Raw genomic sequence first — 60,948 nt, forward strand, 5'->3', positions numbered from 1 at the left:
AGAAGAGAATACAGGCTGCGCGATCAAGTGGATGAGGTGATTTTTTAAATTATTATTTTAATCCCTCAATGGCCATTTTATTTAGCATTCTGTCTTAGGAATGCTATTATTTTCCGTTATAACCATGTTATAATGGAAAATAATAAAATCACCCGAACACCAAACCCGAACTTCAGTGAAAAAGTCCGGGCTCGGGTCCAGGTACCCAAACTCTCAAAGTTTGTGTATGAACTCGAACTTTGCAGTTAGTGTTCGCTCTACCCTACTGGTCAACCCTCTGAAACTGTCCACTTCTGGAAAATAACAAGCTTTCAATTATGTTTACATCCTCCCCCACACACCCTCTAGTCATCTATACTCCTCAACACTGAAATTGTAACACCCAGAAGGATAAGCCGTCAGGTTATGTAAATCGAGGAAGTTGTAGGTGTTGCTAAGATCTGTAGATGGTCAAATTGTCAATCACCTAGCTCCAATCTGTGGCATGTGGAAGGAGCATAAAAGCCAGATTGAAAGCAAAGTTTTTTAGCCACATGAAACCGTTTGAGATGCTTGTGTGATGTCTCCTGTTCATCGCCATGCCAGTTATCGCCACTTGTCACAAACTGAGAGGGGCCGAATCCATGAACTGAGAGACCTTGGTTTATGACTCTAGCAAATGCCAGCACTGGTCTACGTTGAGTGTCCCGGTGATTGAGAGAACAACAACAAGCTGGAATGCCAGCAAGAGGTGCACAGAGGAGAACCTCTGCATGGATGGATTGTCTGATTAGAAGAATGGAGCGTAGTGATCCATTCAGTACTGCAAGTGAAATTGGACGTCACCTCCCAAGCCTAGGGCGGCAAACAGTGTCTACACAAACCATCAGAAGGCATCTGTATGATATGGAGCTATGAGCCATATGTCTAGCTATAGGTATTTCATTGACTTCATGCCACCGCTCTTAAGAGTTATCATGGTGCACAATAGGATGGCAATGAAAGTTGGAATGGAGGTCTGTGCAATTCAGCGATGAGTCCTGCTTTTGTCTGGAACGCAATAATAGCCATAGATTTGTCTGGAGACCACGTGGGCAATACCATGAAGAGACCTTCACAAGGGAACATATACAATAACACTGGCCTTACTCCCCTGATTATAGTGTGGGGTGGCATAATGTACAGTACCCGGACCCCTCTAGTGTTCGGTTCAGGTACACTAACATCTCGGCATTACATTGATTTGGTGAATATGAGTATAACATTTCTTGCTGTCTTTGTGTGACACTCCATCATGGTCCTCCTGTGCACCACGTCTGATCCATATCTTCCATGACACAAGCAGTTCTGATGCACCAGCTCTTTGGAGCTGTTAAATGAATGAACATAGCAATGGCTGGATATTCATGACCTCCTGTAATTAACCAGTGACATTATATGAGAGTACGGTATGGTGGCTCAGTGGTTAGCCCTGTTGCCCTGGGGGTTAATCTGACCAAGAAAAACATCTACATGGAGTTTGCATGTTCTCCCCGTTTTGGCCTGGGTTCCATCCTGGTACTTTGGTTTCTGCAAAAACATATAGAAATAGGTAAAATGGCTTCCTATAACATAGTCATTAGTGTGTGTTATGTCTGATAGGGAAATTAGATTGTGAGTCCCAATCTCTATACAGCACTGCAGAATATGTTGGTGATATATAACAGGAATGTATTGTAATAGATAACAATATCCACTTACTGTCTCTCTGCCGATAAAAAACGTTTTTAAGCAGATATTGATTTACACACAGAATAATAGTAAGAATTACAATAGTTGTGATAATACAATAATAAAAATATAGATCATAATAATACTTCATAGCAACAATAATCAGTGTTGCAAATGATAGAACAATTTTAACATGATGAAAATACATAGTAATAAAGAATAAGAATAATAAATAAGATTATACAAATAATAGATACAGTCACCAGTAGCAATTTGATTAAAAATGATCACAATCATGATGATATTAATTATGAACAATATTAATAATAATAATAGAAATGATACTAATAATAATAATAAATATACAAATTATAGAAAACAGTAATAATACAAATAAAAAATAGAATTATAGAAAAAATAGACAGTGTTACTTACCAATAGCAATAGGATAAATATTATAATAATAATAATAATAAAATACCCCAAACAATAGTAATGGAATGCTAATAATAATAATGATGATGAGGTTGATGATAATAACAATTCTAATACTGTTCACACTAAAAATGATGAAAATGGCAATAAATAGAGTATTAACAATAATGAAATAATTTAGCAGATAATAATATTAGTAATAATCAGTGATGAGCGGCAGGGGCAATATTCGAATTTGCGATATTTCACGAATATTTGGGCGAATATTCGTCATATATTTGCGAATTTGAGAATTCGTGATCTCGTCATTATTTTCTTGATTGTGAAAATCGTCAATGTAAAAATTGGTGGTACAAAAATTCACAATCAACACTTCTCCTAAAGTCAAAGACATTGCAGCCTTCTCATTGGCCCACAAGCAAGAAGGGATCATGGGTGCTGATGAAAAAAAATCTAGAATATCCACGATTACGAAGATATAGCACTATATTCTAGATATTCGCAAATTCTCGAAAGTGACAATATCTGCGATAAAAATTTGCGATTAGAATATTCGCGATCAACACTAGAAATAATCACCATTATTTATGCACAGTATATATCCCCAATATATTCTGAGGTGTTATGAATTTTCAACATTGAGGATGTGATAAGAAACATACAGACATGTAGAAACAGAGCGGAAGAGGAGAAGGTCCTGGTGGTCACATAGTCACACATATGCAGACCAGTCATTATATTCACATCATGGATCTGTCTGTAATAGAAGTCCTGGTACCATGGCAGATCCATATGGTCACTGATGGACCCCATTCACATTGAGGTTAGGGGGTCTAATAGGAGTTTCTGTCTTTTGATATAGCTAAATGCTCCACTAGTCTCGCCATCAATTGTGGTCAAAAGCTCAAACAGAATCTCTGAACGTGGACGAGACCATAGATGAAAAATGTTCTGCTTATAGGCCGAGATTTGTGAAACTGTCTCATAGCAACCAATCGCAGCGCAGATTATATTTCATATTCTGCTCTTGAAAACTGAAAGCTGCCCTGTGATTGGTTGCTGTAGGCTCATGTGTTGTGCTTGCTCCCTACAAGGCTGGTGCCATCTGTATATTACTGCTGACAGTAAGAGGGAAAGGAGATGACTCTCCTCCTCCTCATTTAACCCCTCATATACTGCTGTCAATAGTTACCACGACATCTGTGGGGTTAGATAGAAGGAAGGGGCTCCCTTAAGCCCTCCAATCGGAGCACTGCAGCGAAATTGTAGGACACTGATCAGTTGCTATGGCAGCCTGTCATGGCGAGCTGCTTGCAAAGCTACACCTGAGGTACAGCCTGACAGGCAGCAAGTAAAAATCCCATACACTGCAACAGTATTCTATTGCAGTCTATGGTACACGCAATCAGAAGATCAGATGTGCAAGTCTCCTAAAAAGTATAGTAAGAAGAAAAAAAATATATAAAAAAAAACTAAATATAAAAAATTCAAATCATCCTCATTTCCCAGTTTTACATACAAAAAAAAAGTTTAAAAAATATAAAAGGTATCACCACATAAAAAAAAAATGCCTGAACTATTAAAATGTAACAATATTTCTCATGTGTGATGTAATGGGAAAAAAAAACAGTTTTTTTGTTATGTTGCCCAAACAAAGATTATATCAATAAAAACTACAGCTCAGCCCACAACAAATGAGACCTGGCATAGCTCTGTAGTGGGAAAAAAGAAAAAAAAGAAAAAAGTTAATGGGTGCCAAAATATGGAGATGCAAAGAAAAACTATTTTTAAAAAAAAAGTAGAACTCCCAGCAAAAGGTTTATTCTCTGACCTGCTAGAAAGTGATGTCATGTGACCAACACTCTGATCTCCAACTGACACAGGATAGGAAGTCAGTTACTTCTCTATTCATTCCTGTGAGACTGACATTGAGGCTCCCAGAGGAATACATAGAGAAACTGACTTCCTGTCCACACATAAGATGCTGTGTCAGTTGGTGAGTCTGATTGCTGGTCACATGACACAGATAAGAAGCATAAGGGAGGTTATAACTCACAAATAAAGCCACTGGTAAAATATAATATATAAGATTGGTATCACCCTAATCGTACTGACTCACAGAATAAGCTGTCACGTAATTGTTAGCACACAGTGCAGTAAAAACACAAAATACTGTGGTGAAATTGTGTTTTTTTACAAGATACAGTAAGTTATGCTATGCCATTAAAAATAAAATTTGTCCCACAAAAAAATAAGCCCTTATGTGGCTATGTGAACAGAAAATTGAAAACATTACGGCTCTTGGAAATTGGAGAGGAAAAAAGAAAACACAAAAAGGTTGTATGTTTTTTTTAAATGTTCACTCAGTTTTAAATTTAATCTAGAGGTCATTACAGCCAACTTAAGCCAAATGTGTTTTCATGGTTTATTTCTAAAATACATTTATGGGTAAAAGGGGTTTATTCTTCCTTTTTTTATTCTTTTTTTTTTCACATGGAGACCTCTGTATTCCAATGTGTTAATGCCAGTCACTGAAGATGAGCGCATTTCTGGTACTTTATTTTAGGTCTGATTCTGACGAATCAGTTGGAAATTCAATTTGGGAATTAATAAATTTGACCCAACTCAAAATTGGCCCAATTGCCGTGAAAACTCTTTAATATGATGACAGCGTTAGTATTATAGGAGTGGCAGGGACATACATAGCAATGGGTAAATGACTGGTTGACAGTGATAACACGCTGTAACATCTTATTTATTATGCTTTTTAAAATTAAAAATGTTCCAAAAATTGCGCCTTATTGGGGGCAGATGACTGCTGGTGTTTATTGTAGTATTAGAAAAGCAGTGGCTTGTTCTGAACAAGATGTTTTTTTGGGGGAAAAAGGCACAATTGGACAATCTCTGCAGCCAAAATATAACCCTGCTGGTGATGCACTAAAATACCCTTATTTGTACACTTATTAACTGTAGAAAATTTGCAGCAGGTATTTTGGAAAAAGAGCAGAACTGGACAACCCCCCTTGACTAAAATAAACGCTACCACTGAAACACTAAAAGAAACTTATTTTTACAATTATTATTGTAACAGGTTTTAGGGAAAAAGAAGTTGCAATTGGACTTCCTCTGTGGCACAATATATGCTGCCAGTGATGCTGAAAAAGATGCTTATTACACACTTACATATCAACTGTAGAAGCTTTGCAACAGGTTTTTTTGGGGGGAAAAAGCTGTCTCCTGCACATAAAAAAAGAGTACTGTCTCTTTAAAAGCTCATGTCTTGTGCAGTGCAACATATTTTCTATAGGAGCAACTCCGGCCCTGGCTACAGACACTAACTGACCCTATCCTGTCCCTAATGATAAAACCTTACTTTCTATCAAATACTGTAACTCAGTCTTTGGCACGTAGAATGAAGAGACAAGGACTGTTAGCTTCAGGTGACCTTAGCGCTAGGAATTAGCGAATCGACTTCAGATAAAACATCTGAAGTCGATTCGCATAAAACTTTGTTCTAATACTACAAGGAGCAGGAGCCGATGAGCCGAAGTTATTGGAACCGAACCCGAGTTTGGGAAATGTATTTTTACAGTACAAATTAAGCAATAACTTCGGGTCATCGGAGCCAATACATTCTAATACTGTACAGAGCTCCTGCTCCGTGTAGTATTAGAACGAAGTTTTATGAGAATCGACTTCGGATGTTTCAACTGAAGTCGATTCGCTCATCCCTAATTAGCACATAGGGTATGTAAAGTCAGCAAGTTTAATAACCATGTTCCTGATGACAGAAGCCCTTTAAGTTTTGTATGACCCAGAGTTAACTTGTAGAAAGTACATCTCTGAAAGCGCTTCAAAGCAACCTGTGCAGGGGGCCGGGAGCATCAGGAACATATTTGCTGACTACAAATGAAATTTTAATGTGCATTTGTGGTGATGAAATTAAAGATTTTGACAAAAAAATGTTTGAAAAGGTAACTGCATTGAAATTCTTGAAAATTGAGATATGACGGTTGTGAACTCCAATATTTCATTGCTGTAATGTCATGTTCAAGGGACAACGAGAAGCTGGGACATGAAGAGCTGTTTAGAGGGGAGCCTTGTACTGGGGAACCGGTTTAGCTGTCACTTTGGTGCTCATGCACACAGACATGCAAAATAATAATATAAAAAAAAAGAATAAGCAAATAAATAAAAATCATGCCCACAAGCAAAACAGACATTTTTAAATATTGCTCTGTGTGTGTCTGTAATGGTTAAACTATGAACTATTGTAAAAAAAAAAAAGAAGAAGATAAAGACAACGTCTGGCTTTTCTTTTACTAATTTTTAACTACCGTATATTTCCAACAATATAAATAATATACATTTTAATGCATCAAAATAACAACAAATTTCCCAGGAAAAAAAAGGTGTCATAGAGCTATGTAAACCAAAACATACTTTTTTTTTTAATGTGTGCTAAGAAATGAAAGCTAAAAGAAGAAAAGATGGGTTGGTCTTATGATAAAAATTAGTCTTGCCATGTTGAAACTTAAAATTGGAGGCATATTTGTGTCATTTTAACACCGCATATGTAATAGTAATCAATACTTTACTATTTTTTCTAAAATGAAATTAATGATGTGCGGGGGTCCCAGCCAGGTAATAGGTAATCGCTTTTATTCATCATCATTATCTTTTTGGGAAAATTCCTTTTTAAGGTATTTTACAAAAATACAATACAAATAATCAAAACCTATTTTTAAAATATAATAAAATAATTAATACAATATTTAATATTTAGATTAAATGAAATGCATTTCACATATTTGGTTGTCCTATAATTGTAGCAACATGTCCTATGAGCTACATATATATATATATATATATATATATATATATATATTCACACAAACACACAAATAAAAAAACTTCTTAAAAAATAAAAAATAAACACCCAATAAAAAAAAAAGGCAGTGAATTATTTTTTTCCCCCTGGTTCCTTCAAAATAACATTTTAAATGCAAAGGTGTATCTATAGGGGTTATGGATATAGCAGTCACATCTGGTCCTGGTGTCTGAGGGGGCCCCAAAACCCCTTTACCACCTAAGAAGATTCTGGTATTTTTACTAGTACATGGTGGTTGGGAATAGGGAGTGGAAGATTTGCATTAGGCACCAGCAGCCTCAGTTTACACATCAACTTAAATGCTAATAGATATTTGGCCTCCAAAGCAGCATTTATAGAAAAAAAAAACAACAGTACATAATTTCGCTAATTTAAAGAAAATATTAAAACATTTAGGGATAAGGTGATGAAAAAAATAAGTATAGTCCTGAAATAAAAAAATAGCTCTATCCCATAGAGATTAATGTAACAGGTTGTAAAAATTACAAATGAGACATACAATATGTTGAAATTCTACACAAAAGCGCACAAAAATGCAATAATGTAAGAGTAATAGCTCTATACAGGTTGCAAAAACTTTTCATGTCACCATCTGCAGCCCCCCTAACTCCCAGACCACCAAGCAGCACATGATACCCGATATGCACAGCCTTTACCACATCACAGTACCCCGGGCTGCAGGTGTTCTGCGAATTCACAGAAGCTGGAACGAGGCTTTTATATTGTCTTTTTTGTAAATTTTTGTGTAGGATTAAAGAGTTCAAGAAACCAAGTAGCTCTAGAAGAAACTTCGGGTTTGAGGATGACACAGAATTTGGGCCATGTTAATTAAGAAAATCTTTTTATTTATATTAAAAAAAAACATCGAAAATAAAATGAGTTGTTGAAAAAGAAATTCAAATTTATAACAATTATACCATAAAGTAAATACTTACTGATACTGACCAGTTTTGTCCAGTATGTCCACTTACCTAAAAGCAGGTTTAGGACAGCCCAGGTTCTGCTATGTTTTTTTTTATTTGACTTGCAGAGTCTTGTCTTGTCTCTGCTTGACCAACCCTTGCAGAGTCTTGTCTGAGTTTTCCTGTTGATATACAGTTGATGGCCCACTCATCTGAGCCACAACTAGAGAAGACATGACAGGGTTTACCCTTAAGCACAAAATTCTCAAAATGAATCATGTTCAATAAAGAGAAGACACATTTTACCACAGAGAGGAAAATTTATAATAATAGAATGGCTGGGTAAGTCCTGACACCATCAGATATCTGACAACCTCAGGAATACCATAAAATAGTGCTGTAACCTGTGAAATTTGGAAATGGCCATGAATGACCTGCTTCCAATGGCAGGTTATCTGATGTCAGCTTGATGTCCATTAATCTAGTCCTTGTTCTCCAGTCTCTGTTCAATTGTGCCAGGTTCCAGTAGATTAGTTTAACAGTTCCTGATGATCAGCAGTTTTATTACTCATTCCCTTCTGTCTAGTGGCCCAGTTCCTGGTCTCCAGTGATGACCCAATCTAGAAGATTAATGACTCAGTCGTTATGCCTCATTTACACATCAGTGTTTTGGTCAGTGATTTTGAGCCAAAACCAGGTGCTGCTCTAAATACAGAACAGGTGCAGATCTTTTCTTTTATACCTTATGTCTGTGGAGGCTCCACTCCTGTTGGCTCACAATCACTGATGGAAATCACTGACCAAAACACTGACGTCTGAATAAGGCTTTAGTGTCTAATGTGATAGATTACTAGTTGGCTGAGGAAGGCTATATGTGCAGAAAAGCGTCCCGTTAGAGAACTACTTTTTGATAATAAAGATCTAAGATTCAAGCAAGCAAGGCAGCTGGGAATTTTTGATTTGGATAATGTGATAGATTAGGCAGCAGTTTTATGAAACAATCCCTTGGGTTTAGTGACCCATTATATGGTCTCCAGTGATGCCACTGTCCAGTTGATTAGTGTCCCAGTCAGGGGTGGACTTGGAACTTAAAGTATCCCTGAAAAAAACCTTAATGTGGTCCTATGATGAAGGTAGATCCAAATTGACAGAAGGCAGGACCAACAAAAATAGACAGTGACAAAAGAAGTAGATGGGGCTAGCAGTTCCGTAGTGTTGCACAAAATACCTGCCCAGCAGAACTAAATACCACAGTGCAGCTCAAAATACTAATGTCCCCGCCACAGTATTCAACTGTATTACCATCCTGAGGACAGCAATACAGTTGAATGCAGGAGGGCACCTGTGGCCATCAGCCAGGTGCACAAGTACCTAATGCTCCTAACAGGTGGCTATAAGGAGGGCTTGGGCAGCTCCCATGACATCTGCCCACATGCTAATTTCCCTGTAGAGTCTTTTGCCAGTTCACCACTGGGCCAAGTCCATGGTATTCAGTAGTTTCATGACATAATCCCTGTTTCTTAGTGGTATAGTATCCCATTTTTGATGTCCAGTAAAGTCACAGTCCAGTAGTTTAGTACACAAGTCCCTGGTGATCAGAGGTTTCAAGACACAATCCTTGGTGTCCATTGCTGTGGTGCACGAGCCCTTGTCCAGTGATGTTGCAGTCTAGTAGTCATCTAGCATTTCCGAGCTCATGGACTCAGGTTATTGGGATCTACAGCCCAGTAAATAACCACAGCTAATATACACATTAGATAGCGGTCGGCCAAACAGCTATACCTCCCAACTCTCATATGCATGCACATTGTGCTCAAGTGAGTATGCATGTGTTTTCAGTTGGAATAGGAATAAGGTGATGGCAGACACGTATCTCCTGATGCCAATCCCTCCCTCCCAACATCAGGGGCAGATTTTGGAGACCCTCATACACATTAATGGGTTCAGCTGACATTTATCTAATCTGTATGACCACACAGTGTCAAAGTCCTAAAATGATTTCCAGTAAATTAGAGTGTCAATCTCTTGTCTCCAGTTGTTCTTGTGCCTTGGTTCTTCAGTCTAGTGATTTACTGAATCCCTTCAGTGTTGTAGTAGTATCATTATCCACCCTCATCCTCGTCTTTTTCATTACATTGGATTTGGAATCTTCTTACGATTGGTCTGTATTTCATAAAGGTGTACATCTCCATTTTCTGGTCGGACCTATACTCTACACATAGTTATTAGGAAGTTCTCATGGTCGGGTTCAGGTATAATTCCATGCTAAAGAATCTCCAATCTCATATCCAAATCAAATAGTTCCATGTTTCATCCACAACGGTCCTTAAAATCATAAAGGCCAAATACGAAAACATAAAATAAATATAATCATATCAGGGGAGACACCTATTAGGATCTTTGCTGAAAGAGAAAGAGTCTAGAGACAGGGCTCACCCAGGGGCTTCTCTTAAGTAAGATGAATCATTGGATCTAATAACAGTGTGCGAAGGACCACAGAACGGAAAAGTCAGAGACACAAGAGGGTCTGAGTCAAACTAAGAACTGTAAGTGCATTACATTTAGAACAATGGATAAAATATGAAACCTGCTACTCCCACCTCAGGCTTCAGACTTACAGGCAATGCACAAGTTGTTTTCATTCAGTGAAATAAGGTGTTGAGATGGAAAGTGTTGTACGTTATGCAATAAGATGGAAAGATCTCATTGCTTTCTACACCGTGACTTTCATCCACTGTGTTTCCAGGTAAGTTACACCGGGTTTTATGGGAAGTAAGTGAAAATTCAAGTAAGTCGATGCTGGTCAGGTATGGCGAGTTCAATGTTGGCATCAGCTTAGAAAATACCAGGGTCAACTGGGCTTTGGTGGGGGGGGGGGGGGTAGTTGATGAAGAGGAGTCCATGAACTAGTTAAACAACCTCTTTACTTGTTGACGTAGGCAGAGGACTCTAGTTGACCTTGCTGCCCAAGCTCCTTCATATACTTGCTCCAGATCCCTGTTGAGATACTGGGTTTTTACTTAATGTACTATATGTATTATCAGTCATGAGAAGACACATTTAGGCTTTTATTTTTTTTACTTTTGGTCTAGAAATGCAAGGATCCTGTCACCTGCGACCCCCTTATCCAACTGTTTGCATAGACACATAGCTGTGGTTCACCTGAGGAAAATTCTGTTCTTCTTTTGTTGATTTGGGGCTCCCTTCCCAAGTTACGATACTTTATCTTAAATGCAAATTAGGCCCTTGGTGCAATGAGAGCATCACCATTGCTATTGTAGCACCCATGGTCCACTTTACAAGGCCAGGCAGTGGCAAACCACCCAGGGAGGGGCATGCCACAGAAAGGGGTGGTGCTTGGGTGCAACAAGAGTAATGGTGACACCCTAATTGCCTAATTTGAATATTAAGAAAGGGTATTCTAACTTTTGAACGGAGAACTAAAGAGGTATTCCCAAAGGATATGGAATAAATATGTGACAGGTATTAATCCCACCTTTGGGAGGTCACCTGTTGAAAGAATGGAGTACACTGATCCTCATTCTTGACAGTTTAACAGAGACTTCAATGGAGATAAAGCTGCAGACATGTAGGGGCCACCTCTTCATTAAGTCTCCATCTGGATGCAGTTGCCTTAGTTTGCAGAATTAGGGCCAAAGGAAAGCTCTTCTTCCTTCTGGTGGGTCCAACTATTAGTCATTCATGGCATGTCCTGTGCTTTAAATAAAGGGCTGGATCATAGATCACATGGGGAACCAATAGGGTCTGGGTCCCATAGGTGAGTACCACAAAGTTAAAGGTAATGACATATATGATTTTTGGTCTATAACTCTAAATATTTTGCCAATTTCAGTCAAAGATGAAATTTCCCCCTAATCGTTCAGATCCATATTTATGGCAACAAATACAACTGTCGGTGGAATGGCGGTGTTGGTTTAGTGAATGATATTCTGCCTCTGCATATGTTATAGTCTCTAAGCCTGCTGATAACCTGCATTTTACTTCCTTTGAAGCTCATAAATATACATAGATCACTAGGCCAGCATTAGGGATGTGAGTTTATTAGTTTTATTTAGATATTGTTTAGTGCAGCACACCCCAGGAGGAGCTGGAGTGGAGGATGGGAGTGGTAGTGGCTCTGGCTGTAACAGTCCCACTGGCATTCCTCACATTGTTGCTCCCTAGGGCAGTGCAGTGAAAAGGAGGGCGCACCCTTTCTTCCCTAGGGGCACATCCTGGTTCTGAGGCTCCTGCCTGATGGCAGCTGGGGTGCCCATGATGTTAAGTGTTTGCATGGGTGCAAGGCAGATTATGTAGAATGTAATGGCTAGTGTATGTTGCAGGAGTCAGAAAACCAGGCCAAAGGTAGAAGAATAAAGTCTCTCTTTGCTGTAGTGCAAAATAGGAGTTGTAGTACATCCAACTATAGCAGTCACAGTTCCAACTGTACACAGTGCAATTCTCTCCCAGATAGTGATGTATGGATTTAGGGCAAGGATGGGAGGTCTGGCCCTTTTTGTACACCATCTTGTGAAAGTCCTTCTCAGTAGAATGTATGGTGGGCAGTAATACTTTTGCAATAATGGCCGTAATGTTCACTGTGGGATACAGGGTTTAGAAGGATGTCTGGTCAGGACGTGTCCAAGAGGGATGGGTGTCTTAACAGTGTCCCTCACAGCAGCAAAGTCTGAATGGCTGTAGTTGCAGGTTACCCTGTTGATTCAATTGCTTGGCCATGAGGACTCCAGATACCCCTTACTCTGGGGCTTTGCTATAGCACTGTTATTGCATAACTTTAAGTACAGAGCTGTTATTTGGTCACTTTGTATTGGTGTAATTTCATTGCTGTACAGCATTATTTATATTGTATGACACTGATATTTAGCCACTGTACGGTGTGTTGTTTTACCAATTTATGACGATGGCGGCACTCTGTCACATATTTATTAGGGCAACTAACCGAAAGTTTATTTGGCACAAATTTGGCACCAAGGAGTATGGCAGATTGAACACTGTATTATGTGGCAATTTGTACAGTATATGACAGTTCACCATATAGGGGTGCCCAAATAAGAAACTGCACAGAGCAGCATTCAATGTTAGGCCATGAATATTCAACTGCTGTGACAAGGAGAATTTCAGAATAAAAATTATAACTATTTTGCCGACTGCTAATGATGTGTGTTATATAAAGAACTGAAATCACACAGGAACTAATGGTATTTCTGAAAAAAACAACAGGAAATGTTTGATCATTACAAGATGTCGATTCAAATTCCAAAGGAAACACATGAAAAATTGGTTTAATAGAATAACTGTGATAAAGTGTGTTTTGCTCCCATCATACTTCAGAACAAGGTGCATAGATATAAAAGATTTCTCCTGTGCAATTTTACTACCTGTTAAAAGGTGCCAAGAATAGCCGGAGAGCTCTAAACTCATTTCTGGTTCAGATAAATAAATATAACTTCTATAATACTGCCTCCTATGTACAAAAATATAACTACACTAATACTGCCTCCTATGTACAAAAATATAACTACTATAATACTGCTCCTATGTACAAGAATATAACTGCTATAATACTGCTCCTATGCACAAGAATATAACTACTATAATACTGCTCCTATGTACAAGAATATAACTACTATGATACTGCTCCTATGTACAAAAATATAACTACACTAATACTGCCTCCTATGTACAAGAATATAACTACTATAATACTGCTTCTATGTACAATAATATAAGTAATATAATACTGCTCCTATGTACAATAATATAACTGCTATAATACTGCCCCTATGTACAAGAATATAACTACTATAATACTGCTCCTATGTACAGGACTATAACTACTATAACACTGCTCCTATGTACAAGAATATAACTACTATAATACTGCTCCTATGTACAAGAATATAACTACTATAATACTGCCTCCTATGTACAAGAATATAACTACTATAATACTGCTCCTATGTACAAGAATATAACTACTATAATACTGCTCCTATGTACAGGACTATAACTACTATAACACTGCTCCTATGTACAAGAATATAACTACTATAATACTGCTCCTATGTACAAGAATATAACTACTATAATACCGCTCCTATGTACAAGAATATAACTACTATAATACTGCTCCTATGTACAGGACTATAACTACTATAACACTGCTCCTATGTACAAGAATATAACTACTATAATACTGATCCTATGTACAATAATATAACTACTATAATACTGCCTTCTATGTACAAGAATATAACTACTATAATACTGCTCCTATGTACAAGAATATAACTACTATAATACTGATCCTATGTACAATAATATAACTACTATAATACTGCCTTCTATGTACAAGAATATAACTACTATAATACTGCTCCTATGTACAAGAATATAACTACTATAATACTGCCCCCTATGTACAAGAATATAACTACTATAATACTGCCTCCTATGTACAAGAATATAACTACTATAAGGTTTGCAACCTTCCGTTCTTTGCTGGATAAAATCTCAACCCTAGAGTCACTGCATAAAAAGTCAAAGTCCATTGAGGCCCAAGAGGAACTTAGATTAATTAGAATAAAGCTGAAAGACCATCTCAATTATCACCACGCTAAGTCCTATCAGCGTGCCCAATATCGCTTTTATGCGCACGGAGACAAGGGCACTAGGCTCATGGCATCGCTTATTAAGCAACGGAAAGATGCATCATATATTCATGGGATTAGGGATAATCTGGGACAGCTGAAGCATAAAACCTCAGACATTGCGTCTGAATTTCAACAGTTTTATAGCAAACTATATGGGCTAAAATGTGCAGAAAACGACTCAGAGGTTGATATAGCTCAGGCGGCAGATGCGTTCCTAGCGGATCTGACCCTACCGGCACTCAGGACGGAGGAGAAAGAGCAGCTCCTTTCACCAGTGACTGGAGAGGAACTAGCTAGCATTTTAGGGTCTATGCCCTTGGGGAAGAGCCCGGGTCCGGACGGGTTCTCAGCAGGATACTACAAAAAGTTTGCACCTATTTTAATCCCACACATGACCACCTGGTGCAATGCCTTGTTAGATGGAGCCACCCTACACAAACAGTCTCTGGAAGCGACAGTCACAATATTGCCAAAAGCAGGGAAGGATCCTAGTCAATGCGGTAGCTACAGACCGATTTCGCTCCTCAATGTGGATGTAAAAGTTTGGGCCAAGGTACTGGCGTCTCGCCTGGCCACATTCTTACCCAGGTTGATCCATCCAGACCAGTCTGGGTTTGTGCCTGGGCGTGAGGGCTGTCAAAATTCATGCAGAGTAATCTCAGCAATGCAACTGGCCAAGAGCAGAGGTACCCCATTGGTGCTGCTGGGTGTGGATGCGGAAAAGGCCTTCGACAGGGTGAGTTGGAGCTATATGAGAAAAACATTGCACAAATTCGGAGTCCCCGAGAAGTTCCAGGATGCTATTATGTCCCTTTACAGCGACCCCAGTGCTTGTATCCGGGTGAATGGGACTCTGTCTCAGCCATTCCCAATCACGAACGGGACTCGCCAGGGCTGCCCTCTGTCCCCCACTTTGTATATTATGGTGATGGAGACTTTATTACAAGCTATTAGAGAACACCCCGGCATTAAGGGCATTAAGGTCACCGGTAGCTCGGAAGACTTTGTCACCGCTGCATATGCGGATGACCTCTTGGTAATGCTTTCTAACCCTGTCGAGGCCTTTCCGCATCTTCTATCCCTTTTTAAACAATATGGGAGAATCTCAAATTTCAAGGCCAACTACACAAAGTCGGAAGCTATGAACGTCTCGGCGCCAAAAAACACGGTGTCTACCTTAAAGGATACGACGCCGTTTATATGGCAGACCTCCCACCTTTCTTACCTAGGTGTCAAACTTCCGGCTGGTCTGGATCAGATTTTCCCTTTGAACTATAGCCCCCTACTGAAGGATATACAGACGCAACTCCACTCACTCAAGGTTCCTTACGTGTCCTGGATGGGTAGGAAGAACCTTTTAAAAGCATTCATCATGCCTAGGCTCCTGTATGTTCTCCAAATGCTGCCCATTTTTCTCCCCATGTCCTTTTTTGGCAAAATTAGAAGACTGTTTAGAACGTTTTTATGGGGGGGGGGGGAAGACTGCCAGGATAGCCCATAACAGACTGATTCAGAGGAGGAATACGGGGGGATTTGGACTACCGGACGCTCATCTTTATTACCAAGCAATACATTTGAAGAGGTGGATTCAGCTACATGCCACTAAGTACCGAATTTGGGGTAGTGACATGGAGCTTGCCCAACTTTCTCCGGTGCAGAGGGCGGGACTATGGGGACTTAGCACTTCTAACCTCAGGTCGCAGGTCTTACTAGGAGGTACGGCTTCGGTGATTCAGCAACTGAATAAGACGCTTAACCTGCTGAATAATCCCTCGCCTTCTATGCCAGCAGATTTGCTCCCCTTTGCCACACGCCCAAAAGCGAGACAGGTTGCGCCAATTTGGTCTAAGCTACGTAAATTTAATGCAGAAGAGTTCTTGAACCTGTCCTCAGGGGTTCTGGCTGGGGATCATCCCCTACACTCACTACTGCAATCATGCAATTTTCTGGAACAGATTGAGCTCAACTCTGTTTCCAAACCAATCATAGGGAATAATAGACATCGCCTGACGCAGTCGTGGTTTGAGAAACTGCTAGTGTCCGAGACCGCCCCTCGCAAGCTGATATCCTTGTGTTATTTGGCCTTGGTTAGTCCCCGCTCTCCTGGAATGCCGCAATATGTGAGGCACTGGGCCACTGAATTGAATCTGGATTTGAGCGAGACAGATGTGATGCGTATGCACGCACACTCACACGGATTCTCTAGATGCACTAGGATTCAGGAACATTCATACAAGGTCCTTACCCAGTGGTACCGGACACCTAAACAATTGTTCATTAGAGGGATGAGACAGGATGATTTATGTTGGAGATGCTTGGAGGGCACTGGAACGTTGTCCCACATTTTATGGTCGTGTCCGAAAATTAGCCCTTATTGGGAAGGGGTCTTGTCCACTATACAGAATATTACAAAGGTTTCAATTGAGGTAACTCCCTCGCTTGTGCTCCTGTGGCTTCCAACTCCTGCTTTTTCGCCATCTAGAAAATGCTTGATTACACAACTGCTCCAAGCAGCCAGATTACTAATTCCACAGCTGTGGCTATGCACAGATCCTCCCACAGTAGAGGCGTGGCTAAACAAAGTGGATCATATATGTCGTATGGAGGAGTTAGCGAGCTGGGAGGACAGGAGCCACAACAAATTTGTGAAAATGTGGACCCCTTGGTTCCTGTTCAGGGGAGTCGAGTAGGGTGCATTAGATAGATTTGGGAGATTTAGGAGCGCACCGATAGGTCATTAATGGAGTCGGCAACAAGCTCTCTCTCTCCTTCTGGATCATTTTTTACACAGGTAGCGGTCAGGATTTCTCCAACGCTTCTAGTGATAAGACAACAAGTTGAGAAACACTTAATATGCTCTAGATATACAGGGCACATGGATGGGTTTTTGTTCACGTTCCCCTCCCTGCAGTTCCTTCCCTTCCCTGCTCTTCCTTCCTCCTCTCCCTATACCCTGTTCCGGCCTTCCTATTTCTCCCACCCTCCCTCCTTCCTTAATCTCTAATGTTGTTAAAGAAGTGGATTACTCTGCGATACTAATGATGCCTTGAACCACATACGCGTGCTCCTGCAGGTCGGATCTCGAAATTATGTCATTACTGTGATCAATTACTACCTGCTTGGTCAACATTTGAATGTGTACCATGGAGCTGTAATCTCGCTCTCTTAAAGCGGCTTATAATGTTTATGCTGTATGTGGCTAACTGTGAGAACTGTTCACTTATGATCTGCTTTGATGTTCACATTTTCAATAAAAAGAAAATTGTCAAAGAATATAACTACTATAATACTGCTCCTATGTGCAAGAATATAACTACTATAATGCTGCTCCTATATACAAGAATATAACTACTATAATACTGCCCCCTATGTACAAGAATATAACTACTATAATACTGCTCCTATGTGCAAGAATATAACTACTATAATACTGCTCCTATGTACAAGAATATAACTACTATAATACTGCCTCCTATGTGCAAGAATATAACTACTATAATATTGCTCCTATGTACAAGAATATAACTACTATGGGGGGCGGAGCCTGGCTGTGTAGCTGGATGGCTGCAAGTTGCTGAGCTCCTCATCCATACCGGTGTATTTACCCTTATAATAAGCTAACAGCACTGCTCTGATGGGCAAAACGGGCAAGGATCGTTCCAAGGACCAAGCGGATCCTACTCCTGTGAAATCTAGACAGCCCGACATGGATCAATTCCTTAAAAAACATGCAAAGCTGCGGTCGGCTGAGACTCCCAAGATGGCGCCCGCTCCGGCCCAGGCGTCTGACATGGAGGAAGACACTGACGGCGGGAGTGTTTCCGATGCATCTACCTGTAAATCGAGGAGGCAGAGGGGCTCATTTACAAAAGCGGCACTACTGGAGGTGCTTAACTCAGCTTTAGCCCCGATCAAGCAAGATCTTACAGAGATCAAAGAAGACCTCCGGAGCATGGGTCACCGGGTGTCAGACCTGGAGGGCGCGCAGGAGGCGGCTCTTCAGAGAGAAGAAAAAGCCTACAAGGCGATCAGCTCCCACACTGACCTGCTCAATGAAGCGCTCCTGAGGGTCGAGGACCAGGAGAATCGGAGCCGCAGGAGGAATCTCAGGATTCGCGGGCTCCCAGAATCCTTCGCCAGTGAAGCGCTGGAGAAAGTGGCGCAGGAGATTTTCGCCGACCTGCTGGGGCCTGAGAGAGCGGGCCGAGTAATAATCGAGAGGATTCACCGGGCGCTGAGGCCTAAGCCGAAGAATACAGACCCCCCACGGGATGTCATCTGCGGCCTCCTTAGTTTTATCGACACCGCAGCGATCATGAGAGCAGGGAAGAGAAGCGGAGCAGCTGCAGTATGGAGGTACGCCGATCATGTTTTTCCAGGATCTGGCCCCATCCACGCTGGCTAAACGGCGTATCCTCAAGCCGCTCCTGGATGCCCTTAGAGCCGCAGCTACCCCGTTTCGATGGCTTTATCCGTTTGGGATTGCGGTCCTCAAAAACGGACGCCAGATTTCTATCAGATCGCCGAAAGATCTACATACCAGCTGGGCTCAGCTTGGGATTAAGCCCGATGGAAATCCCGTCGTGGATGCCGGCCGACATGGAGGATCCACCTCTCCCGCCACCCCAGGCGGCTGAATGGCGCCCTGTCTACAATAAAAGGTCTCCCAGGGCTCGGGCTGAAAAGTCTGCTCACCCTCCTACCTGAGCACAGAAGATGTTTGAGGAGCCTTCTATTCTGTTCCTGTTCCAAGCGAAGTTCCTGGGACTGATTGCATGAGGGTGAAGTTGGCAGATGCTTTTATGTCCTCTGAGGGCTTTAGGCCTGATTATGAGCTGTCATGTCCGCTTGTTGCGGAAAATAATGTCTTAGACTGCAGTTATAGTTTGCTTGCTGTTAGGTTCTGTACCTTACCTGTTTCCCTGAGGGCTCTCGGCCTGATTCAGGCCAGTCATGGCCGCCTGTTGCGGAGTATACTGTCTCAGGAGTGCAGTTATGGTCTGATTCAAATGAGGTTCTGTACCTTGCCTGTTCCCTGCTCTTCTTTCTAATATGCAGGGTTCACCCGGTTTTACCTTTGGGTTACCCCCTTTTCCTTGTGAGATGGCCAGTACTTGGCCTTCTGTAGCTCTGCGGGACCCCCCACCTGACAGACCCCGGCTGGTAGCCGAAATGAGAAAGGGTCGTGTTGTCAGGTGCTCAGTAGAGCTTTCTATGCAGAATTTATCTGTGCTATTGTTTAATGTCTTATTTGTTTATCTCCCCTCCTTACCTCTTGTGTCTCCCCTTCCCCCCCCCCCTCATCCACCATCAGATGTCATATATGTCATGTATTGCATATTCAAATGCTGACTGTCCGCTTTCTATTTTAGAATGTCGTCTATTGTGATATCTTCCTTTAACGCCCGGGGAATGAACGAGCCTTGCAAACGGTCCCAAATCCTGGCCCTTTTACAGAGGGATAAAGTGTCTATAGCGTTCTTCCAGGAAACCCACTTCCGAGAGGGTAAGACCCCCAAATTGCCCCCCAAACGGTTTTCTCAGTGGTTCCACAGCACGTATAGTTCGGCTAGCAGGGGTGTCAGCATAGCGATCCACAAACAGCTCCCCTTTAAGCACTCTGCCGTCTCTGCAGACCCTGAGGGTCGTTACCTGTTTGTTAAGGGCACTATCGCTGACACACCTGTTACCCTGGCAACTGTATATGCTCCCAACAGAGGACAGGTTGCTTGGCTCGTTCAGACCCTTGGCCTACTATCCTCCTTTAAGGAGGGAATGGTTATTCTAGGAGGCGATTTTAATGCTACCCTTGATCCAGCATTAGACTCTTCTAATGGGAAGTCTGCCATTACACATACCCGTTTGCGACGCCTTAAGGTAGCCCTGCAGAGGTTAGGAGTTCTAGATATCTGGCGCACCACTAATCCTACTGGTAGGGATTTTTCCTTTTATTCAGCTGCTAAACTATCTTACCATAGATTAGACTATTTATTCTTATCCAAATCCTGGGCTAACAGAGTTATCAATTCCCACATAGGGAACATCACCCTGTCTGACCACGCTCCGGTATTTCTGAACATGTCCCTGCGGGACCTCCCAAAGAGGGAATGGAATTGGCGTATTAATGAGACTATTATCTCAGATCCCCTCCCATGCTGCTAAATTATCTTCTATCATAAAGGATTTCTTCACATCTAATACTACAGGCCCTGACGCTCCCTCCCCTGCTATTATTTGGGAAACCCATAAGGCGGTCCTGAGAGGCGAACTAATAGCTTTAGGTGCTCATATTAAAAAACAACGGAATCAGGCTGTGGCGACACTTCTCTCCCAGATTCAGGCTCTAGAGCTAACGCACAAATCCTCCCAGGCCCTTAGCTGTGCCTCAGAGCTTCGCAGAAGCCCGTACTAAGCTCAAGAACCTGCTAAACGTCACTTCAGCTAAGCTTTTACTTAGAGCTAAATTCCGTTCGTATGCGCACGGAGATAAAGGGAATAGACTGATGTCCGCTTTAGTGAAGAAACAAAAAACGGACTCCTTTATTGCGGCAGTTAAAGATGACAAAGGCGTCCTTCATAAAGGGACCCCAGACATAGCTAAGACCTTTTGTGCCTTCTATAGGGACCTATACAACCTTAAAACACCGGATCATATGTCACCAGCTCAATTAGGTGAAGCGACAGAGAAATTCCTCTCCTCCCTCCGGTTACCTACTATTACCCCAGCTCAGTCAGCCCAGCTCCTGTCTCCTATCACAGACGATGAAATTTCTACAGTTCTCTCCTCCATACCCTCGGGGAAAAGCCCAGGTCCGGATGGTTTTACCATCTTTTACTACAAATCCTTTAAGCAGACCCTAATTCCCCATTTTAATACCTTATGTAACTACTTACTCCAAGGGGTTTCCCTCCCTCCCCAATCGCTTTCAGCCCATATCACGGTAATCCACAAGGAAAATAAGGATCCCCTACATTGCGGGAGTTACCGCCCTATTTCACTTCTAAACACAGATGTGAAATGGTGGGCCAAAATCTTGGCTCAACGAATTCAGTCGGTTCTCCCTGGCATTATCAACGAGGAGCAGGTGGGGTTCGTCTCTGGCAGGCAGGGAAGCGAAAATACGGTCCGTGTCATACAATTGATCACGCATGCTCGCAAGCAATCAATACCCTTAGCTCTTCTCAGCACAGGACGCAGAGAAGGCCTTTGACAGGATCAGTTGGCAATTCATGTCTCGAGCACTGTCGAAGTTTGGCCTTCCGGACCAGTTCATCCAATCCATTTTCTCACTCTATTCGCTCCCCTCTGCCAGAATACGGATTAATGGAACACTCTCTCCAGCTTTTCCCATTACTAATGGGACGAGGCAGGGGTGCCCACTCTCACCTGCCCTCTTTGTTATTGTCATGGAGACCCTGCTGGCCAGGATCCGGCAAGATTCGGACATTAAGGGGATCACCTTGGGGTCGCATACCCATCTGACGGCCGCTTTTGCAGACGACCTTTTGGTCATAACGTCCAACCCTCTAACTTCCTTCCCCAGACTTCAGGCCCTTTTTGAGGAATATGGAGCAGTCTCAAATTTTAAGATCAATTATACTAAGTCACAGGCCCTGAATATTTCTTGCCCTTCCGCTACTGTGGATACGCTTAAAGGTATCGCTGCTTTTTCATGGGCCACTAAGTCAATCCCTTTTCTGGGTACACATATCTCAGCAAAACCAGAAGATCTTTTCGAGTTAAATTATGTACCTCTGCTGAAATCCATTAGATCACACTTACAAGCTCTAAAACTTCCTGTTTATCTCTTGGATTGGGCGGAAAAACTTCATTAAAGCTTTTATTGTCCCCAGACTGCTGTACCTCATCCAAACACTCCCTATCTGGCTACCCCATTCCTTCTTTGTGGAGGTCCGCAGGGTCATCTCAACCTTTGTTTGGTCTGGAGGGTCCCCTAGACTGGCTTATGCCACTCTCACTCGGGAGAGGAGGTTGGGAGGCTTCGGCCTACCCGACATATACCTATACTATAAAGCATCTATGCTGAACAGAGCTTTGAGCCTCATCACCTGGCGCCCTCTCGGCCTTGTCTCCCGACTGGAGTGTTATCTGCTCTCATATAGGGACAAGTTAGTTCTTTGGGGCTTACGCAAATGTACTGCTAATAATAAGTTCACCTCGCCACTATGGAAGGGTCTGTTACTGGAATGGACCAAACTATATGGGTCCTCTACCCTTAGGTTCCCAAGCTTGAGTCTCCCCTTAGATCTGCTGCAGGCATATGTACACCCTGCCACCTCTGATGCAACAGGAATTTGGGCTATACTAGCCAACTTTAAACTGAAAGACATCATAACTGTATCAGGTGCCTTAAATTGGAGTAAGATATATGAAATCCCGAGGGTTCAAGGAGCCTCTTTCCTATCGCTTATCGCTTTTAAGAAAGATTTGGCGCTTTTGGAATCTTTGCCCAGGCCCACGGTAGATCCCTCTTGGTTGGAAGGGAAAATCGCTAACGCCCTTCGCCCCAAGAAACCTCTCTCCACGTTCTACAGGGAGTTACTCTCCTCCGCACCTCCAGATCTGTGGTTCCTTGCAGCTTGGGAGAAGGAACTGTCTCTGACTCTGTCAGAACCTGAAAAAGCGTTCATCCTCACACACTCACATGGTTTCAACCGTTGTATTAAAATCCAGGCAAACTCTTATAAATTACTTACAAGATGGTATAAGACGCCGGAATTCCTTCACAAGCTCAATCCCGCTATCCCAAACGGCTGCTGGAGGTGTGGAGGAGACATTGGCTCTTTGTCTCATATTTGGTGGAGCTGCGAGAAAATAAAACCGTTCTGGGTTGAAGTAGGGGCAGCTATAAACAGGATTTGTAACATCCAGATTACCTTAGATGCGAAACTCCTGCTGCTCTGGTGCCCAAATAGCACGCTCACTCCTTCAAAATATAACCTACCTACCATGCTTATTACAGCAGCTCAACTGCTGATCCCTCTTTTATGGAAAAATGAATCAGCCCCTTCGTTCTTGATGTGGACGGAAAAAATTGACCAATTATATCGGTTTGAAGAATTAGCCCACTGGGAAAATGACTCGAGCAGTTTTTGTAAAAATATGGTCTCCTTGGAAGCAATATCGCAAATTCTAGGTTTAGACATGTCTTGACTTAAGATGTTGATTGACATCCAACTCTCCCCCTCCCCTCTATCCCCCCCTTCCTTTGTCTTGTTATAGCCCCCCCTCGTCAGATATTTGTTCACTTTTGTCACTTTTTTATTTGAAGTCGTGTATGCAATCATTTTGAACATATTGTGTTTGCTGATTATGCACTTTTCCAGCTGCGTCTGGACACAAGATGTGTGATTCTCTACATGACTGTGTATCTTTCTCAAATAAAAAGAAATTTGATAAAGAATATAACTACTATAATACTGCCCCCTATGTACAAGAATATAACTACTATAATACTGCTCCTATGTACAAGAATATAACTAATATAATACTGCTCCTATGTACAAGAATATAACTACTATAATACTGCCTCCTATGTACAAGACTATAACTACTATAATACTGCCTCCTATGTACAAGAATATAACTACTATAATACTGCCTCTTATGTACAAGAATATAACTACTATAATACTGCTCCTATGTACAAGAATATAACTACTATAATACTGCCTCCTATGTACAAGAATATAACTACTATAATACTGCCTCCTATGTACAAGAATATAAATACTATAATACTGCTCCTATGTACAAGAATGTAACTGCTATAATACTGCTCCTATGTACAAGAATATAACTACTATAATACTGCTCCTATGTACAAGAATATAACTACTATAATACTGCTCCTATGTACAAGAATATAACTACTATAAAACAGCTCCTATGTACAAGAATATAACTACTATAATACTGTTCCTATGTACAAGAATATAACTACTATAATACTGCTCCTATGTACAAGAATATAACTACTATAATACTGCTCCTATGTACAAGAATATACGTAACTACTATAATACTGCTTCTATGTACAAGAATATAACTACTATAATACTGCTCCTATGTACAAGAATATAACTACTATAATACTGCTCCTATGTACAGGACTATAACTACTATAATACTGCCTCCTATGTACAAGAATATAACTACTATAATACTGCATCCTATGTACAAGAATATAACTACTATAATACTTCTCCTATGTACAAGAATATAACTACTATAATACTGCTCCTATGTACAAGAATATCACTACTATAATACTACCTCCTATGTACAAGAATATAACTACTATAATACCGCTCCTATGTACAAAAATATAACTTCTATAATACTGTCTCCAGTACAGGGTTGTGCTGAAAAAGTTCCCGTGTTGACCAGCCAGATCCCAGCTGGTGGACCTGTCACTGTGTGGGGGATTTTAGACTGCCGATTCCTAATTGACTTGCCTGTGATTTTGTTGTATCCTGACTCTCAACCGTGCAATATCCTATTTTGTAGATTGACTACTGGCTTGTTTCGGAATTAAACCTGTGTCTGCTGTTCCTGCTTATATTGATTCTCCTGGTAAACTGATTGTGGCTTCCTTCCGGACTAACCCCTTCTTTACTGCATGGACCGTATCTGTTTCTCCTGCTTACCAGCTTCTCTTTGTACCTCCCTGCTCATTGTGGAAGGTCTGCCACTAGTGTGCTACCAACTCCACAGACGTAACCCGGGTCCTTATTGGCAATGTCCATCCGGAGAGCTCTGGTTAAGAACATAGGGGTAGTCTTAGCTTCTTTCCACAGGGAGTGGTTTTGGTAAACTGGTAGCTGTTTTGGGACTGACGATGGTCCAGATGGTGACCATAGTTTATAATAACACAGCTGGTGTGGCTTCACCTGGAACATGCAGTTCTGTTCTGGTCACCAGTTCATAGAAAGAATGGCATGGAATTAGAAAAGGTCTTACTTATTAAGAAATATTTTTAAAATAAAATAAATTTGTTTAGTCTTAAAAATGATTGTAAAATTTCTTGTTCACTCTTAGCAAAAAATGATACGTTATTTGAAGAAATATGGCTCAAAGCCCAGGTTATTGTTGGCAGACATGTCCAACAGATGCCAATGCTAGCAGAATCACCCACACTTCCTATGACCAAGCATGTACAGTCATGTGAAAAAATTAGGACACCCTTTGAAAGCATGTGGTTTTTTGTAACATTTTTAATAAAAGGTTATTTCATCTCCGTTTCAACAATACAGAGAGATTAAAGTAATCCAACTAAACAAAGAAAACTGAAGAAAAGTCTTTTCAAGATCTTCTGTAAATGTCATTCTACAAAAATGCCTATTCTAACTGAGGAAAAAGATAGGACACCCTCACATGTATTCCCTCTTAAATTGGCTCAGATCTCACACAGGTATATCACACCAGGTGCACATAATTAGTAGATCGTTACTCTGCATGTTAATGAGGCTTGCCCTATTTAAACCTCAGACATTTAGTTTGGTGTGCTCCTGACTGTTGAAGTGAGAGTGAGCACCATGGTGAGAGCAAAAGAGCTGTCAGAGGACTTCAGAAAAAAGATTGTAGCAGCCTATGAGTCTGGGAAGGGATTTAAAAAGATCTCAAAAGATTTTGAAATCAGCCATTCCACTGTCCGGAAGATAGTCTACAAGTGGAGGGCTTTCAAAACAACTGCCAACATGCCCAGGACTGGTCGCCCCAGCAAGTTCACCCCAAGAGCAGACCGCAAGATGCTAAAAGAGGTCTCCAAAAACCCTAAAGTGTCATCTCGAGAACTACAGCAGGCTCTGGCTACTGTTGATGTAGAAGTACATGCCTCTACAATCAGAAAGAGACTGTACAAGTTTAACTTGCATGGGAGGTGTGCAAGGAGGAAACCTTTGCTTTCCAAGAGAAACATCGAGGCCAGACTGACATTTGCCAGAGATAAAGTTGACAAAGACCAGGACTTCTGGAATAATGTTCTTTGGACAGATGAGTCCAAAATTGAATTATTTGGACACAACAGCAGAGGACATGTTTGGCGTAAACCAAACACAGCATTCCAAGAAAAGAACCTCATACCAACTGTGAAGCATGGAGGTGGAAGTGTCATGGTTTGGGGCTGCTTTGCTGCAGCAGGACCTGGTCAGCTCACCATCATAGAATCCACGATGAATTCTACTGTGTATCAGAAGGTGCTTGAAGAACATGTGAGACCATCAGTTAGAAAATTAAAGCTGAAGCGGAACTGGACCATGCAACATGACAATGACCCAAAACATACTAGTAAATCAACCAAAGATTGGCTGAAAAAGAAGAAATGGAGAGTCCTGGAATGGCCAAGTCAAAGTCCAGATTTGAATCCCATTGAGATGCTGTGGGGTGACTTGAAAAGGGCTGTACGTGCAAGAAACCCCTCAAACATCTCACAGCTGAAAAAGTTCTGCATTGAGGAGTGGGGTAAAATTTCCTCAGACCGATGTCGAAGACTGGTAGATGGCTACAAGAACCGTCTCACTGCAGTTATTTCAGCCAAAGGAGGTAACACTCGCTATTAGGGGCAAGGGTGTCCTATCTTTTTCCTCAGTTAGAATAGGCATTTTTGTAGAATGACATTTACAGAAGATCTTGAAAAGACTTTTCTTCAGTTTTCTTTGTTTAGTCGGATTACTTTAATCTCTCTGTATTGTTGAAACGGAGATGAAATAACCTTTTATTAAAAATGTTACAAAAAACCACATGCTTTCAAAGGGTGTCCTAATTTTTTCACATGACTGTATGCTGCTTCCACACATTCATTTTCTTAGAAGCTAGCAAGGCACTAAACAATGTATGAGTAGTTCACTTACCTCTTACTTGCTATTCTGTATTCTCCCATTGTGCTTCTCCATAAATATGGGAAATCTCATGTCAGACTTCTCCTAAACTCAGAACAATGTGTCCGTATTTATAATCCAGTACAATAATCAGAATCTCTGGCGTAAACTGATATAGCATGGATGTCATGAGTTTACCCAGCCAAGATACTGTGCGTGGTTGCCCTGATGGATTGCCATGCCGATCAGCTAAGCCCCGACTAGTCCAGATGGTGACCATCATCAGTAAGGCTGGAAGCCAAGCCAATCCAGTTCCTGGCTCAGCGTCCAATCCCAAAGCTAGGCGGGGGATTTAAGACCGCAGTTCGCCGATTTACTTACCTGTGATTTTATTTGTATCTTGGCTGTTTTTTATGCTATTCACTTCTATAATGCATTAGAATTTTTGGTATCTGACTTTGGCTTGTTTTCTGGATTAACCCTTCTACTGCTGATTTGGCGTTTACCGAGTCTTCTGGTGTCCTCACCGTAGCTTGTTTTCTGGATTAACCCCTCTACTGCTAATTTGGCTTTTGCTGATTCTCCTAGTATCCTAACTGTAGCGTGTTTTCTGGAATAACCCCTCTATTGCTGATTTGGCGTTTACTGATTCTTCTGGTGTCCTGACCATAGCTTGTTTTCTGGAATAACCCCTCTACTGCTGATTTGGCACTATATGTCTCTCTATATGACTATACTTTGCACCCCTGGTCATTCTGGTAGTTCTGCTTCTAGTGAGCTTCCACCAGTTTTCTGCCACCTTACTCCACACATATAACCTGGGTCCCTAGCAGCTCCATCTGGCCCCACTGCACACTCTGGTGAAGAACCTAGAGGTAGCCTTCATCACCATGATTAATTAAGGGAAAACTGGTTAAAGTTTCTGAGTTTGACGGCTGTGGTTCCTGACGGTCACCATTGTATTTCCTTACGGTGGAGTTCCTGCACAACATACATTTTCTACTCTAACAGTAGTTATATGGAGCAAGGCTTTTTCATATTAAATTCCGCACAGCGTTATACCTACGGCACAACCATGGGAAGATAAAACTGTGACAGACTCCTTCATTACAAAGAACCACATCTTACTCTGAAACACAGTGGTTTTTAAAAAGGCTGGGCAAGGGCAGAAGTGTCCACTAGGTGGCTCCACTTCTTGCTCAGCTTGATTGACAGACCTCTGCCTATGTACATATAGACCAAGCCCCTCACACCATAGGCTCCATAGCAGTTTTTTGGTCTGCCTCTTGGTACCCAGGAATCATGGGACAATGGCAATGTCCTGATCAATCTATAACCTCTGAGTCATAATGTTGCCTTAAGTTGTTTGCCGAGGGTCTTGAGAGACGCTCTTATATTAGACAGAATGTTTATTATGAGGCGGCCCCTTTAAGTAATGACAATATAAAGTGTATACAGATGCATATTTATATAGCTGTGGTCTGAAAATTGTTGGTTTTAAAACTTTATTTCTTTCATTAAAGGGAACCTGTCACCGGGATTTTGTGTATAGAGCTGAGGACCTGGGTTGCTAGATGGCCGCTAGCACATCCGCAATACCCAGTCCCCATAGCTCTGTGTGCTTTTATTGTTTCAAAAAAGCGATTTGATACATATGCAAATTAACCTGAGATGAGTCCTCTACGTGAGATGAGTCAGGGACAGGATTCATCTCAGGGTAATTTGCATATGGATCAAATCGTTTTTTTGACACAATAAAAGCACACAGAGCTATGGGGACTGGGTATTGCGGATGTACTAGCGGCCATCTAGCAACCCAGGTCCTCAGCTCTATACACAAAATCCCGGTGACAGGTTCCCTTTAAATAAAAGCCATAGCACATATATAGCCATATATACTTAGCACATATACAATATAACAATTCTGATTTGGTCCTGTAAATGATTCTATTGTGAAAATAAGAGAATTGAGCAATAGCAGCATAAATCTACAAATCCTGGAGATGAATTTATTATTGAAAAAGTTAAAATGTGGATTTAAAGCACATCAACAGGATCAACCCTAACAAACCAGCCATAATGCCAGGTAGGGTTGATCCTTCTGATTAAAAGCATACCTTTTTATGCACATTGGTTGTGCCGTCATTAAATTATATGCAAATGAGGGCTTAAATACACTTAAGATCAGGCCCTAGCCCCTCGGTGCACCTTAGCTCCGCTGCTGTGCAACGATGGTCATTCTCCATCTCCTGGATTTACAGAGTCAGTGATCATCGCTGTCCTCTCATCTAGCCCTGTAGTCCTGATCCTGTGCAGTACATTCTGCCATCGGTGCATGCGCAGTACATCTGCTTCTGCTTACCCAACATTGCATATGACTACTGAACATTTGCCGATGGTTGAATGTATGGCCCAGGCGTTCACAGGAAACAGGCGAGTGTATGTTAATGATGCCTGGCCGTGTCAATCAAGGGGTGGCGGGAGAGCAGTTGCACCGAGAGGCTAGGGCAGTGATGGCGAACCTATGGCACGGGTGCCAGAGGCGGCACTCAGAGCCCTCTCTGTGGGCACCTGCGCCCTGGAAAGTCTATGACGTACCAATATGCTTTAGACTTTTCCTGCCATTCATCAGCACAGGACGCACTATGAACAGCACAGGCAGCGCACTGAATGTAGGCTATTAAGCTATTATAGCTATATGATAAAGTACATGAAAGATATACTATATTGTATTCAAGTTAAGTTGCCGTGTTGGCACTTTGCGATAAATAAGTGGGTATTTGGTTGCAGTTTGGGCACTCGGTCTCTAAAAGGTTCACCATCACTGGGCTAGGGGCTACCCCCTGGGGCACTTAAGCCCTCATTCACATATATAAATATATAAAGGGGTTGTCCTACTAAACACATTCTATATTTTTAAAACCAGCACCTGGATCTGAATACTTTTGTAATTGCATGTAATTAAAAATGTTGTAAGGCCACTGAGCTATTCAATAAAATGTATCTGTATTGCGCCACCTGCTGTTTATTCTTTTCCCTATTTCTTGTCCACCTCACTGAGTTGGTCGCACGCGCTGTTTAAATCTTCAACTGCCATCAGCCATATCTTCAGTTAGAAGCTGTGACCGTTACAGGTAGAAGAGCTGCAACAGAAAGGACACGCCCCTGAGAAAAGACATCCACCCTGAGCCGCCAGCCTGAAATAAATCTAACAGAACAACCGGAGCAATTACTGGAGAGATCTCTGGATCCATGTGAGGGACAGGGCTGGTTCTAGCTTTGTTGGAAAAAGATTATTAATTATTTATTTATTTAATTAATTATTATTATTATTATTAAAGGGGTTCTCCTATTTGGACAATCCCTATTTGTTGAAAGTGGGTTAATCACACAGGGGGAGATTTATCAAAACTAGTGTAAAGAAAAATTGGCTTACTTGCCCATAGCAACCAATCAGATTCCACCTTTTATTTTCCAAAGGAGCTTTGAAAAATAAAAGGTGGAATCTGATTGGTTGTTATGGGCAACTAAGCCAGTTCTACTTTACACCAGTTTCGTAAATGACCCCATAAGTCCAAAACTAATGAAAATAAAAGGTGAGTGAGAATTGCCAACGATGACATCATCAAAGAGATGCAGGTAAAATAGATTGTTTCAGTGGCACAGGACGAGCATTTCAGCAAGAGACTGAATGAGAGACAAGATGTTGACTGGTCTCCAGATGTGTCCAGATCTCTTCTTGGGTCCAGGTATGGTAATCACTGACCATGTTGTCCATGTCAAGAACTGTATTCCTGTATAAATCCTTATGAGCAGACTACCAGGCTAAAAAATATCAGCCCAGGAGAGTCCATGGAATTGGTAACCATGAGGTAAGAGAAGATCAGAAGGGCGTCAGATGGGAATGGTCTCAGATTTATAAAAAGTTCCATATATTAACATATATTTACATATTATCATCCATGAGATCCATGTTGTGACAGTTGTCTTCTATACGACTTCAGGGTTCGTGGAGCTTTCAGTTTTTTTTCGTTTTTTTTACTTTGGAGAACTGTGAAGAAATGAAAATCAACTAATTAATTAATTAATCAGTTTATTTTTATTGGGCCTACTGCATTGACCAGAACAAGTACCTGTCTCCCTGTAGCTCCTTAAATTCTATGTACACCTTTAGGGACAATTTTTTAAATTTATTATTGCATTGTACTTATTTTGAGCTTAAAATATATATATTTTTTAAATTGGTCTTTATTAAAACTATGGCGTCCTTTTTTCGGTACAGAGCTGACATGCTCTAGTACCAGCCTTTGGATTTTGTGTCTTTTCCGTCAGACCAGAAGCTGACGGGCTCCTTATCTTTGTTCTCCAACATTATAAACACTCATTATAGATCAATCCCTATCTTACTGATAATAATGTGGCTTAAATAAGTGTTTATGACCTCTCAGTAGTTTAGAGATAAAGTTTATAAGATGATGGGCACAAAGTGAAAGTACCAGTCACACAACTAGAAAAAAAGTTAACCCTTTGTGACAGAATAGGTCAACATTTTTGATAAAGGCCAATTGAAAAAAGGATTTTAGCCAAAAATAAAAAACCCTCAGCGTCCTCTCAGAGGAGCCAGTAGGGGCGGAGTCCAGCCGTATCGGGCTGGGACTGCACTGCTGGAACACCCACAAAATCACCCACCTGACCAGGCTCGCGGGATAAGGTCAGGAGAAGTTGAGAAACAGAAGTGAAGTAAGGAGAAGTCAAGTGCCGAGCAGCAGTACAGGAGGAACTGAGGGGTAAAAATATGCACTGAAGCACTGTGGGGAAGGTATCAATTGTTTTAAAATTAATCAATATATACAATGGTCTAGAACAGTGATGGCGAACCTATGGCACGGGTGCCAGAGGCGGCACTCAGAGCCCTCTCTGTGGGCACTCGCACTGTGAAAAATGTCTATGGTGTACCAATATGCCTTAGACTTTTCCTGCCATTCATCAGCGCAGGCGCACTATGAACAGCACAGGCAGCGCACTGAATGTAGGCAGGCTTTAATAGCTTTAACCAGCATCTAAAACGCCAGTCTTAATAAATGTGCCCCTATGTTTCTACTTTTAGAAATTGTCTGAAATGATAAAGTACATGGAATCCAGCTCCACTTGGATAAAGGAATATGCGTTTATTCAGCTTGCGGTTAAAAACTCATCTAAGGATTACAAAATTAGCAGTCTTGTCTACGCGTTTCGGGCTACCAGAGACAATTCCAGCCCTTCTTCATGACACGTCATGAAGAAGGGCTGGAATTGTCTCTGGTAGCCCGAAACGCGTAGACAAGACTGCTAATTTTGTAATCCTTGGATGAGTTTTTAACCGCAAGCTGAATAAACGCATATTCCTTTATCCAAGTGGAGCTGGATTTTCTCAACTTCTTTTTTCATTTGCTGCCCGCACCCGACACGGGCTGTCCATGCTCACAATCAAAGGAAGGGCAGGTGAGAGCTGCTACACTCCTCTTTTCCTTATGGAATATATACTATATTGAACTATAGTATTCAGGTTAAATTGCCGTGTTGGCACTTTACGATAAATAAGTGGGTTTTGGGTTGCAGTTTGGGCACTCGGCCTCTAAAAGGTTCGACACCACTGGTCTAGAACATATATATGTAGCTGCCCTTAACCCCCTTTCCTGACATCCGCCATACATGTACGGCGGATGTCAGGTGCTGAGCCGTCGCCATATCCTGTTTTATACAGCAGACACCTCGCAGAAGAAGTCTGTTCACAGACTGTTAACCCCTTAGATACCGCGGTCATTTGTGACCACAGCATCTAAGCAGCCAAATACTGGGAGCGCCGCCCTCCGGTGATCAGATGGCTCTCCATGATGTCTTTGCAGGAGTTGTTAGGTTGCTATGGCAACCTCAGCCTTCTGAAGGCTCTGGACTGTGCAGAACTTTCTATCCGACCCCCTTCTCTGCTATCTTCTGACTAATACTGCATCACTCAGTCCAGATGTGGCATGATGATGAAATGCTGGTTACAGGGCTGGGAGGCCCTGTACCCTGCTTCTCACAGAAAAGTCAAATTACACTGCCAGATTTCTGCCCGTAATGAGCGCTGATCGACAGCATAGCAAATTGAACGCCTGAATGGCTTCACTAATGACGATCGTTCTTAAATTGGTTGTGAAGAATTTTAAAATTGATGGCCGATCCTCAGGATCGGTGTCAGAACAAATGGGCTCCGACACCCCAAACTCCCATTGATCCCAAATTATTTTTTACTGAATAATCATATTTATTGTTCACGTTTTTGATTATTTTAACAAATTATTTTCTTGGACTCTTGTATATTGACATTTTATGTTCCATAAAAGGGGCTTTTTCTTTTAAATTTTATTTTTAGGATTTTCTGTTTTTATATCTGTTTAGCTATTTCATGTCTATATCATGGCTGAGGCCATATTGACTGCAGCACCCACTGCGCGACCAAGGATCCTTGTATAGCATTGGATTGAAGGGGGTCTCACGCGACCCCAAAATTGCAAAACTGGGGTCGTACAGGGGTGAACCTAGCCTTTCTGCTGCCTGAGGCGAAAACTGAAACGGCTCCCCAATATCCCAATGCCAATTTCTTAACCTAACCCCTTCCCGCCAGCCATACTGTTAAAGACATACTTGATAAACATTACATACAGCGCTACAAAACATACAGGGTAATACAGCGCCACATACTATGCTTCCCAATACTATACTGCAGAAACAGATCAAGCCCCTTCTGCTGCCCCTGGTGCTTTCTGAGGCAATCCTCACTTCGCCTCATTAGTGGTGCACCCCTGGGGTCGTAGAAATTTGCGAGTTGCATGTCGATCCTTGCGTTGTGCAATATCATATATTAAAAAAATAAATGGGCCGTCTACAAAACTATAATTGTCTTCCCTTTCTGCCTCTTATCTATCCTTTAACCTTAGTAAGAAAAAAATATTTTTCTCCAAGGAAGTCTGTGGGTTCAGGGCAGGTCTCTCCCACGGTAGATATGTGAGACATGGCGAGCTGCAGCGACCTATGTGGTTACTTTATACCAGGGCAGCCCTCCAGCTGTTGTAACACTACAACTCCCACCATGTCCTGCTGTAGGCTGTCCGAGCATGCTGGACAAAGCTTCTAGGACAGGATTCAGAGCATACAGGATTTCACAGAACCCGTCAGCTGTCTTTCTACAACAAAATACCTATATGCAAAGTTCCCTCTAAGATGAGTGGTGCAATTTGTGATGTGACCCTGTTCGTTCTTTACGTGCAGTGTCCTAACAGATAGCCACACAGCAGTCGGAATGCACAGGGTCACATAGAACTTAAAGGGTAGAGATCGTTTTGTTTTTAATGATTGCATTTCACACATTTTGGGCTAAAATAATTTTTTTTCAATTAGTCTTTATCAAAAATATTCAGCCATTTCTGAGTTACAGGGGTTAAAAATCAGTCTGCTGTCACTGAAGTATTAGTTGTGGGATCATCATCTCATAGATTTAATCTAGAAGCAATTAATTACATAATGTGTGAAGGTTTCTCATGGAGCAGCAATATTCTGCACCGCCACTAAGTAGATGGCATACCGGTATGTAATGCAGAGGCTGCACCGACATGAGCACTGCAACCCCCTTCGAACAACTGATCAGCAGGACTGGACCCGCACCAATCTGATATTGATGACCTATGCTAAGAATAGGCCATTAATAATGGAATACCCCTTTAATTCCAGGGAGTTCACCATGATCGCATGCATTGTGGAGATCCCGATCATGTACCTGATACCAGAGAGTAGATGATATCAGGATCCCCATGTAACGCAGGGGGTTGTACACAAGGTGCCGGTTGCCGCTCTTGTGTGCTCTCATGTGGTTTCATACCCGGTTATCAGATCTCACTTACAACGCGTTGTCACCACAAACACAAAAACACTTACTGCTTTCTGAAGTACATGTATGTTCTCCTGTACACGCCTGCAATACAGAATAACACGTTACAGGTTTTATAAAACCACCACAGTGAGGCATATATACAGTATTAATACCGCCTAACTGTACCAGTATGTTATTTCGCTTGCTAGATGCCTAGTGTAACGACGCCCCCACCTGCCCTAATTCATACATAGCAATGACTATCGTATTTCTGTCCTGACAATGGAAGGTTACTACAACATGCATGCAACTCAGGGAGCACTTGTATAGCAATACCTATGTGATAGTGGCGGTCTTTAGGGGATATAGGTCCCTAATATAGCCTACAAGAAATGAACTATACGCAAAGTTCCCTCTAAGACGTTGTGAGTGGTGCCATTTGTGATGTGGCGCTGTTCGTTGGGCAATAGCCAAGCAATGCTGAACAGAATCCAGAAAATCTTTACGTGCAGTGTCCTAACAGATAGCCACACAGCAGTCGGAAGCACAGGGTCACATAGAACTTAATGGGTAGAGATCGTTTTGTTTTTAATGATTGCATTTTACACATTTTGGGCTAAAAATGATTTTTTCAATTGGTCTTTATTAAAAATGTTCAGCCGTTTCTGAGTTACAGGGGTTAAAAATCAGTCTGCTGTCACTTTCTGGTTTCTTTGAATCCCCTCATCTGACATCTCATGTGTAGCTCTCATCTCTGATCTCCTGACCTTATAAACACCTATTTGAGCCATATTTCTAACAGTTTAGAATTTACAATAATTTAACTATAGTGAGTGTTTATGAGGTCAGGAGAGAAGAGATAAGAGCTATACATGAGCTGTCAGATGACAGGATTCAAAGAAAACAAAACAGTGAGCTTGCAAATAGATTGATTTTTAAACCATGTATCTCAGAAAAGGCTGAACACTTTTAATAAAGACCAATTAAAAATATATATTTTTAGCCCAAAATGAGTAAAATACAATCTTAAAAAAATTGCCCCAAAGATGTCCATAGTAGTGTTGATCGAGCACCAAAGTGCTCGGGTGCTCTGGCCGAACACATCGGGATGCTCGGGTTCTCTACCAAGCACCTAAGTATAGTGGAAGTCAATGGGAGAACCCGAGCATTAATCCAGGCAGCCCCTGCTCTGAAGAGGTAGGGTGTCTGGTTCATAGGAAAAGGTCAAGAATTGATGGAAACGCCACTGAAATGGTTTGGGAACAGCATGGGGAGGATGTCTGGATGCATCTTGGACTCCCAGGTTGCTGCTGGGAACGATGTTGTCCGAGTAGTACGCCACTTTTACAGACTGACAATAATACGCACCAAACGGAAGATAAAATCGAATTTAGAGGAAAATTGTTAGAAAACATTCTTTCCTGTATATTTACTTGTATATAAATTACAAGGAAGAGGCACTCCGATACAACCTATATATCACATACAGGAGGGCCTCATTCACATTGTGGTACAATTGTTCAGGTAGTGGGACTCCTACACTCATAAAGCCTATGCACTAAGTGAAAGGGCTGCCAAAAATTACAAGGAATCGGCACTTCAATTCACCCTTTTTTACAAATAAATAAAGATCATACACAGCCTTGAAAAATTATGATTGATGGCCTGCTGGTGACCCTCAAAAACATTTGGAGCAAGGGCCTGCTGATCTGACCATCTAAAATATTATGGACGAGAGCCTGCTGCCGCTTTGGTGACTCTTGATAATCTGGGGACGATCGCAAGCCCCCGTGACCGCGACGATCCATTCGGATGTCTGCCCTATCAGCTTTTGATCTTATTTCAGCTCAAACCATGGTGACCACGGGTAACGGTGAATCAGTGTTTGATTCCGGAGAGGGAGCCTGGTGAACTGACCCTCTAAAAGGTTGTAGGTTAGGGCCTGCTGGTGAGCTGACCCTCTAAAAAATTATATACGAGGGCCTTCAGGTGAACTGACCCTGTAAAAGATTGTAGATGAAGACCTGCTGGCGAGCTGACCCTTTAAAAAAATCATATGCAAGGGCATTATATGTGACAAATAAGCATGTTGATATGATGGAAGAGGAGAAAGAGGATGAAAAAAGAAAGATTGAACCAAAAACCCTTTTTTGTGGTGGATGGGGTGCATGGGAATACAGTGTATTTAGTACATTATAAACAACACACATAAAGTGCCTTTATGTTCAGCCGCTTTCCTCTGGTGGAGTCGAGAAGTCAGGAGCAATCCAGGCCTTGTTTACTTTGATAAGAGTCAACCTGTCAGCATTTTCAGATGACAGGCGGATATGCTTATCTGCCCCCAGAAGCACTAAATACCCGCTGGCGGCAGGGCAGGCCAGCACCTCCAAGGTGTAGAGCTCCAGTTCGTGCCACATGTCCAGCTTGGACACCCAGTAGTTGTAAGGCACTGAGGGATCATTGAGGACGTTGACATGGTCTCCTACGTACTCCTTCACCATCTTCCAAAATGTTTCCCTCCTTGTGACAGTAGGCCGCACATAATGGTGAGGGTGCTGGCGGGGTGTCATGAAACTGTCCCAGGCCTTGGAGAGTGTTGCACTGCCTCTGTTGGAGCTACTGTGTGTTCCCCTTATCTCCCCTCCTCAGTTGGCCAAGGAAGTACGGACTCTGCGCTAGCGTTGTCAGATGGAAATTTTTGGAGCAATTTTTCAACAAGGATCTTCTGGTATTGCACCATTTTGCTCGTCCTCTCCACCACAGGAATGAGAGCTGAGATGTTCTCTTTGTAGCGGGGGTCGAGAAGGGTGAGCAACCAGTAATCCGTGTTGTCTAAAATGAGTATAACGCGCGGGTTGCGGGAAAGGCAGCCTAACGTGAAGTCAGCCATGTGTGCCAGGGTATCAACAGGCAAGACTTCGCTGTTGTCATCAGGAGGATCATTCTCCTCTTCTTTTGCCCACTATCACTGAGAAAATAACGACTTTTCTTCTTCATTGATAATAAAATAATACCCCACGATGTATACAGTAATTAATCACGTATTGTGCCACGACGCGTTTCCCCAGTCATGCAAGCTGGTTCATCAGGAGACCAAAAATAAATAATGCAATAAGCATAAATGATATTGACAGCTTGGTAATGGCATCCTGATGTGGTAATGAGCACTCACATACTGGCGATGAGGCCTTAAATAGCTTGAATTTGGCGCTAGAAGTTGGCCCCTACTGTTGAAGCAACAAAATCGCAAAGTAGGCATTGATATTAGCTCCTCTTCTGCCCACCCATGCAGAACAAGTGGAATTAAACTTCCATGAGTACTACCCTCTGTAGCGGAGGCAACCGTCTCCTGCTCCTCCTGCTTATCGCCCAAGTCACGCTGAGAAGACGGACGGAGGGTGGTCTGGCCATCACCCTGTGTACTGTCTTCCCCCATTTCCACCTCTTCCACATGCAAAGCCTCATCCTTAATTGTGAGCAGTGAGCGTTTGAGTAGACACAGAAGTGGGATGGTTACACTGATAATAGCGTTATCGCCGCTCACCATCTGTGTTTACTCCTCGCTTCTGAATAGCGGAAGCTGACTGGAAAGGCGACGACCATGTTGCAGCTGGTATTCCACTACTGCCCTCTGCTGCTCACAAAGCCTGGCCAACATGTGGAACGTCGAGTTCCAGCGCGTGCTCACGTCGCACAACAGTGGGTAAGCTGGCAATTTCAAGCGCTGCTGCAGCGTTGACAGACCGGCTGAACCTGTCGATGACTTGCGGAAATGTGCACACACGCTGTGCACCTTCTCCAGTAGCTCAGGCAAATTGGGGTAGGTTTTGAGAAACCGCTGAACCACTAAGTTTAAAACATGGGCTAGGCATGGGATGTGTGTGAGTTTGCCGAGCTCCAAAGCCGCCACCAAGATACGGCCGTTAGCAGAAACAACCATGTCTGGTTTTAGGTTGAGTGACAAGAGCCACAGCTCAGTCTGGTGCCTTACCCCCTGCCACAGCTCTGCGGCGGTGTGCTGTTTGTCCGCTAAGCAGATCAGCTTCAGCACGGCCTGTTGACGCTTCCCCACTGCGGTGCTACACTGCTTCCAGCTACCGACTGATGGCTGACTGGTGCTGCATGCAGATAATTTTGAGGTGGAAGTGGAGGAGGAGGCAGAGGAGGAGATGTGGGGGTTGGAGCCACTAACGTAGGTGGTGGCGGAAACCCTGATGGAATTAGGGCCCGCAATCCTTGGCGTCGGTAGCACCTGTGCGATCCCAGGGTACGACTCTCTCCCGGCCTCCACAACAATCACCCAGTGCGCCATCAGGGAAATGTAGCGTCCCTGGCCGAATGCACTTGTCCATGTGTCCGTGGTTAAGTGGACCTTCCCAGTAACTGCGTTGGTCAGGGCACGTGTGATGTTATGGGACACATGTTGGTGTAAGGCAGTAACGGAACACCTTGAAAAATAGTGGCAGCTGGGGACTGCGTAACGAGTGACGGCCGCCGACATCAGGCTGCAGAAAGCCTCAGTGTCCACAAGCCTAAATGGCAACATTACCAGGGCCAGTAATTTGGAAAGCTGCGCATTTAGTGTTATGGCCTGTGGGTGGGTGGCTGGGTATTGGCGGTGGCGTTTGCGTTCAAATGCCTGGGGTAAGGACATTTGGACGCTGCGCTGGGACATGCAAGTAGATGTGGTCGCTGATGGTGCTTCTGAAGGTCCAGGTGCAGGGCAGGCGACACCTGGGCCTGTGCCTTCGACAGGGGATTGGCCAGCACGTAACACAGAGGGAGAGAAGGCAGTGGTGTGACTCGCAGACACAGATTGTTGACCCAGGCATTCGTCCCACTTATTACGGTGCTTTGATGCCATGTGGCGGATCATGCTGGTGGTGGTGAGGTTGCTAGTGTTCACCCCCAGGCTCATTTTGGTACGGCACACGTTGCAAACTACTATTCTTTTGTCGTCCACACTTTCCTTAAAAAGGCGCCAGACTGCGGAACACCTACCCCTTGACAAGGGAGATTTCCGCAAGGGGGTGCTCCATGGAACAGTTGCGGGCCTGTTTGGTGTGGCTTGCCTTCTCCCTTTTGCCACCCCACTGCCTCTTCCAGCCTGTTGCGGTGCAGCAGATCCCTTCCTCTCTGTACTGCTGTTCTCGCTGGGCTTTCCACCTTCCCAGGTTGGGTCAGTGACTTCATGATCCACCACATCCTCTTCCACTTCCTCACTCTGCTCATCCTCCTGACTTGTTGACCTAACCACTCACTCAGTGATTGACAACTGTGTCTCATTCTCTTCATCAACCTCTTGAGACAGTAATTGCCGTTGAGTTATTGGCAACTGTCTCATCATCATCCACCTCATTAAACAGTAATCAAGAGTGGTGTCCTGCGCCGCCATGCAAACTGGGACATGAAGCTAGGTATTGTGGATGATTGTTTTTCTTGTGCTCTGGCAGAAGGCACAGTTTCACCGCGCCCAGGGCCACAGCCTCTGCGTGCACCATCAGCAGCACGGCCACTTCCCAAGATAACACAATGAGTTGGTTGAAAGTCTGGCACACGTACAGTAGTGTAGGATTTGGAAGTGTATGCGCAAACAAATTTAAAAAGGTACAGTACAGACCAAAAGTTTGGACACTCATTCAAAGAATTTTCTTTATTTTCATGACTATGAAAATTGTAGATTCACACTGAAGGCATCAAAACTATGATTTAACACATGTGGAATTATATACATAGCAAAAAAATGTGAAACAACTGAAAATATGTCATATTCTAGGTTCTTCAAAGTAGCCACCTTTTGCTTTGATTACTGCTTTGCACACTCTTGGCATTCTCTTGATGAGATTCAAGAGGTAGTCACCTGAAATGGTTTTCACTTCACAGGTGTGCCCTGTCTGGTTTAATAAGTGGGATTTCTTGCCTTATAAATGGGGTTGGGACCATCAGTTGCGTTGTGGAGAAGTCAGGTGGATACACAGATGATAGTCCTACTGAATAGACTGTTAGAATTTGTATTATGGCAAGAAAAAAGCAGCTAAGTAAAGAAAAATGAGTGGCCATCATTACTTTAAGAAATAAAGGTCAGTCAGTCTGAAAAATTGGAAAAACTTTGAAAGTGTCCCCAAGTGCAGTCACAAAAACCATCAAGCACTACAAAGAAACTGGCTCACATGCGGACCGCCCCAGGAAAGGAAGACCAAGAGTCACCTCTGCTGCGGAGGATAAGTTCATCCGAGTCACCAGCCTCAGAAGTCGCAGGTTAACAGCAGCTCAGATTAGAGACCAGGTCAATGCCACACAGAGTTCTAGCAGCAGACACATCTCTAGAACAACTGTTAAGAGGAGACTGTGTGAATCAGGCCTTCATGGTAGAATATCTGCTAGGAAACCACTGCTAAGGACAGGCAACAACCAGAAGAGACTTGTTTGGGCTAAAGAACACAAGGAATGGACATTAGACCAGTGGAAATCTGTGCTTTGGTCTGATGAGTCCAAATTTGAGATCTTTGGTTCCAACCACCATGTCTTTGTGCGACGCAGAAAAGGTGAACGGATGGACTCTACATGCCTGGTTCCCATGCCTGGTACATGCCTGGTTCCCAGGGGTGCTTTGCTGGTGAGACTGTTGGGGATTTATTCAAAATTGAAGGCATACTGAACCAGCATGGCTACCACAGCATCTTGCAGCGGCATGCTATTCCATCCGGTTTGCGTTTAGTTGGACCATCATTTATTTTTCAACAGGACAATGACCCCAAACACACCTCCAGGCTGTGTAAGGGCTATTTGACCATGAAGGAGAGTGATGGGGTGCTGCGCCAGATGACCTGGCCTCCACAGTCACCGGACCTGAACCCAATCGAGATGGTTTGGGGTGAGCTGGTCCGCAGAGTGAAGGCAAAAGGGCCAACAAGTGCTAAGCATCTCTGGGAACTCCTTCAAGACTGTTGGAAGACCATTTCAGGTGACTACCTCTTGAAGCTCATCAAGAGAATGCCAAGAGTGTAATCAAAGCAAAAGGTGGCTACTTTGAAGAACCTAGAATATGACATATTTTCAGTTGTTTCACACTTTTTTGTTATGTATATAATTCCACATGTGTTAATTCATAGTTTTGATGCCTTCAGTGTGAATCTACAATTTTCATAGTCATGAAAATAAAGAAAACTCTTTGAATGAGAAGGTGTGTCCAAACCTTTGGTCTGTACTGTATTTGGGATGTGGAAACGTCACACAGGAGATATCCCGCAGATAATGTCAATGCGGTCACTAGTTACTGGTTATGTCAGAAGCGGACATCGTCTATTGACAAAGTACATTGTATGTCACAGAAATTTTTTAGATGCGCATACTTTACCCAGGAGATGTGGCAGAGCTAATGTCACTGTCTGCAGCGGTCTAACTATTGTACGCTATTTAGCGCAGGATACGCTAAAAATGGTTACTGATGCCACACACAACAGTCCTTAGAAGGACTTTTGGGTCTGTAAAGTTTTAGCAATTTAGCGTAGGTTGCGCTAAAAATATAAATTGCTGCTGCCACACACAATAGTCCTTAAAAAGGACTTTTGGGTCTCTGAAAAGTTTTGGTGGTAAAAATATTCTTAAATCACTCCCTACACTGTCTGTCCCTTCCTCAGCACAGCTCTCCCTGACTAAGAATGGGCCGAACATGCGTCATCGGGTGCTATGTGCCGAGCATCGAGATGCTCGAGCCGAACTGGTGTTTGGCCGAGCATGCTCGCTCATCACTAGTCCATAGTCTTTAAGTAAAGAGCATTATACATAAAGCTAAGTATTCAAGTTCACTTGCCGGTCAACCTAAAACCTGCTGGAGCCAAGAGAAAGATCAAATATTTTCTGGATGCAAGTTTATTCAAGTAAAACTGTTGGAACTTTACCAAGTCTGGACTCGACTGGCTCCACCAACTACAACTTTCTTTTTTGAATGCTACAGAGCCTAACCACGGGGAGCGACGGTATCCAGGTAGGAGCACCGTGACACACAAACTATTTAGGCAACATGACTACTCGCATTCCTAACACTGGGAGCAGATCGGCCCTGGAGGCGGCTGTTATTTTTGTAAAAATTGTCTCTAATTATATAGAATTGTTTTTGTAATATTTTAGTGACCGACTACATCGGACGATAACAAACAATTTTCCGTTCATGAAACCAATATATACTGGGTCCAGAAGTAACTTTTACACTGGAGCCCTGGAAGCTGTATTACTAAGTAGCATGTACTGTGTGTGTATTTAGATGATGAATATTGAATCCATATGGTAAGTGCATACTTACGGTATGTATGAGAGGCCAACAGGTAAAGGCCTATCAGGAGCATAAGGGCCACTCCTGCGAGAGGGGCCCAGATCACAGGACTGCAGCTCACACCTAAACACAACATAATTATGGGGATTATGTAATCACGTATGTGTATATTTCATTACAAAGATTAGTCGATGTCTGCCCTTGGAAACCATTTTGTTTAGTTTCATCTACATTTGTAATATATCATTATAACAGTCAGAGCTTTGTCTTTCTGGTTTGGAACTTTAATTGGTTCTGCCTACATATTGGGTGTTTTTTATTAAAACTGGTGCAAAGGAAAACTGGCTTAGTTGCCCATAGCAACCAATCAGATTCCACCTTTCATTTTTCAAAGGAGCTGTGAAGAATAAAAAGTAGAATCTGATTGGTTGCTATGGTTTTCCTGTACACCAGTTTGTTACATTTCCCCCATAGTGTTAAAATATGGTTTACTGAATACCAGGAGTCACCACTAGGGGGAGCTTAGGAGCACACTGTGTACACATTGAACTCAATAAAGGACACAGTATGCAGTAAGCTCATTGACTCCCTCTAGTGGCGGCTGTAGGAAGCGAGAATGTTAGGTTTCAAATCCATGACGATGCAGAGAATTTGGACCACTATCAAAAATGCAGCCTATGATATATTAGGAAATGACATAATGTCCAAAGGTGGGCATTCCCTTTAAGGCCTGGTTCACATAGGGCAATGAGCGAGTGGCTCCTAAAGAGAGTGTCCACCTGTTTTCTTCTGTGTTGGTTGATTTTTAGCTCGTCTGCACCATTAATACACAACTATGATGAGTGGCTACATTGTCTAATCAGAAATGGTAGGTGGTACTAAATCTGCCCTGCTTTATTATCTAGTCACTACCATAATGGTCCTCCTTGTGTTCACCTGATGTCACATAGGGACAAGAGATAAGTGGAATCAGAGGGTAAGGAGAGACAGCACCAGGGGACTGGGATAACTCTGCAAGAACACGCAGGATGGAGTCATTTTTCAGCATGCCCGCAGCATGACATGCTATAGAACACGTGTCCAACTGCCGAGCATGTCCAATTACTTGCATCCTTGTTTAGACTGACACAAAATGAAGGCAATGATACGCTCTGTGTGCTTTTACCTGGCGGAGATGTCTTAGAGATTTTCTGTTTCTTGCATTTACACGGCGGCTTCTTTGTGACCGGCTTCACAGTTTCAGGTAGAGAATCAACTACAAGATAAAACCAAATGCAGAAACTTCATATTGAAATATAGTGACCGTGCTAACAGGGCAAACATATAGAATATACAGAAGGAGGAAGGAGATAGATAGACAGATCGTGAATGGAGGAAGGAGGTGAGAGCATCCCAGAAGCTGACGGTGTACCAGAGCCTGCAGAGAGACTACAAACTGGCCCCATATCTGGAGAAACTAGGGAACCCCAGAGACCGGAAAATCCTGAGCCGCTACAGACTGAGCACCCACAGCCTGGCCATAGAATCCAGACGGCATCGACAGAGCTACATGCCTAGAGAAAGCAGACTGTACCCGCAGTGCCACCTGGAGGCGGTGGAGGATGAGGCCCACTTTCTGATATACTGTCCCAAATACTCAGCAGTGAGGGACATCCACTTTAGGAGACTGTCTGATCTCTGCCCAGACTTCAGCTCCATGGAGGAGGAAGAGAAGCTGCCCATCCTGCTGGAGAGGAAGAGAACACTGTGGACATAGCAGCACAATATATCAGTGCCTGCCACAGACTGAGAGGAGCGAGATATGCCATGGACTCCGATACCCTAACCCCGGGTGTGTCCGCACCCCCCTCCCCCCATCATGATACGCCATGGACTCCTATACACCGACCCCGGGTGTGTCCCCATTTCTCAACCCCCTATTTCCCACATGCTTTGGTAATAATAATGTATAATTTTAGACCTGACAATAAAGCTTTTTTGATTTGATAGATAGATATGAGATAGATACATAGATATGAGATAGATACATAGATATGAGATAGATAATAGATAGATATAAGCTATATATAAAAGATAAATAGATAGATAGACTCTCCATACTGCTGGGGAAAGAGGAGAACACAGCGGCCATAGCAGCAAAATATATTACTGCCTGCCATAGATTGAGAGGAGCCTGATATACCATGGACTCCTATACCCCCACCCTGGACGTGTCCCCACCCCCAACCCTACCCAATTATTTCCCACTTGCTTTGGCAATGCTAAAATGTATTTAGTCCTGCCAATAAAGCTGATTTGAGTTGATTTGATTAGATAGATAGAAGATACACCGACCCCGGGTGTGTCCCCATTTCTCAACCCCCTATTTCCCACATGCTTTAGTAATACCAATGTATAATTTTAGACCTGCCAATAAAGCTTTATTGATTGATAGATAGATAGAAAGATAGGTAAATAGATAGATAGATATGAGATAGATAGTGATGGACGAACATCGGCTGGGACGGTTCGCGAACGCGATCAAATGTTCGCGAACCGCAAGTTCGTGGTGGGCCCCATTCACTTTAATGGCAGGCGAACCTGAAAATCCTTCAGCTCATATTTGCAGCCACCAAATACTTAGAAGAAGTGCACAAATAGTCCCACAACATGGACAGTGACATACCAGAGGGGGATCAATGACAAAAATTCCAACAAAAAATATGTATCTTAATCAGGGGACATTTTTATGTGTCTTAAAGGGAAATTCTCAGAAATGTGCCCTGCTGGAGTGTAGAATTTTTTTTTATTTTAGGCCACAGGAGTACGGGCCCCAAAAATTAGGCATTCACCTGACATAAAAGAAATTGTGATTATGTGGCTCGAGGTACATTATGCGGTCAATGGATAAAAATGTTACTGTAGGCCAATTTTTTTCCCACTTTTTTGGGGGGGCAACTGGTATATCACACCAGTAGAAATTATTTGTTCCAATGCCCTTTAAGAGTTTGGGGTTTGGGGTCTGGGAGCCCACCCATACAGCTCTGATGCTTGGCAGATCCTACCATTAATGGTCTCAACATTCCAGAAGATTCACTCACCCACAGTCAGTTTTGTCCCATTTCCAAATGTGTACTTCACTGATGCCGCGGCCATACAGTAGTAGACCCCGCTGTCCGAATGATCCAGGCCGGTTATCTGGAGGGTAAAGTAACTACCACGGATGGAGGCTCTTCTCATTAGGAACTTCTTCTCATTAATGTTGGTGCCATAGAAATATTTTTCCAATTGACTTGGAGCGCTAACAATAAACTCTAAGTCTCCATTCTTCTTGGTCCTTCTATACCAGTAAAGTCCCAGTTGGTCAATGGTTTCTCCCTTGACGGTACAACAGATTTCTACAGTTTCATTAACTAATCGGATAGGAGATGACGGAGTCTGGCTTAACGTTGCAGACCATGTATTAACCCCTGCAAGACAAGAGAATAGAGGAAGAACATGAAGGACAAGTCTACTGTAATGGTCCACATGCTTCTCAGTACATCAGATCCTTGCAGATATCAGTCAGCATTTAAGGATTCTACCTATAGCGAAACCTTACATGGCACTGGAAACACCTTGTAATGGTATCTGAGTAGTGAACATCATCCATGGTCCAACTCCAGATCTAAAACCCAGGCCCCCCAATCTTTAGGATGTCAATGGAGGACCTACAAAAAGACATTGTCCAAATGAGACAAGGCCTTCAAAGAAGACCTCTCCTGACATGTCTGTTTAGTTACTACTTGCATTCCCCATGTACTAACAGATCTAGAAGCTATGGATGAATTACTAGAAGTTTGCAATAAAGGTTCAGATGGGTGTTACCAGTTAGGGGTGTGTCCCTGAACAGCCTGACACATAACCAATCAGTGCTGCCAGTTGGAGATGAGCGAGGGATGGGGAAAGGGGGGATTTTTTTTATATGTATATTATGTATTTGATGTGAAAAAAATCTCTAATCTGAGTGAATTGGAAGAATTTTATATATGAAAATAAATAAATAAATAATGGAGGGGAAAAAACTGTGTCCAAGTGTACCTAGAGGAACTGATGATGTTCTGAAGACAAAGGATTAGAAAGATATGTTTTTTACATGGGACTGTATGTTATAGAAGATTGGAGGGCGATAACTGGTGTTATTTACATGGGACTGGATATTTTAGAAGACTGGAGGGTAAGGGGTAATGTTATTTATATGGGACTATGTGTTGGAGGGGGGTGAACGAGGGGATTTAAGTTATTTACATGGGACTGTATGTTATAGAGAACTGTAAGGAAGAGAATGTATTTATATGGGACTGGAGGGAGAGGACTGGTGTTATTTACATGGGACTGCATCGTATAGAAGACTGTTAGAAAGATAGTTTATTTACATGGGACTGTATCATATAGAAGACTAGTGGGATACGACTGGTGTTCTTTACATGGGACTGCATGGAATAGAAGACTGGAGGGAAAGGACAGGCATTATAATTTATGGGGGCACTACAGAGATGATTATAACTCCGGGGGGAACGGCAGGAGGTATTATAATTACAGGGGGCATTATAAATACCGTGGGCAGTGGTGGAGGGCATTACTACTATTGAGGGCTCTATAGAAGTGCCTTATAGATTATAAGAGGTGCCCTATAGGGAGGCCTTATTAGTACTGAGGTCACTGTAGGGAGCCTTATTACCACTGGGGATACTATTTGGGGGTGGCTTCCGCCTGGCAGTGAGCCCGGTGATGTCCCTGGCACTAAAGGACATGCTTTAGCGCTGCCTTAGCCTGCATAATGGCTAGGGCAGCGCTAAAGCCACCCATCAGTGCCGGTCTGTGTTGGGCCCATGTTCATATATGCCTGCATTATTGAGAAAAAAAATGAATATTTGAATATATGCAAATGATCCTCTAGGAGCAACGGGGGAGTTACCGTTACACCTAGAGGCTCTGTTGTCTCTGCAACTGCCACTCCTTGTTCACTTTGACAGGGCCTGGCAGTGAAAATGTCATCCCACCGGGCCATGTTAAAGTGCATAGGGCGCGGCAGGTACAGAGAGAGCGGAGCCTCTAGGTGTAATGGTAACGTCCCCGTTTGTCGTTTGTATTTAATAAAACATCATTTTTCTCAGCAATGCGGGCACATAAGAACATGGTACCAACACAGATGCCTTCAGCTACCGAGCGCACACGTAACAGGTCAGTCCTTTAATTTTCCAAGTGTATGAGGGAGTCCTGAGGGATAGCTGAAGGCCTAGGGAGCATTTTACCATCAGCTATGGACTTCATTGGGGGGAGAAAGTGGCACTAAAGTGCCTAGGGCAGCATCAAGTCTAAATATGGCCCTGGCTCCACAGCAGTAGCAGGATGTAGTGTCACCCATCACACTGCTGGTCTGTGTATGAGGAGGAGCGGTGCGGCCGGGAATCTGCTGTGCTCCTCCTCCTACACAGACCAGCAGAGCAATGTGTGACACTACATCCTGCTACTGCTGTGGAGCGCCAGCGGCTGAACTGTGATCACGAGGAACTAGGTGAGTATATTCTTTTATCTTCATGTGAAGGGGGCACATATCTGGACATAACTACTAAGTACTGGCACAAAGGGGCAATAATTACTATGTGGGGACATTAAGAGTACTGGGTGTGTATAGTTATGCTTTAGGCAGAGTTAGAGGCGTGACCTAGTATGGAAAGAATATATATATATATATATATATATAGTAAACATATTCACAAGATGTTTTTTATTTGCACATACAGTACAGACCAAAAGTTTGGACACACCTTCTGATTCAAAGAGTTTTCTTTATTTTCATGACTATGAAAATTGTAGATTCACACTGAAGGCATCAAAACTATGAATTAACACATGTGGAATTATATACATAACAAAAAAGTGTGAAACAACTGAAAATATGTCATATTCTAGGTTCTTCAAAGTAGCCACCTTTTGCTTTGATTACTGCTTTGCACACTCTTGGCATTCTCTTGATGAGCTTCAAGAGCTAGTCACCTGAAATGGTTTTCACTTCACAGGTGTGCCCTGTCAGGTTTAATAAGTGGGATTTCTTGCCTTATAAATGGGGTTGGGACCATCAGTTGCGTTGTGGAGAAGTCAGGTGGATACACAGCTGATAGTCCTACTGAATAGACTGTTAAAATTTGTATTATGGCAAGAAAAAAGCAGCTAAGTAAAGAAAAACGAGTGGCCATCATTACTTTAAGAAATGAAGGTCAGTCAGTCCGAAAATTGGGAAAACTTTGAAAGTGTCCCTAAGTGCAGTCACAAAAACCATCAAGCGCTACAAAGAAACTGGCTCACATGCGGACCGCCCCAGGAAAAGGAAGACCAAGAGTCACCTCTGCTGCGGAGGATAAGTTCATCCGAGTCACCAGCCTCAGAAATCGCAGGTTAACAGCAGCTCAGATTGGAGACCAGGTCAATGCCACACAGAGTTCTAGCAGCAGACACATCTCTAGAACAACTGTTAAGAGGAGACTGTGCGAATCAGGCCTTCATGGTAGAATATCTAACAGGAAACCACTGCTAAGGACAGGCAACAAGCAGAAGAGACTTGTTTGGGCTAAAGAACACAAGGAATGGACATTAGACCAGTGGAAATCTGTGCTTTGGTCTGATGAGTCCAAATTTGAGATCTTTGGTTCCAACCACCGTGTCTTTGTGCGACGCAGAAAAGGTGAACGGATGGACTCTACATGCCTGGTTCCCACCGTAAGGCAAGGAGGAGGAGGTGTAATGGTGTGGGGGTGCTTTGCTGGTGACACTATTGGGGATTTATTCAAAATTGAAGGCATACTGAACCAGCATGGCTACCACAGCATCTTGCAGCGGCATGCTATTCCATCCGGTTTGCGTTTAGTTGGACCATCATTTATTTTTCAACAGGACAATGACCCCAAACACACCTCCAGGCTGTGTAAGGGCTATTTGACCATGAAGGAGAGTGATGGGGTGTTGCGCCAGATGACCTGGCCTCCACAGTCACCGGACCTGAACCCAATCGAGATGGTTTGGGGTGAGCTGGACCGCAGAGTGAAGGCAAAAGGGCCAACAAGTGCTAAGCATCTCTGGGAACTCCTTCAAGACTGTTGGAAGACCATTTCAGGTGACTACCTCTTGAAGCTCATCAAGAGAATGCCAAGAGTGTGCAAAGCAGTAATCAAAGCAAAAGGTGGCTACTTTGAAGAACCTAGAATATGACATATTTTCAGTTGTTTCACACTTTTTTGTTATGTAAATAATTCCACGTGTTAATTCATAGTTTTGATGCCTTCAGTGTGAATCTACAATTTTCATAGTCATGAAAATAAAGAAAACTCTTTGAATGAGGTGTGTCCAAACTTTTGGTCTGTACTGTATATGTTTATATTTGTATGTATGGTTTGGGGGAAGGGGGGCCGGTACATCCTTTGCACAGGGGCCCCTTGCCTCCTGTGTCCGCCCCTGGATGGTCACACCAAATATTCAGCTGATTTAGATTTCTCTTTTCTTCATTCACTTGGCATTTTGTTAATTGATAAAAATAAACTATTAACACTTCTATTTTTGAAGCATTCTTGTACTTTGCAATTTTTTTCCACACTTGCCTAAAACTTGTGCACAGTACTGTCTAATATCTATGTAATATCTATCATCTATACATACATAAAAAACCAAAAAGAAAAAAAAACGGGGCAGCGCTGTAAAAACCAGCGGCTGCGGATTTGACCAAACCAGTAAGAGGACGGAAACGTTTCACAGGTGAATAAAGGACACACTTTTTCTGCTACGTGTGAAAATCAAATAAGCTTTATTGGCAGGTCTAAAATTATACATTAGTATTGCCAAAGCATGTGGGAAATAGGGGGTTGAGAAATGGGGACACACCCGGGGTCAGGGTATCGGAGTCCATGGCATATCAGGCTCCTCTCAGTCTGTGGCAGGCACCGATATATTGTGCTATGTCTACAGTGTTCTCTTCTTCTTCCAGCAGGATGGGCAGCTTCTCTTCCTCCTCCATGGAGCTGAAGTCTGGGAGTAGATCAGAGTCTCCTAAAGTGAATGTCCCTCACTGCTGAGTATTTGGGACAGTATATCAGGAAGTGGGCCTCATCCTCCACTACCTCCAGGTGGCACTGCGGGCACAGTCTGCTTTCTCTAGGCATGTAGCTCTGTCGATGCCATCTGGATTTAATGGTCAGGCTGCGGGCGCTCAGTCTGTAGCGGCTCAGGATTTTCCGGTCTCTGGGGTTCCCTAGTTTCTCCAGATATGGGGCCAGTTTGTAGTCTCTCTGCAGGCTCTGGTACACCGTCAGCTTCTGGGATGCTCTCACCTCCTTCCTCCATTCACTGACGTATTATTCTTGTCTCTTATTTACTGTGTTCCTGATACTGGGTTTTGTGAGGTGGTCTGGGGTGATTTTCTGGTCGGGCTGGGTTTCAGTAAATTGATTTTGGGGCTTTGCCTTGCCTGGGATACCTTGGTGTAGCAAGGCTTTATAGTGATGGGAGCCTTTACTACTACCAAATAGATGGCCCCAGAACGATAGCGCCTTCTTCTGGATTGTAAAGTGTAGAGGGAATCTGCCCAGCTCCCCTCGACGGGCACTGTTAAAGGTGCTAAGATGGACCTGGAGGAGATGCTTACAGAATTCCAGGTGGAATATTTCTGTTGGGCTGGAATCCCATCTTGACCAGTCGGGGTACGTGCAAGGGCCCCAGACTTCACGGCCATACAGGAGGATTGGTGCAATGACGGAGTCAAAGATTTTAAGCCAGACCATCATGAGTGCTTTGAGGTGGTGCAGTCGTCTTCTGATATTGTAGAAGGTCTTGCATGCTTTGTCTTTCAGCTCCTCAATGACTGATTTGAAGCTCCCAGTTTGGTCAATTATTAGGCCCAGGTAGGTGTACCTGTTGGTGGCTGTAAGAGGGCGGTTGTGAAGCGTGAAGGTAGGGGGCCTGGCTAACTTTGTTTTCCTTCTCTGAAACACCACAGTGTTGGTCTTTTTTAAATGGATGGGAAGGGCCCATGTGGTGCTGAATTTCTCCAGAATGACTAGCTGGTCTTAGAGACCTTTCTCAGTTGGTGATAGTAGGAGAAGATAATCCGCATACAGGAGAAATGGCGCGGACAGCCATTAATATAACTGCCTATTCTTATCCGCAAAACGGACAAGAATAGTAACATAGTACATAAGGCCGAAAAAAGACATTTGTCCATCCAGTTCGGCCTGTCATCCTGCAAGTTGATCCAGAGGAAGGCAAAAAACCCCTGTGAGGTAGAAGCCAATTTTCCTCACTTTAGGGGAATAAAAATTCCTTCCCGACTCCAGGTTATATTTTTTTTGCGGACCACGGAATGGAGCAACGGATGCGGACAGCACATAGAGTGCTGTCCGCATCTTTTGCGGCCCCATTGAAGTGAATGGGTCCACAAAACAACAGTCGTGTGCATGAGGCCTACAACTGTAAAGCCGGCCACAAAGAAGCCGCTGTGTAAATGCAAGAAACAGAAAATCTCTAAGACATCTCCGCCAGGTAAAAGCACACAGAGCGTATCATTGCCTTCATTTTGTGTCAGTCTAAACGAGTATGCAAGTAATTGGACATGCTCGGCAGGTACCAGTCAGTGGATGGGGGTCAGCAGCAGGTGGTCCACAATGGCCCTTTCCTGGAGTTGGACAAGTGTTCTATAGCATGTCATGCTGCGGGCATGCTGAAAAATGACTCCATCCTGCGTGTTCTTGCAGAGTTATCCCAGTCGCTTGTAGAAGGGCTCAGCCCTCCAGGCATGTGAAAAAAACGTAGATTTAGGTTTCATGCACAAGACCGTTTTCGGGTCCGCATCCGAGCCGCAGTTTTTGTGGCTCTGGTGTGGACCCTTTCACTTCAACAGCATCCGTTGCTCCGTTCGGAGGCCCCGCTAAAAATATATAGCATGTCCTTTTCTTGTCAGTGTCACCTGCAGGAGGACAAAAGTCAAAAAATTTTGCACAACTGAAAAAGTGCGCAACATTTTGACGCCAAAAAAACGCAACCCACAATATGTTTACTGAAACTGACAGAAACCGTGATCACCATTACAGAAAGTGAGAGCTCAGGGCTCGGTGTTAGTCATCTCTATGGGGAGATCTGTTTTCTCCCCGACTCCCACATGGATGGAAGCCCCAAGTTCTGCTTCACGTCACACATGATTCATGGTGAATAACAGCAAGGCTTCCCTGAGAAGACCCAAAAATGTGTTATCTGCCATGACCTACCCGAATGAGTTCATCATTTGTAATACAAAGACTGGTGAAATACATTTCAAATAAAACATTTTTCTTTTTTATTTCTTTTTTATATATGTGCTTTTTTTATATCACAAAATGTAACTATCGTTTTTATGATGTTATTAGTTTGCGTTTTACATATGCAGGAATAACATCATTGCCATTATTATACTGCGTTTGCATGGCTCCCTTCTGTACATAGGCATAATAATTGCCATAGAGGTGCATGGGGCTTTTACTGTACCTCTGATTTCACACATAGACACATTAAGGTCTTTGTTTTTCCGCTGAATTTCCACAAAAATCTGTCTAGCCACTTAAAGTCCTTTCCTTTCTATGGGAGAACAAATAAGTGTACATGTTGGGTGTTGTTGTTTCACGACAGCTGGAGTGTGAAAGGTTGCTGATCCTAGCAGCACACAACTTCCCCGAGGCTCCCTAGTACAGAGCCATACCGGCTCCGTGTGCCATTGTCCAGCCTCCTGTGCACAATAAATAATAGCTGCAGCTTCTCTGCCCTCTATGTACTAACACTGTGTTAACACTGTGTTTAACATCTCACAGTGGTATGACACAGTAGGGTGACACCATATATCTTAGAAACCTCTCCCTTGTCCTATAACAGATGCCTATGAAAATTAGCACATCCTCCAACTCAAGTATATCCCGCTCATTAGAAAAGAAAATGTCCATACCACAGAATCACTCTGAGCCAATATATATACCGCCATATGCCCCCAGTCTTATATGTAGACCTAGGCCATAAATCATATACCATACCATTTCTATTAGATGTTGTAATATGGAGGTATTCTACGCTAAAAACATTGGTTTTGGAGAAGAGTACCACCACAATACGGGAACATCTGGATCTCCATATTGCGGCACATGACGTACCTATGGTTTTTGGTACGATATGGAAATGTCTATTCACACAAGAGTCACGTGACTTTCAAATAAGAATACTTAGCAATACTTAGTAATTATAATGCTTTTTCACATACGTAGATAGAAATTCACTGATGGAAATGTCTATGCATCTTGCACAGCTCCAAGTCACCCTGCAATAATCTTAATAATAATGCAATAAACTTTATAATAAAGCAAGAATCTTAATAATAATGCAAAAATCTTAATACTAATGCAAAAATCTTAATGTAAAAACGTAATAATGCAAAAATCTTAATAATAATGCAATAATATTAGTAACAATGCAAAAATTTTTATAATGCAATAATATTAGTAATAATGCAAAAATCTTAATAATAATGCAAAAATCTTAATGTAAAAACGTAATAATGCAAAAATCTTAATAATAATAATGCAATAATATTAGTAATAATGCAATGAACTTAATATTAATGCAAAAATCTTAATAATCTCATGAGAAATCTCAATTGGTATAATTTCTGTATGGTGCATGGTCACGGTATGTTATTAGGATGTAAGCGTGTTTTCCAAAATGTATTTTTCACTCAGACCTGAGCTAGATTGTAAGCTATAACAGAAGGACTTTGATTCGCTGGCAATAAGGGCACGAGCTTGGCAAATGAAATATATTGTCGATAAATCCACAAAGGTCAAAGCAATTGTATTTCTGCATAACCATTAATGGTACAAAATGGACAAGAGAAGGACTTGAGTATTCTGGGTCACAAGTAAGCTAAGCAGTAGCACTCAATGTCAGGCAGCATCTGCAAAAGCAAATAAAAATTTAGATTGTAAAAAACAAACAAAAAAAAATTATAAAAACCCATCATCTCAACATGATAATGTTACCTCACATCTTAGATACAGTATAGCATTCGGTTTTGGGCTCCATATTGTTAAAAGAATATAGGAGAGCTGAAAAGGTTTCAGAGGCAGGCGTGAAGATTATGAAATGTGATGGAAGGTCTCTCTTATAATGAGATGCCTTAGAAGGGAACTTATTATCATGTATAAATATGTCCAGTGTACAAGGACCGAGGGACATTCATGGAGGAAAGGTGATTTAGACATCAATACAGGAAAGGATTCTTTACAGTTAGAGCAGACAAGCTATGAAACGCCTTACCGCGAGAGGTAGTGTTATGTAACATACATAGTAACATAGTAACATAGTACATAAGGCCGAAAAAAGACATTTGTCCATCCAGTTCGGCCTGTCATCCTGCAAGTTGATCCAGAATCTGTTGGCAGAATCTGCAGATTGTGACAAGATTTGTTACACTTGGGCCTCATGCACATGACCGTGGTTATGGTCCGCATCCAAGCCGCAGTTTTTGAGGCTCGGACACAGACCAATTCACTTCAATGGGGCCGCAAAAGATGCGGACAGCACTCCGTGTGCTGTCCGCATCTGTTGCATCGTTCCGTGGCCCCGCCAAAAAAATATAGCATGTCCTATTCTTGTCCGTTTTGCAGACAAGAATAGGCATTTCTACAATGGGCCGCCCATTCCGTTCCGCAAATTGCGGAAGGCACATGGGCGGCTTCCGCAAAAAACGGCGTGGTCGCATGCATGAGGCCTTAGGCTGCGTTCACACACCAGTTATTTCCATCAGTGATTGTGAGCTAAAACCATTAGTGAAGCCTCCACAGAGATCAGGTATAATGGAAAGATCTGCACATGTTCTGTGTTTTTTGACCCGCACCTGGTTTTGGCCCACAATAAGGGCCCACTCACACAAACAAATATTTCTGTCCGCATCCATTCCCATTTCAATGGGTCCGCAAAAAATGTGGTCAGCACACCGTGTGCTGTCCTCATCTATATGTCCGTTCCACGGCCTCGCTAAAAAATAGAGCGCCTATTCTTGTGCGTAATTACAGACAACATTAGGCATTTCTACACAGGACAAAGATGATCTGATCCCTATAATGCAGAATGCACATGTCCGGTATCCGTGTTTTGCAGATCCGCAATTTGCGGACCGCAAATACTAATATGGTCATGTGAATGAGCCCTAACTGATAAAAATAACTGACCAAATAACTGAAGTGTGAACTCGCCCTTAAATGTTTGGGGCCTTCTTATAGAGGAAAGAAAGATCTGACATGTGGGAGTATTCCTCTCCGATGCTTTTTTTCCCCCAAAAGATAAGCCCCATCAGAGATGTCCTCCGTGCCGCTCCTGAGCTATACTGCAATAACATGGCCCGACCAAGGAATAGCGAGAAACAGGACGGTTAAGTGCGGCCCAGGCTACACGGCAACAGATCTAAAAAATTTCTGATAGTTACATTTCTGATTTTTTTCCCCCTAAGGTACAACTGGAGTTGCAATTTTACAGGAATTCACCCCAATTTCATGTTTCCCTTAGCTGGCGCTACATGGGATCTCTCTTAAAGCTAGTTTCACACGTGCAAAATATGGCCATATTTATACACCCGTAATATGGCCGCAAATCCTGGCCCAACTGTGGGTCTAATGACCAAGACTGACCGCATCACAGATCCCTATATTGCTGTCAGGTCAGCAGTCGGACTGGGACTTGAGGCGGTAATACGGGCACATAAATCCACCAGTATTACTCTGCCCTTGGAGAAGCTTTCCCACCACATTCCTTCTGTGGACTGCAGTGGTCACTCAATGGAGACAAGAAGTCTCCATGTAGACTCTGGTCTAAAATATGTTATTAGTATGGTCCTTCAAGGTAAATCTAAACGTGAATACTGTTTCTATTCAAGAAAAAATTCTAAACTTTCCATAATTTGTGCAAGTTATTGATCATGCCGATCAGTGGTCTTGGAGAAGAGGACATCCAAGAGTTGTACATCTCCTGATCACAGAGATGATCCACCATACATTATATTATACTGATCTACCTCTGCCTGTCAGTTGATGCTGATTTTTGGTATCCTACTTTTCATCGCAGCTGTTACTTTGCGCTTTTGTTTTGTGCTTAGTTTTCTTTTTTGCTTTGTTTTATTTCATCTTGTGCTACAAAGTAACTCCTGACCCACATCGATTGCCATCTGTTCTACTTTCTGTCACTTACAAAAAACTTGCGGCATTTTCCATTGGATGCTTAAAAAATTCTCTCCTAGAGTATTGAATAGAGTATTGAGAGAATATGGTGCGCTATATGGCAGCACAATGAGTGCCAATTGTGGACCTATAGGGACCTCGTGTGCTGCCTCATAGGAAAATTTTTCCTATGAAAAAAACTGTTCCAATCATAGCAGGTCAGGGATTTTAATACCTATATTTTCCCAAAATATGGGCAATTCTCAGCCGAATATTGATAAATTCCACGATAAAGACAAAAAAATGTGTCTGTAAATTACAGTCTAGTCCTGATGATTGGTCAGTCACATTGATTGGGACACAACTGGCCCAAATAGCGCCCCCTAAGGCCTCCTGCACACGTGTGTGCGCCCCGTGGCCATGCTGCAGCCTGCAAAATGCGGGCCGCAATGCACGAACACCGTCCGTGGGACAGCCGCAGCGGATCGCGGACCCATTCACTTTAATGGGTCCGCGATCCGGCCGTCTTGCAAAAAGATAGGACATGTTTTATCTTTTTGCGGAACGGAAGTACGGGACAAAACCCCATGGAAGCACTCCGTAGTGCTTCCGTAGGGTTCCGTATCTCCGGATTTGCGGACCCATTGAAGTGAATGTGTCCGCATCCGTGATGCTAAATGCACACGGAACAGTGCCTGTGTATTGCGGATCCGCAAATGCGGCCCGCAATACGGCAACGGGACACCTACGGTTGTGTGCAGGAGACCTAAATAAAATAATAAAAACACAAATAAATGAATACATTTAGTAATTAATAACCTGGATTGCACCCAAATTGTTTACAGAAAATACCATGGTTGGCACTAATTATTTGGGCTGAAAAGATAAACATTTTTTTTTTTACGGTGCATCATTTTTGCCCCAACTCTTATCAAATGCTACAGAGGCGACATAAAAGATGGCGACCTCTAAGACACAGGGTCCTAGGAGCATATGTTTGGTTCTCTCACTGCCTTTTTTTTTTTTTTACAGCCTTTTCTTTTTTAATTTGTTTTATTATGTTTTATTATTTTATAGTCTATTAAAAGTAAATAGCATTAATCAGGGCCGATACCATTTTATTAGTAAAAATATAAAATAGATTAAATATCTGAAAATAAAATGCATACAATATAGAGATATATTAGAGTTATATAGAGTGTTTAGACCTATTAAGACATTGTTATTAAGGCCATAGGAATGACGCCCATCGCTTTGAAGGGGTTTTGTTTTCACTCTCACAATGAGCTGCCACTTTTATTAGGAAGGCCTGGTGCAGGAGGTTAGAAACTGCAATAATACTAGACCTTGCAAAATGTATTTCTTTTTATCTGCTTGAAAATGATAAAAAAAAAAAAAATATATATATATATATATATATTCATTTTTTTTTATCGGCACTGAAATATAACACATAAAACATTTATTTCCGTTCCAGAGCAACACAAGACGCAACTAATAAACCTACACGTACAATTCCATCTCTCTTTCATTTTGCCAACATTCAAAAAAAAAATCGAATTTTCTTCTCAATACTGGATCCAGTTCGGACACAGTCAAGTATTGTCCTGGAACTAAATACAAATACTAGATCAACTAGAACATCTTTCTCTATTAATGTTTTTTTTTTTGAGAATTTTTCTCAATTGTGTTACAAAACAATAAATTGCTCCTCGTCACCGGGATACACAGCCTTCTCTGATACTACTATAAAGATTAGATATTGTTATTGGTGTAATCATTATGTATGTATCTATCTATCGCATATCTATATATTATCTCATATCTATCTCCTATCATCTATCTATTATATATCTATTTACTATCTATTATATCTATCTCATATCTATCTAATCAACCATATACTTTATTGAAATTGCAAATTTAAATGGTCATTTAGAGGGTTAGTCCTCTGAAAGAAGGCAGACAATAATCAGAGAAGACAAGAAAATGTAAAATTCAGCAGAGAAAAATATGGTCTTAATGGAAGGTAGTTTTCTTAAAGAAGTGGTCTTTTTGAGACGTTTCAGTTGTAGATTAATGGTCCAGAGAGAGACAGATAAAGTGGTCACCTTCAGGCCACCATCATTGTATAGGTCTCGCCAGTGCCACATAAGCAGTCTTGTCGGCCTGGGCACACATGAGGACAATCACCATGATTACATTAAGAAACCCAAGGATTGTGCTTATTATATGGAGACCATATATACACTCGGTGGGATGGCTAAAAAGGCTGTTTTAGAACATGCAAGGTTCAAGAGACTTAGCGCATCCAACTCTTTCAGAAGGCCACCATCATGCTTCCTCATGGCCAGTTTCTTGCCCAGCTCTACTATTGTGGCCATTCTCAGACTATGATGTATATCAGCTGTATCACACGAGTCATACGGTAAGTAGAACTGGTTTCAATAAAACCTTACATGAGTTAGGATACATTACACTTTGTCACTTATGTCCTACATTTCTTACCATCTCACCCCCCGTCAGCTGCTTACCTGTGACATAGAAACCGATGAAGAAGAAGAAGTAATATGTGCTGCAGGACACCCTCAATCCAGGCTGCTTCATCTTTGCAGAACACTTAGGTGTAAGATTCCTGCAGCTGATTCTGTGTAAACCATGTACAACATCCTCCTCCTGTCACACATGTACTAGCCTGCAGCCAATTACATCTTCTTACTGGAAACCTCAACAAGTCAGCAACTCACATTACCAAGGCATACTGTATGGGTTTAGTCATTGGTGGCCTCATGTCTGGACACCAACAAAGGTCAATTGATGGCTTCTACCACCTCATGAAGCACCATATGTAGTGGCATTACACCTTATAGAATTTAGCTCTATGAGGCCTCATACAGAAATGAGGCAGCACTCCAAAGTAGGTGAAAGGGTGTTGGACCCGCTTTATTCACCCCAAGTGTAACATTTCAGCCCAACACAATGAGGACTTTCTCAAGCAATGTGGCATGGAGGGACGGTCTTGGATTGGCAAGTGCTGCTATTTTTTCTTTTTAAGATAGATAGATAGCCAGACAGATTAATCTATGGTGGAGCTTGAGGACTACCAAATATAGGAAAATGTTGGTC

General features: G+C 42.4%; 1 protein-coding gene across 1 annotated transcript; it reads right to left on the reverse strand.

The window, feature by feature from the left end:
* Window positions 1-30,973: 30,973 nt before the first annotated feature.
* On the reverse strand, window positions 30,974-60,449 carry CD8B (CD8b molecule). Its single transcript, XM_044282590.1, has 6 exons — window positions 60,357-60,449; window positions 46,672-47,040; window positions 44,757-44,846; window positions 43,622-43,714; window positions 35,385-35,421; window positions 30,974-31,482 (listed from the first exon to the last, which is right to left on the reverse strand). The coding sequence occupies exons 1-6, from the start codon at window positions 60,427-60,429 to the stop codon at window positions 31,470-31,472; spliced, it is 675 nt and encodes a 224-aa protein (XP_044138525.1). The 5' UTR covers window positions 60,430-60,449; the 3' UTR covers window positions 30,974-31,469.
* Window positions 60,450-60,948: the final 499 nt, after the last annotated feature.

The sequence above is a fragment of the Bufo gargarizans genome, chromosome 1 (assembly GCF_014858855.1).
Source record: "Bufo gargarizans isolate SCDJY-AF-19 chromosome 1, ASM1485885v1, whole genome shotgun sequence".
NCBI classification, from domain to species: Eukaryota; Metazoa; Chordata; class Amphibia; order Anura; family Bufonidae; genus Bufo; species Bufo gargarizans.

Coding starts and splice junctions, on each gene's coding strand:
- CD8B (XM_044282590.1), bottom strand. CDS start 60,429: ATGAAGCAGCCTGGATTGAGGGTGTCCTGCAGCACATATTACTTCTTC. Junction 47,041..60,356: donor CATCGGTTTCTATGTCACAG/GTAAGCAGCTGA, acceptor CTTGTCTTGCAG/GGGTTAATACATGGTCTGCA. Junction 44,847..46,671: donor TGGGACAAAACTGACTGTGG/GTGAGTGAATCT, acceptor TTTATCTTGTAG/TTGATTCTCTACCTGAAACT.